Source organism: Lycium barbarum, chromosome 6, assembly GCF_019175385.1.
Source record: "Lycium barbarum isolate Lr01 chromosome 6, ASM1917538v2, whole genome shotgun sequence".
Lineage (NCBI taxonomy): Eukaryota > Viridiplantae > Streptophyta > Magnoliopsida > Solanales > Solanaceae > Lycium > Lycium barbarum.
Window position 1 is genome coordinate 14,793,163 of NC_083342.1, and position 72,089 is coordinate 14,865,251.

At 39.2% G+C, this 72,089-nt stretch overlaps 2 protein-coding genes across 6 annotated transcripts in view; both read left to right on the top strand.

Moving 5' to 3' along the window:
- The first annotated feature begins 28,356 nt into the window (after positions 1-28,356).
- LOC132643849 (chitinase 2-like) lies at positions 28,357-31,032 on the top strand. The gene is made up of 2 exons (XM_060360369.1): positions 28,357-28,558; positions 30,305-31,032. Exons 1-2 carry the CDS (start codon positions 28,357-28,359, stop codon positions 31,030-31,032), a joined length of 930 nt encoding a protein of 309 aa, XP_060216352.1.
- Positions 31,033-70,838: 39,806 nt separating this feature from the next.
- The window catches only part of LOC132600837 (uncharacterized), a 6,134-nt gene continuing 4,883 nt past the window's right edge, over positions 70,839-72,089 (top strand). For 4 of the 5 annotated variants that reach the window (XR_009567325.1, XR_009567324.1, XR_009567326.1 and 1 more), the window contains exon 1: positions 70,839-70,991. The gene's annotated coding sequence lies outside the window, so the exon portion shown is untranslated. Of the gene's footprint in view, positions 70,992-71,036; positions 71,285-72,089 lie in introns of those variants that run through there. The other variant, XR_009567323.1, reaches the window with a different exon arrangement.

The window sequence follows — 72,089 nt, forward strand, 5'->3', positions numbered from 1 at the left end:
GTTCGAACCCTGAGGGATGAACCCGAGCACGACATTATGCTTAAAAGAGTTATTATGGGTCCCTCTATCGCTACCGTTGCCGAGGAAGAAACTACTATCCCAACCTCGACTACAGGTGGGGAGGATGAGGTTCTTTTTCCTTCAGTAACCGAGTATATCCAAGCTCCAATTCCACTAAGGTCTATTGAATTTATTGACATTTCAGGTGATGCTTCACCCGAGGTGGCGCTTTTGGTGAAGAAGCCTAGAAAGTTCAATCCAATCTTGGAAACCGAGGCCGCCCAAAGGGTTGAAACAGACCTAGAGGTTGAGATTACTGCGGCAATCGACCCGTCATCTAGAGTCGACCAAGCTACTGAGGCCGGGCTGCCTTCAACTATTGACACTGCTGGAGCTATATCGGCTTCTTCTCCTGCTTCTTCTTCGAGACCGGATAACCTCGATGATATGCTTGCCGATACCCCTCCTGCTATGGCCGAAGCCTCGGGGCTTGGACACCTCCGTATTTCATGTGCCATGAGGGTTGCCAGCCGGACCACTGAAACAGGTGCAAGGTCAAAACTTGTTGATATTTTCCCAACCCCCAGTGTAGAACCGAGGAGGACTAGGTCGACGAGGACTGCAGCTTTTTATCACGTCCCGTGGGGGTTGTAAGTTATTTAAGACCTCTTGTTTCAGATTCAGACAAGGAGAAGATGGAGGGACTCCCATGGCAATGTCACATAAACGAGGGGATACATGCGGGCAACCGGGTAAGTGTTCTTATGCATTTCTACAACATCGATGTGTGATTCCCCGTTTTCGCTAATCGATTTTATAACTTCGTTTGTTTTATATTTGCAGAGTGTTGTGCTCGTGAATGAAGGCTTCATTCGAGCCCAACATGAAGCAGAGGACTTGAAGGGCCAGTTGGATGCTCAGAGCCGGGAAACCAAGAAGTTTAAGCTGCTCTTGCAGGAAAAAGAAGACCAGCTGAACCAGTTAATCGCTCCCCCAAACCTTCAATCCGAGCTTGAGGCAGCTAAAGCTAATAACCTCCGTCTAAAGGCCGAACTCGATGATTCGGTTGAAAAGAACTGGCTCCTGAACTAGGATAATACAAACCTTAGCAGAGAGAATGCTAACTTTGCTACCAAACTTGGTGAGTTTGAGGCTACTATCGCCCAACTTCGAGGTGAGCTTAACTAGGTCAAGGTTGATGCCGAGAAAGCGGTAGAAAACTCCAGGAAGCTTGAAGCCGAGAGAGCCATCGAGAAGGAGAAACTGAGAGTTTTTGAAGAAAAGGCCGAGACTCGTGCCTGGATCAATGATTAGCTTAAAAGCAAGCTCGAGGAAGCTACTGCGGCCAATGATCATCTCTAAACCGAGCTTACATCTGTCAATGAGGTTCGAATCACTCTAATTGACATGAAATCCGAGTTGGAGGAGAAGCTGAAGAAAATCAAGGCCGATCTAAATGAAGCCCTTAGTGATATAGTGGCCGCCGAGGCTCGTTCTTCACTCTTGGCTGAGTATGAATGGTGGAAATCCCAGAGGATGACCCTCGAGCATGTCGAACGGGGTATGGAAAATATCCCGGCTCGCATACTTGATGCGAGGATGATCGAGGATAAGGCTAAGAAAGCTCTTGAGGCTGGACTATTCCGAGGAGGCCATATCCGAGAACTCGGGTTCATCTCATACCGAGTAGAATAGGGCCTGCAGGAACCTTTTTTGTTTTTTATCATGTAAAAAACTCTAAGTGTAAAACTTCGGTTTGTTGTGCCATGTATGAAATGCATATTTCCCTTTTGTTATCGTTTTATTTGATCTTTGAATTGGATATAATTTATGATACTTGCTTTGAACGTTTGCTTCGTAATGAGTGGCCGGGGCTTGGACCTAAGCTTTTTATCCGAATTGAGCCTATCTTAACTCATCGGTTACGGGCCTTACTTTGTTTAGCTTGTTTTTTGAAGCCTATCGTATTGAGTGGCCGGGGCTTGGCCTTAATTTGTTTATCCGAACTGAGCCTATCTTAACTTATCGGTTACGAGCTTTAGTTTGCTCGGTTTATCTTTTAACCGAAGATTGATCGAATGATTTGCCCGCGGGGCTTATTTATGCTTTGTGAATTCAGACGTCTCCGAATCACCTCAGACATTTTAAGTCGAGGTCTATTAATTATTTGACCTTCTATCGACTGTTTGTTTTTAGCGGGTTAGGTTCGGGTATCATAACCTTTGTCCCTTTTTCAATTTTATGATGGCAGTCCCCATTCTTGTGTTTAAAAGAGAATTGGGCTCGTTTAAGTACGACCTTTCTGCTTTTACCGAGTTTTTGACGATGGTCCCTGATTTTCTACAATACTTCTTTTTCATATCGCAAATGTTTGTACAAAATTTAAGGATTTTATCCGATCCCTTCCATTTTCGCCGTAGCGAATACTACTCGGACACGATTCGTTTGATCGTTTGACCCTTAGATTGAAACCTAGTACAGAAGGCTTGGGTATTTAGAAAAAAACAAAAATTGTTCGGGTCTTAACTTCATTTCAGTGAGTTCTTCTTCAATCTTGGTGGGGGTATAGTAATCCCCTAGTGTTTGTTCGAGAAGTATGAATGGGGAAACACTATCCAGTCCCCGGTGTTTATCTGATCTCGGACATTCGGGCTCTTAGCCTCATCTTCATAGGGTAACACACTGTACTTGTTGCCTCGTTAAAAACCTTGCCAGAAAACCTACTTCGAGATAAAACCGGGATAAGAAAAAGAGTGCAACACGTGTTTTCAGACCTAGTTCTAATACCTTTGGAATTTATCTCGACATGACTTCTCAGCAATAATATTTATTCAAATGGGCCACGTTCCAGTTGTTGTGTACCCGGTGGCCGTCTATGGTTTTCAACTGATACGACCCCTTGCCCATTATTCCGGTTACCTTATACGGCCCTTCTCAGATCGGGCCCAATTTTCCATCATCGGGGTTCTTAGTGTGCATGATAATTTTTCGGAGTACTAAGCCCCTAACTTGGAAATGTCTAAGGTTTGTCCTTCGGTTGTAGTACCTCTCCATCCGCTTCTTTTGAGCTGCTAAGCGGACCATCGCATTTTCGCGTAGTTCGTCTGTTAAGTCAAGTTTTACGGCCATAGCCTCTTCATTTGACCCGTTGGTGGCGTTCCGGAACCGTAGACTCGGTTCAATAAATTCTACTGGGATTAGAACCTCGGCCCCGTAGACTAATGAAAATGGCGTTTCTCCCGTGCTTGACTTTGACATCGTTCTGTAGGCCCGTAATACTTCCGGTAGCACTTCCTTCCATTCGTGTTTTGACGTCTCTAACCGTTTTCTTAAATTTTGAATTATGGTTTTGTTTGTGGATTCCGCTTGTCCGTTTGCACTCGGGTGATTCGGAGTTGACATAATCTTTTTGATCCTCAACCCTTCGAGGAAGTTATTTACTTTATTGCCAATGAACCGAGGACCATTATCACAAGTTATCTCGGTCGGGATGCTGAACCGACAAATGATATGATCCCATATGAAGTTAATAACCTCCTTCTCTCGAACTTTCTCAAAAGCCTACGCTTCAACCCATTTCTAAAAGTAATCAGTCATAAATAAGATGAAGCGAGCTTTACCTGGGGCCCATGGCAGAGGACCGACAATATCAGTTCCCCACTTCATAAATGGCCAAGGGGACAAGACCGGGTGAAGTAACTCCCTCGGCTGGTGTATCATCGGCGCATGCTTTTGACATCCATCACATTTACGGACAAAGCTTTTTGCGTCCTCCTCCATCTAGTTCCGATAGTACCCGACTCTGATGATCTTCCGAACCAAGGCTTCGGCACCGGAGTGTTTACCGCAGGTTCCTTCGTGGAATTCTCTTATCATATAGTCCGTTTCTCCGGGTCCCAAGCATTTAGCCAGGGGACCGAAAAAAGATCAGCGATATAACTGATCATCTACCAAACAGAATCGGGCCGCTTTGGTTCGAATTTGGTTCGAAGAGACCTTAATTCTTTTGGGTCATTTGGGAGTTTTCCATCGTGCAAGTAGTCGATGTATTTGTTGCGCCAGTCCCATGTCAGACCCATTGCATTTATCTCGGTATGACCATTTTCCACTGCCGAGTTCATTAATTGGACGATCGTGCCAGAATTGAACTCTCCCGCTTTAACCGAGGAGCCTAAGTTAGCTAATGCATCCGCCTCGTTGTTCTATTCACTCGGTACGTGTTGCATAGTCCATTCTTTAAACCGATGCAATATCACTTGGGTTTTTTCCAAGTACCTTTGCATTCGCTCATCCTTGACCTCGAAGACGCCATTGACTTGGTTCGCGACCAGGAGAGAATCACATTTTGCCTCGATTACTTTAGCCCCCAAACTCCGAGCCAATTCTAAACCTGCAATCATAGCCTCATACTCGGCTTCATTGTTAATCAATTTTATAGTTATGATTGACTGTCTAATGACGTCACCGGCGGGGGCCTTAAGAACAATGCCCAACCCAGAACCTTTCAGGTTCGATGCCCCGTCTGTATATAGAGACTAGATACCCGAAGCCTTTTCCGAGGTTAACAAAAGCTCTTTCTCTACCTCGAGAATCATGGAGGGGGTAAAGTCTGCTACAAAATCGGCTAAGATTTGAGATTTAATAGTTGTTCTAGGCTTATACTTGATATCATATCCGCTAATCTCTACGGCCCATTTGGTCAATCTACCTGATAACTCCGGTTTATGCATGACATTTTTAGCGGGTAAGTAGTTACTACACATATGGAATGGCACTGAAAGTAAGGTTTTAGCTTTCTCGAAGCACTTACCAATGCCAAAGCTAACTTTTCGAGGTGCGGATAACTGGTCTCCGCTTCTCCTAAGGTCCTACTCACATAATAGATTGGAAATTGCGTATCTGCTTTCTCTCGGACCAGAATGTCGCTTACCACCACCTCGGATACTGCTAAGTATAGACATAACTGTTCATCTGCCTTAGGCGTGTGTATCAAGGAGGGGCTGGTCAGGTACCATTTCAAATCTTGCAAGGCCTTTTGGCATTCTGGCATCCAAACGAAGTCATTCTTCTTTCTTAATAAGGAGAAGAAACGGTGGCTCTTATCTGATGACCTCGAGATGAACCGACTCAAAGCTGCTATCCTCCCGGTTAGTCTTTGTACTGCCTTGACATTGTTTACTACTTCGATGTCCTCAATGGACTTGATTTTGTTCGGGTTAATTTCATTCCCTCGGTTTGATACCATGAAATCCAAAAATTTGCCCGATCGGACACCGAAGGCACACTTCTCCGGGTTCAGCTTCATGTTGTATTTGCGAAGTACATCAAATGTATCCTGCAAGTGTTTTAAATGGTCCTCTGTTTCCAGGGACTTGACTAGCATGTCATCAATATAAACTTCCATTGTTTTCCCTATCTGTTCTTCGAACATTCCGTTAACTAGGCGTTGGTAAGTTGCTCCGGCATTTTTTAACCTAAATGGCATGACATTGTAACAATAAGTCCCATATCGGGTAATAAAAGAAGTTTTCTCTTGGTCCTCCGTGTTCATTCGGATCTAGTTGTACCCGAAATAGGCATTGAGGAAACTCAACATCTTATGCCCGGCCATCGCATCAATCATTCGATCGACGTGAGGCATGGGAAATGAATCCTTCGGGCATGATTTGTTTAGATCTTTATAATCAACATACATTCTAAATTTATTACCTTTCTTCGGCACCACGACTACGTTAGCTAGCCAGTCCGGGTATTTTACCTCGTGGATAGAGACTATTTTTAAAAGCTTTGTTACCTCATCCTTTACGAAGGCATGTTTTGACTCAGCCATTGGTCTCCTTTTCTGCTTCACCAGGGTGAATTTCCTATCGAGCCTGAGCTTATGAGTTGTTACTTCCGGTGGTACACCTATCACGTCTATATGGGACCACGCAAAATAATCGGCATTACCTTGAAGAAATTTAATTAACTTGTTCCTGAGCACCGAGGTTAACATCGTGCCCAGGTATACCTTTCTATCCGGTAGATGCACGAATAAAATGATTTGCTCCAGCTCCTCCACGGTAGATCTGGTTGCATCCAAGTCATCTGGTAATACAAACGATCTAGGCACGCCGAAATCGTCTTCTTCACCAGTCGGGTCCGTTTCCTTCTGCTCCACATTCGAACCCGTATTCTTTAATTGCTATTTGATGTCCTTGCCTTTGATTGATTCATCATCTCTTTGATTCGGTCTCTTTGGAAAGAGGGGTGCTTCCTCGACCGCGAACATTTCCCTTGCTGCGGGCTGTTCGCCTCAGATAGTTTTTATCCCTTATGGGGTTGGGAACTTCAGCAACTGATGTAGTGTCGATGGTACTGCTCTTATGCTATGAATTCATGGTCTGCCGAGCAAAGCATTATACTTCATATCTCCCTCGATGGCGTAGAACACTGTCTGTTGTATGGTTCCGTCTATGTTGATCGGCAAAGAAATTTCACCCTTCGTAGTCTCACTTGCCATATTGAACCCGCTTGTCACGACCCAGCTAGGGGCCGTGACGGGTACCCGGGGCTGACTACCGAGCACCGCTCGTTCTACTACTCATCATACTCATTAAACCTCTTTTTTCGTTCATAAACTCATAATCATAAGAAATCATTTTCATTGCAGAACATAAATACTTTTATATACATAAGCCCTTTTGCTATCAAAAGATAATGTACACATATCTACGTATATACAGTAGTGACCTTGTGAGACCATATAACCCACACATACGTATCTACGAGCCTCTACTAGAGTACTAGACATATGGACGGGACAAGACCCCGTCGTGCCCAAAATATTTATACATATGTATATACACAAAAGTATAAGCCCGATTAGCACCTCCGGAATAATGGAGTGCTTCTGCAAATCTGCTAATAGCTCCTAAAGGTCTGCACCGTCTCCTTGTCTACCTGTGGGCATGAACACAACGTCCAAAGAAAACGGACGTCAGTACGAATATCGTACTGAGTATGTAAGGCATGAATGAAACAAACATAATAGAGAAATCATAAGTCATGAGGTGAAGGCAAAACCTGCGTGACCTTTAAGGGTGAATACATTTCATACATATATCGCATATACATAATCGTCGTACATGAACCATCATAGCGTTTACATCATCATGTCATATAATTCATCATTGTAGTGCAGTAGCTTATCATACACATAAAACATTATCCGTATTCGGCCACGTAGGGCTCGACAATATCCGTATTTAGCCACGTGGTGGCTCGACAGTATTCGTATTCGGCCACGTAGTGGCTCGACACTATCACATACATATCTTCCATATTCAGCCACGTAGTGGCTCGACCATATCACATGCATCATACAAGGATCAATATGTCTCATCATTATCATAGCCATCACATACATCTTATAAGCTTATCATAACCTTTCATTAATGCACACATTTAAATTTAAAGACAATATATGAAAATCACATCATATTCGTAGCATGAATTTCGTATAAATATCGCATAATAGTCTTTATAAACTTTGGGCTTAAGCTCATCATTTCCATTATCATTTCTATAGCGTATCTCTTACCTTTATCTCACATGAAATATTTTATGAACATAGACTCGCAGGTTCTCGAAATATTGGTCATAGGACATACATTGAGGCTTATGAACAATCTATAACAATGTCGGGGTGACGTAAGGTCGAGAGACCCCGCGTATATTATGAACGTTTATGAGTGTCGTGCCTCGCCTTGAAGGAAATAGAGCATAAGGCGAGTGTTAACAAAGATAACATCATTAGCCTTATAGGAACATCATGCCACAATTTCTTGAATCGCTATACTCTAGCTCATTATCATCACCATCATATTCGTATGTAATTCAATATATTGAAGAACTCATAGGCTTCGTTTTGCAGAAGGATTATATGAGACTTGAAGGATTCATGCCTTTTGAAAGAAAATATAAGCCTTACATACCTTTTCCTTTAGCTATTCTACTGCTTGATCGTTCCCCTTCAATATTCGCGTCTTTACCTTCAAGAGAATTCGCATCAACGTCAGTTAATCGACTATAAGAACGCGTGACTATTCTCTAGGAAAAATTGGGTAGCATTTCCTTTGTTTCTACTACTTTTCCCATGTTTCATTTCAACTACCAAACATTCACAATAACACTCACAATATCGTATCAACAATCGTCATTTATCTACATTTACCACATTCCACCATTTTTCTCCAATTTCTCCACATTTACGGGTTTTAGCTCACGATCACATTTTCTCATACATCACACCTATTTTATGGTCTACACGTCATTTATAACATATTTATACTCCCAACTCATCAACATTCATAATTCAATCCAACTATCATTCAACTATGGCACTATTCACATTTTATGACCTATTTTCCATGTCTTTCTACAATTCAAGCATCTTAGCTTTCCAATACCTTAAACAACATGCTAAAGTCATAAAAATTACCTTAGATGGTGGTGGAACAAGCCTAGAGTGGAGTTCTTCCTCCTTCCTCAAAACCCTATTTTTCCTTTCTTGGAATTTCTTGGTTTGGATGAACTTCACATGAGTTTCACACACTTTGTTTCATGGATTTGGTGTTATTGATCTTGATCTCCCTTTGATTCTCTTAAATTTTGTGGATGAAATGTTTGGATAAGTTCTAGAGGGTTCTTGAAGGTTTTAGATGAAATATGAATGAAAATGAATGAGAAAGTCACTTATAATAATCACAAAATCTGATTTTTAATGAACAGTCGTCGGGGTGTACAGTGGTCGTAAACCACAGTTTACGGACCGTATACTAGTTTACGGGCCGTATAACGTGGTCGTATTTAAGCATATCAAAAACAGAAAGGTTTGCTGGAGGTCATGATGGTTTACGGCCACAGTTTACGGGCCGTATTTCCGTTTACGGTTCGTAAACTGGGTCGTATTTTACCATTTAAACTTTGGACAGAAAGTTGAAATTTTTGGAACGTTGGAGGACGATGGCAGTATACGGTCCGTAAATCACTTTACGGGCCGTATTCTGTTTTACGACCACTGGCTGAATTGAAATTCTACAACTTTCTTATTTCCAAAAATTCATGAATCGTCATTCCCTACTCAGTAAAACATCGTACACTCATACTCTTCGTTGGTCTATTCATTGTACGTTCACGGAGAAATTTCCGAGGTGTAACACCGCTGAGTACCCGGGCTACCGGGATAATCTGGTCCAGTAACTTCAATTGCTCCACCGCTCTCCATCGGATAATTTGGTTGAACTACCTGCGTCAATCAAATTACATTTAACCCGTGATTTAAAAACAAGGATTGAGATTACCAATGCATCATTGTGCGGTTGAATGATGCCTTCAGCATCCCCGTTAATGAAGGAGATGGAGCCCTCAAGTACGTTGTTCCGGGTTCGGTTTTCTCGTACAATTGAGACATTTGTTCTTTTCATCACCGGTCCTCATGGAGCAGCCGTTCCCCCTATTATCATGTTGATCACATGCTGAGGTTCCACCGGCTCAACCCGTTTGTGACTCTCCCTTTCTTTGTAATGGCTTTTGGCTCGTTCACTAAAAAATTATCGAAGGTTGCCATTTTTCAATAAACAAGCTACCTCTTCCCTTAATTGACCACAATCTTCAGTTCTGTGCCCATGGGTCTCAAGATACTCACACATCACTTTCGAATCCCGTTGACCTGGGTCGGATCTTAATGGTCTCGACCACCTAGCCTCCGTGATACGCCCGATAGCCGAGACAAGGTCCGAGGTGTTGATGTTGAAGTTGTACTCTGATAACCTCGGTATGTCTTTATTGCTAGCCGAACTGTCGGCGTCACTTCTAAATGACAGGCCTCGACTGTTTGATGGACGCTCAACTCGTTTATCGCTCCTACTAGAGAAGTGATTGGGGCCGATCTTCGATTTATCCGACCTGAAGCTAGTCTTTTCTGATTGAGAATATGGTCGGTACCTTTCCCTCGATGGTCTTGCCTTTGATTCATAATTTTTTCTCGATATCTTAGAGTTTTTGCTTATATTTATGGGTCCCGGGGAAAGTTTGAGCTGATCATCCTCTACCCGAATCTTAGATTCATACCTATTATGGACATCTGCCCAGGTTACAGCCTCGTACTCCAACAAGTTCTCCTTCAATTTAAATGAGGTAGTCGAGCTTCGGGGATTGAGTCCCTTGGTGAAAGCTTGCGCTGCCTATTCCTCCGGAACCGGGGGCAGTTCCATCCGTTCTCTTTGAAAGCGGTTTACAAACTCACGTAGTAGTTCATTATCTCTTTGGGCGATTCTAAAGATATCCGCTTTTCTGGCCTGCATCTTTTTGGCTCCGGCAAGAGCTTTGATAAACGCATCTGCGAGCATTTTGAAAAAAGTGATAGAATTCTCGAGCAGATGGTCATACCAAGTTAACACCCATTTCGAGAGTGTTTCTCCAAATTTTTTTAACAACATCGACTCAATTTCATCTTCTTCGACATCGTTGCCTTTTATGGCACAAGTGTACGAAGTCACGTGTTCTTGCGGGTCCGTCGTACCATCATATTTCAGAATATCTGGCATCTTGAACCTCTTCGGGATCAACTTCGGAGTCGCACTCGGAGGGAAAGGCCTTTGAATGTATCTCTTTGAATCCGGCCCTTTCAAAATTGGTGGAGCCCCCGGGATCTGATCCACCCGAGAGTTAAATGTTTCCACTCTCTTCTCCGTTGAATCAACCCATTTTGCCAAGGTCTCGAGCATCTTCAAGACCTCGGTAGACGAACCGACTCCGGATCCGTTGCTCTCGACAATCCGTGCTTCCTGTCGCCTTGGTTCGGTAACCCGTTTTGGCCTTGCCGGTGCTACTTTATCGTCTTTGCTCTGAAGCTGAGCTATGGCAATCCCCTGTTCGGCTATGGTGGTTCCTTGTTCCTGCAACATTTCAAATATTAAACGTAAGTTAATCTCATTCGGAATATCCGGTGTTTTCCGGCCTTGAGCCCAAGACAAAGTAATTGAGTTATGAGTATTCAAAGGATCGGTGGCCGAAAGGGCGGCATTCTCCTGATTGACGGTATTCTGCCGGTTGAGGCATTCTCTTGAGTTGACAGCATTTGGGTCGGCTAGATCCGCAAGTGGGTTTCGTAACCCGCTGTTGTTCTCGTTTTCAGCTACTATCTCGTTGTTGTTCACATGACCGGAGTGACCCCTGCTTGCCATTTCGTACATTTTTTGTGCAAATTCGCAAATTCTTCAATCAGCAGGTGAAAAAAGAAGTAGCAAAGATTAAACCACCACTATTATCCTAAGCCCCACGATGGGCGCCAAACTGTTTACCCCGAAATACGGATAACAATTAGATTTGTAATTGGTGAATATGATATGTGGATGAACTTAATCTTTTGGTAAATATGAATTCTAAATGAATGTGTATACGGTTATATTTATGTATATGTGTATATATAAAGTATATATTAAGCTGATGATGTGTGTTAAATGTGCTAAATAATGATAATGAGATAGATTGAAAGTGCCAAAATAAGATTGACTCGGTTTTGGATGAACACCACGAATTCGAACCAAAATGCTTGAAGAGAACTTTAATATTTCAGATGGTTACAATGTTGTGATATGAGAAAAAAAGCTAACCTAAAAAAGGGGGGGATTGCCCTCTATTTATAGGTATTCCTAATGGGCCTTTAGGACACTGCCAAAAAGCCTTTCTGAACAAACCCTAAAAAGGATAAGGCTGATCCGTACGGTTTGACACCCGTACGGTTGTCAGCACAAATGGCGGAACTGTTTTATGACGCGTGGCAGCCTCACAACTGATTATCCGGACCAACGGACACGCACATTCGGGTTCAGATTATCCAGACTAACGGACATGCTTATTTTGGCTCGGATCTGCTGTGTCCGGTACGACACCCTAGTGTGGAGCAAGATCGAACGGATTCATGCCCATTTGAATCTTTCTTTAGCTCCGGTCTTACCGTTCACAAATTGAGCCGGTTTTTACCGTATACACGTAGCATATATTATCATAGGTTATTTGACTGAATTACCTTTTATATCTCCTCAAGCATGGAATTTTATTAATGGTGTATTAAGAAATTACTCAAATGATATTTAAATAAAGAAAGAGGCAAAGACCATTGAGAAAACATATGCACTAAAATAAAGCATCGTTAACCGGAGGGAATCGGAGTTCTGCGAAGCAATTTAATTGTTCTTATCCACGTAAAATTTTACAGTTATTAACTATTTTCGGTAGTGTAACAAGTTTTTTATTTGCATTTTGTTTTTATCCTCGTAATCCAAGCCTCAAATGCATAAACATTTAATAAGTTGTCACTTATCATTATATTTTAGTGAGAGCTGCAAGTTGAGATTAAAGGCCGGCCAGCTTCAATGTTGACGTATTCAAATTTGAAAGGAAAAACGAATAATATTAATTAAGACTCTATATTACAAAACATAAGAATATTTTTTCTTACTTATAAAATATAACAACTTAATTATAAAATATACTAAATTTGAAAAAATTAAAAGTCCACCCTCCTCTTTCCCTTTTCCCCGTTCTCTATTCTGATCTACTTTCTCTCTCTCAATGGACTGAAACGGGGCCGATGACGGCGAAGTGCAATCCCTGTCCTTGAGTGTTTCTGTATGTATTGTCCGGGAATCAATAAGGGTAAATCAAAGAAAGAAAATGGAGACAGAGTTGTTCGTCGGTGGTGCCGCAAAAGTGGAAAATTAGTGGAGGAGATGGTGGTACGGTGCTTCACATGGTTGTCGGTGTCACTACTCTGTTTCAATCTGTCTATATGAGAGTTTGTGCTCTCTAATTCGTTATATGTCCAAGATTCCCTCTAGTGCTCACTGTTTCTGCCAAAATCCCCAAATACTCTTTGTTTTCTCTAACTCTTTGTGCTTATGAGTGAAAAATCGAAAAGGAGTGTCGTTGCTCTGTATTGTGCCGATATGTTTATGCAATTGTAGCAAGTGAAGAGTGATGAATAATGGTATATCAAGCGTATAAATAATGGTAGAATCGTGACTCATGTTATATAAAATTATATTTTTAGTTTTGTATTTTGTTGTAGTTGTATTAAATTTGTATGAAAGTTGTATATACAGTGTTGTTGTCGGTGTATTAAATTTCCATAACCTAACATCAACTTTATACATATTACAACCATTCTTATACAGTTTTCATACACGAAAAATGAGAAATTCTAAGCCTTGAGCAAGATATACATATTTCATACAGTTTTCATACACAAAATATTGAGCGAAAATTTTAAACCTTGAGCAGAAATACATATTTCATATAATTTTCATAAACAAAATTTTGAGCGGAATTTTAAGCCTTGAGCGAAAATTTTCGTATATATTTAAAAAGAAATCTATTGTTATGTTTTGTAAACTGAAAAGTATCGTCATACTTTGTAAATATATTCTATTTTATAAAAAAGTATAATCAAACATCACTTTATCTTCAACTCTAACTCCATAAATTTCAAGTAAAGGGAAAAATATTTGGAATCGATGACCAAACGTCCACTTAGTTTTCAATAGTCTTAACGAAAAGTAAATAAAGTGTAAGAGGGAGGAGAGTTACATTGTACAATATCCTCTTCAGTCTCCATATCTCACCTTGTGATTGAATTCTATTGACTTAGAAAATCTTATCCTTCTAGAGAGTGAAATTTGAGATATTCAGTATTTTTACTACTTGTATTCAGTATTCATTTGCTTGATTAATTCAGATTCGTGTCATGTAATAAAGCCATAATAAAGATAAATCACTTCGTAGAAATTTATGTAGAATATCTTAAAATTTCACTTGTGGAATTTAAAAATTTAGGACAATAACTATTATTCAAAAATGGACAAAAAGCGGCTGTTTTTGAATTTTTTGCAGAATATTTCCATTTTGAGAACTCAAACAGATATCCAAGTTCCAACCTGATGAATGCTTGATTGTCATGTGCACGATTCCCTTCAAAGGCACTGCTCTTTAATTTTTGTCCCTCAAATTGGTGGTTTTTATTTTTGGCCTTCGCCTAATACCATGAAGTTTAGGGTTTGAACCCCGGCTTCGTCAAAAAAAAAAATCGCAAGACAAAGTTTCGTGGCAAAGTTAGGCCTATTCGGGCCAAAGTTAGGCCTTAGGCAGAGTTTTGAATGCAAAACTTTGCCTTGCGAAATTCTTTTTTTTCTTTTTGTAACTGAACTGAGATTCAAACCCAGAACCTCGGGGTATTAGGCAAAGGCCAAAAATTAAAGACTACCAATTTGAGGGCCAAAAATTAAAGATGAGTGCCTTTGAAAGATAATCCGCACAAAAAAATGTTTCTATTGGACATGCCTTGTGCTGTTTAGTGGCCTAACAAGTTCGGATCTATGGAATAACAAGCCCACTAGCCCAACTTAGTTCATTTCTATTTTGGGTAATTATCATAATTGAGGCCCAAGAGGCCCAGTAGTATAGAAGCCCAATCTGTGTAATGTTATGATTGTTTACCCCAAATTACATCCAATGACCTTGGAAATGAGTGGTCTTGAATTTTTGACCCACACTTGTCCCATGAATAAATCACCCTCTAATTCATAGTCTTTACCATACTTTGGAGGTCACATGGTCTGCAAGACTGCAACTGCAAAAAACCAAGGTCTAATCTTACTTTAGAGGTAACATAGTCTGCAATTTAAACAAGATAGCAACGAGCAATAGTTTAAATATTTTCAATCTAAAGTAAAATTGCGGGTGTATTTGGTATGGAGAAAAATATTTTACATTTTATTTTTTTTCATGTTTAATTGGTCAAATATTTATTTAAGAAAATCAGTTCTTAAAAGACTAGGAAAGCGTTCCATAGTAAAATTAAAATACGAAAACAAATCAGACGAGTAGTAATATGTACTGATTGTCTTCCTCTCATCCCCAACACTCAACCCCTTACCGTCACCCCCACTCCTTGCACCCCTAACTCCCTCACCGTACAACCCTACCCCACCCCTCGAACACCTAAGACTCACCCCCCTCTCTCCTCACAACCCTTAATTACCCCCTACCCCAGCTCGTCACCGCCCAATCCCCCCAACTCACCCAATCGTCACCTGCCATCCTTATAGTGTATGCTTGAATAAGATATAAGTGCTCATGTAATAATATTTCTTATTTAATTATCAAATATCAGAAAATAAGTATAAAAAAACATTTATTTTTTAATAAATTTTCTACCAAACACATCCTATATATACATTTCTGATCACTATTCTTTAAAGATTCTCTCTACATTTCATTTGTTCGGATTGATTCTAATGTCAAGGGTCCGGAACCAAAATGCCCCCCAAAAAAAAACAATTTTGAACCAAAATACCCCAACAAAAAAAAATGTTACAAAAGTACCTTTAGCGCAGTAAAATACTGCGCTATAACACTTCACGGAGACGGAGCCGTTAAGTGCTATAGCGTAGTATTTTACTGCGCTATACAAATGTTTCTCTCACCTATAACGCAGTAAAATACTGCGCTATAGGACTCCGCCATTTTCCAAAACATTACATTTTCACTCCTTTTTACGTAGTTTATCTTTTTTACGTAGTTTAGCCGTATATTAATCATGCTTTGAGATTCCGGAACTTCAATATTTTATATAGAACTCTAGTTATATTTGTACAATTAATAAAATAGGCTCAACACATCAAGAATACGCAATACTTTGGATTGTCGTTTTAGTGGTTGAAAAGTGCCTGAAGTCCTTTTTTGTTTGAAGACTTGTAGTCATTAGCTTTAAGTTATTTATCTTTTAGGGTTTCGTCTTATTTTTAAATTAATTCTTAACTTTATTTCGAATGTGTCACGTTTTTTTTTATTATCAATTTAGGATGTGAAACTATAAACAATAATAAGGACTAAGATAATATTTATAAATATGCAAAAAGTAGATAATATTTACGATAAATTGTACAACACTAATGTATATACACTATCGAGGATGAGTCCCACATGTAGTATGCCGGAGACTATCCCTAGGCCTAAGACTCATACCATCCCCACCGCCCTCGTCATCGTCTCCATCGCCCTTTTTCCTCTTAATAACCGGGCGCTCCAAGTCATGATCATCTCCTCTTCCCCTAGCCCTTGCGCCCTTAACTAGAACGTGCTTCTTCTTGAGATCTAGTCCCGCTGGCACGCTCAGAACCTCAGGCTGAGCTGGGTCTGGAAACTCGACCTCTTCCTCGTCGGGAGTCGCCACCGCAGACGCCGAAGGATGAACCTGAAAAGTATATAAATATTAGTATCATTTCTTATTTATATTGAATACTTTAACGTTACTTATTTAATCAAACCTGTGTGTCAACGGGCGCCTGAGTAGGCTCCTGAGATGGGTCTGAAGTAGTCTCCTGGACGAGATGCTATTCGAAGTCCAAGTAAAGGTAATAAAAATTAAATAAATATTTACCTTATATTGAATAAAATTAGTTTTAATTAAAAAAACTTACATGCGCCTCGGTAGTCTCATGAGAAGACACCTCTGCCTCGGCAGGCTAATGAGAATGCTCCTGAATGGGTAGCTCATGTGGACCCACTGGCGCCGAATCCTAAAATATGAAAAAATAATAAGTAACATACATATTTAAAATAAGTACTTTAAATGATCAAATATGTATATTAAATATTGACCTTATATTGAATAAAACTATTTTTAATAAAAAGCTTACATGTGGCTCGACAGTCACATGGGAAGACATTGCTGGCTCGGCAGGCCCATGAGAAAATGCCTGAGTGGGTGGCTCTGGTGGACCCGCTGGCGCCGAATCCTAAAATATAAAATATTACTAAATAATAAGTAACACATATATATATATATATATATATATATATATATATTTAAAATAAATAATTTTAAAGGAACAAATAAGTATTTTAAATACTAACTGGGATAAAAAACTCATCGAAGTCAAGAATCCTAGCTCCTTCTAAATTCCTCACAGGCCGCTCATCAGCTAATAAAGCGTGTAACGCCGCCCAATCAACGTTATCACGCTCCTCCATGTATGCATTCTGGCTCAGCTGTGATGAAGACCTGGGTATCTCAGCAAGTAAGAGCGCCGGCGTAAACGTAGGTGAGTCCCTAGGTGAGCTGCCACCGGCCTGGAACGGCTGCGGATGGACTAGACCGTGAACGCCCTCTGGAATGGGATCGGCCACATCCGCCTCATCTACCAGATGGTGTCCTCCACCACCAGGTCCTCTAGCAGCAGCGCCACATCCTTTACGCGCACGGCGTCCTCCGGCAGCACGACGTCCTCTTCCAGCACGGCCTCCTCCTCTGGGAGCACCTGGTCCTCCTCCCGGTGCTGCCTGATACTCAGCCTCTGGAACAGGCTCCGCCATGCGCCTAATCTCGCCTGCCTGCCGGATACCATCCTCAGATATCCGTACCATCTTCGCGGCAAGCCCCGTAAGCCCAGGGTAAGGCATATGCCTTAACCCCAAGATGCGTAAACACTGTACGACCACCAGCTGCATTTGTGTTTAACAGAAAAAAAAGTTTATTTTTAAAACGTATCAATTAATGCAATTAAATAAATCTAAATACGATAAACTTACCAATGCCTCGTACTGCCCCACGAGTGTTGAGTATCCTACATCCCTAGGGGGACGCAAAGCTGGGTTGCCGATCAGTCGGCGTGATCTGATGATACCAGTGCATGTAATGCTCAATGGGAGTCAAATGGTCGACCACCGCTAAAGTGCCCAACCTGTTCTCCCAACGGTGGAGCTGGACATCCATGAAAGCCAAAAAATCATCATCAACGGCAGCCCGATCGTCCCGCTGGTAGTATTAGACCTCATGATGGACATCAAGGGGTATACTCTGTGTATGCCCAAACTGTCTTAAGACATGCTCGGGCATGTGATCCTCTACGATGTCCAGGTGTATCAATGGACACCGCGACCTCCAAACGCCCTGACCTGCCCTACAGAAGGGCGGCAAACCATCTAATATAGCAACGTACGACGTCCATATAAATAGTTGCATAACATATAAATACAAATCAGTGATCACCAAGTAGAAAAGACGTTTAATTAAATTATTAATGTAAATTTAAATAGTTTTATCGCATCATCCGTCATATGATCAAGCTGGTCCTGGAATGGAAGAATACTGTGGTGCGTATCCACATCCCGGTCAAAACCCGCTGTCCACCTCCTCGCATAGGGCATGTCAATCTCGAGGTGATGCCTAGGTACGGGCTGAAAAGGCAGCATCCTCTCCTACGCCCATAACTGTAAGCGATATTAGAAAATACGATTTTTTATTCGTCCTTTCAAGAGGTTTGTTGACATTAAAGGAACGTACACTTAAAATATTACCTGGAGAAGAGCAAAAAATCCACACACATCTCTGACAGCACCAATAGACGCTCGGCACAGGCATCTGTAAAGATAGTCCAAAACAGCACCGCCCTAGCTGTAGTCTCCCAAGCGGTCCAGATGCTCCAAGAAAACCAAATAACGTAAATTGACAAAGGCACCCGATGAGTTCGGGAACAAGATGCCCCCGAATATAATAAGCAGGTACAAACGGGCATGACGATCAACATCGTCCTGCGGGATGTCGTCCACAACCGGATCCAGACCCTCCAAATAAGTGCAGAGTGCACTAAGCTGAACCCGACTCTGTCCCGATATATGGGCCGCAGCGTCAGGCACGAAGTGGGTGAGTCTAGTCAACTCTGTTACCCACATCTGACCAGGAGGAGGCTCGTACCGAGTGTATAGTGGCTCTCCATCTACCCGCAATCTAAAGAGGACCTCTACATCCTGAAGTGTAATCGTGGCCTCACCAGTGCGAAGATGGAAGGTATGTGTCTCTGGCCTCCACCGCTCAACCATGGCCGTGATGAGTGCCCAATCATGTTGTACCCGACCAACGGGCACGCAACGGTAGATGCCGCCCCGAAACAATATCTCCAACACGCGAAGGTGTGGGGGGTGCTCGCGTAAAAGAGCCACGCTCTCTGCAGCCTACGGGGACGGAGCCTAGTAGATATCCTTATAGTACCGGCCCATAATAACTCTAACCTATGATTGTCTTGCAAAGACAATACTGATCTATCAGCGGGCCCCGGGTGAACAGCGGGCCCCGGGTGATCATCGGGCCCCAGGTGAGCATCGGGCGCTGGGGGAACATCGGGCCCAGGGGGAACATTCGGATCCATGAAAGAGTACGGTCTGTACAAACTAAATTAGTCATTATTCTTGAAATGAAAGATAAATTATATTAACTAATTAATAATTTGTCGGGAATATGTGAATTATGTAGTATTATATCTTGTGAATAATTAACATGGGATATGCAGTAAATTTAATATGTGATAGTAAGGACACATATGTGATGGCAAAGATTTTTAAGTTAATTACTTTTGAATTATGTGATGGCAAAGACTTGTTAAGTTAATTAGTTTGGGAATCGAAATTCAGCAGTAATATTTGTTTGAAACTCTATTTTGAATATGTGATATATTTTTAGTTGACCAAATAGCCAACACAACTCCGATAAAATTAAACTAAAAGAGGATATTCGTCGACCACATATTTTCCTACAAAATTTACATTTTTTTCGTTAGCTTATGTATTTATGAAAAGAAGAACTTTAACTATTCTTTTTAAGATAATCTTTTTTTATTTAACATATATATTCACGCTTTTAAAATTATATAAATTAACATTTCATAATCATTTACAACTTGTTTGGATGGTTTTACCTATTGTATTATATTATGTTGTTAGTTTAAATAAAATGTTTGCTTTGATTGTTACTTTAATTTTATTGTTATGTAACGACAAAAAGTCCTATTTTATGTAACCACTGATTTGGTCCTATACAATACAACACAATACGATAAATGTCAAAACAATATATAACAATCATCCAAACAAAGTGTTAACAACATAATAATTCATTACCAATCAACTTCTTTCAATTCATAAACAATATTTAACAAATAATCAATTAACAAAATAATAATTCATTAACAATTCATAAATAATTAACAAATTAACAACTCATAAATAATTAACAAATTAACAACTCATAAACATATAACAAATTAACAATTCATAAATATTTAACAAATTAACAATTCATAAACATTTAACAAATAATGAATTAAACAAAAAAAAAAAAATCGGAATAGTGGCAAAAGCCACTGCCCAGTCCGAACAAGAGCAAATTTTTTTTTTTTTTGGAAAATAGCAAGGATTAAATGTTAAGCATGCTTAGAATATAATATATATAACAAAATAATAACAAAAGTTCATAATAGAAAACCTTTATCGAAGATTTTTTGTAGAGTTATTTTAATCGAGTTGTACGCCGCTTTTTCCCAATATTCGAACTTAAAATCTTGCTCCTTGACTTGAATATACCGAGAATCTAAACTTTTCAGACGAAATTTAATAGAAAACGACGTTTTTTAGATGTGGGGACCACCTTGGTATCGCCTCCAATGGCGTTTTTTAATTTGTTTTTGCCACTGGAGGGACCAGTGGTGGAACCCGATGGGGTTTTAGTGGGGTGATATAGCGCAGTATTTTACTGCGCTATAGGTGAGAGAAAAAGTCCTATAGCGCGGTATTTTACTGCGTTATAGGTGAGAGAAACATTTGTATAGCGCAGTAAAATACTGCGCTATAGCACTTAACGGCTCCGTCTCAGTGAAGTACTATAGAGTAGTATTTTTCTGCGTTAAAGGTACTTTTGTAACTTTTTTTTTGTTGGGGTATTTTAGTTCAAAATGATTTTTTTGGGGGCATTTTGGTTCCGGACTCTAATGTCAATGCTAACTGTCACGGGCCGCCTCCTTCATAGTGTCAGCGGTACACTAATGGCCCGTGCGGCGCCCGTAGTCCAGGCGGACTACGAGCCAGCCTAATGATAGTCCCAGGACCCATGGCACGACTTTGTGTCCATGGCTTTGGAGGCTTAGCTTCAGCAGTGCTGCTGGGTCGATGTGAAGGCCTTGGCCTTGCCTTGCTCGTATGCCCTTATGGCATGTTTCATATGTTGGGTCTTTGCCTGCATACACACCTGGGGTTGGCTACGGACATGACAGTCCCTCGCCTGGTGCTGAGCGTCGCTGGTGCGCGCACAGTCCAATCCTCAAGCTTGGCACGGGTCTGGTGCCTGTGCACCTGAGCGGTGTGACACCTGAGTAGGGCAACTCCGGAATCCTTGGCCTGTGTCATGTGTGTCCTTTGTCGTATGCCTATGATGAGGCTTTTCCAAATGTATCCCTCGCGACATACTTCCATCTTGCATGGTGCAGCGTCGCCCTACGACTGCACGTCTCGGCCAACGGACCCTTGCTCGCTAGGCTGAACCCGAGCCAAACTCACAAGTCAACACACGAGGCTCTTAGGAGAGGTGCCTCGAGTGTTCAATCGGCACGGAGGGCTTTCTCATTCTCAAGGATAGCCCGCGGGGCATAGATGGTCCATACGTCAAGCCTCCGGCCCTCGTTGGGCGTCCAACGCTGGCCTGTGGCCGAGCGCCGCCCATAGAGTTGCGTAATTCGTATGGGTACCTAGGACCCTTTGGGGATGCCTAGGCAGGCCCTTGAGGTTGGCCCCCAAGGTTGCTCACTTGGTGCGGCTTGATGGTGGCACGCACGGAGGAGGCTGGCTGTGCTGAGACACCTGTGCCCCCCTTATATATGCTTTAAAAAGAAAAGCCCAAGTTTTAGCACTGGACATGATTCTGCCCGAGAATCACACTTGGCCTTTCTCAATGATTCGAACTCCAAATGAGGCGCCGTCTGTTCCTAACTCTTTCTCTTGACTTCCTTCACTCCTCCATGAAGTTGGATCTCATCCCCATGCTCGTGGAACGAGATATGGCCTTAGGAAGCTTTGACACTGACACTGCTCCTTGGCTAAGTCAAGCCCTTAGGTAAATGATGTTCAAATGACGCCAAACTTGGTAAGCACATTCAATAACATCCTAGGAAGGGTGTGTTCACCCGAAATCCCAAGATTCCATCCATAGCTCGGAAACGCTCGGGATTGACGACCCGTGGGCTCATCCCGGATCCTTGTTGAACTTCCTTGCTGCTCTTAGGATATGCAATGGAACACATCTAAGATGATTGTGGACTCCCGTCCGTCGGAAATGTTACGCAGCGCCTTCTTGAGATGTTTAGAAGGGGCGACGTAAGGCTAAGTAATCCGACTTCCGTGTGATCCCTATCCGCCAACCTGAGGTCTCCTCTACACGCTAGACTATACTGTCAGTGCCGTGTAGGAAAACTGTGTCGTCAACAATTTCAATGAGAGAATTGAAAACGAAAATGCTTGCTTGTATTAATAGAGAATTGATTACAAGAGAGCTGGGGTGTTCGAGGGGGAGAGAACGCCTTTGCAGAAGATTTGAATGCTTTTTGATTTCACCAACTATATCCCCTCTAATAATGCTTTAAAAAAAATAACCCAAGTTACAAGAGTAGACATAAAAAAGCTAGAGAATCATACTATAAGAACAGAAAGTAAACTACTCTATATTTACATCAAAAGTGACCTAAACTAGAGCAGGTCCATTACAGCATCTTCGGATCATGGCACTGCCGTGCGCACCGGGGTGCGGGCACGGTCGGGCGCTGGGGCGCTGGCACTGTCGTGCGCGCGCAGGCGCTGGCTGTCGAGCGCGCTGGGGCGCAGACGGTCGGGCACTGCGCGCTGGCTGCCTGCATGGGCGCTGACTGCAGGCAAGCGTTGAGGGCGCTGCTTGCTGATGGGCGCTTTGGGCACAGCCGACTGGTGGGCTCGGTCACGAGCAACCGATGGGGCAACATTGGCATAGGCATTCTTGTCGGTTGGTGCGACCGAGACCACGGGGTCGTCCATGACACTGGGGCCATGGGGTGCGACCAAGGGGTCATTGGGCATGGAGGTAAAGCCACCCATGACATTCTCCCCCACCTGATTTGGCGACGTCCTCGGAGCCTTCCTTGCAAGGTAATCATCAATCAATTCCTGGAAGGCCTTTAAGTCTTTCTCCCTTTCCCATGTGTTCTCCTCAGTATCGCATCCTATCCGTTTCACCAGGAACTCCTGGTAGTCTTTGCGTGATGCATGAATCACCCGGTTATCAAGTATGGCTTCTACTGCTCTTTTTCCAGATGTTTTGTTTGCTCAAATACCGGGTATTGTGAGCTGGCTCCTTGAGGGATCATCCTTGTCTTCCTGAAAAGGTTTCAATAGGCTAACATGGAAAACTGGATGGATCTTCCACCAAGATGGGACATCAACACGGTACGCCACTTCCCCAATGCGTTTCGCAATGGACAAAGGTCCAATATTTTTTTTGCAACAGGCGAGGGTCGTTAGTCCCCGCAAATAGGTACCGCTTTGGGATTTTCACCATCACTTTGTCACCAACTTGATACTCCACGAAACGGCGATTCTGATCAACATGTTTCTTCATCCGCTTCTGGGCCTTCTCAAGGTAGCTCCGCACTATCTCTAGGTTCTGCTTCCATTCCTTAGAGAAGCTGGCAGCTCTAGGAGATTTAGACACATTTGGGGCATCAATAGTATGTGGGAGGAGTGGTTGCTGCCCGGTAACAATTTCAAAAGCGCTCTTGTTGGTACTCGAGCTCTTTTGGGCATTGAAACACAACTGAGCAGCATCCAAGAGCTTCACCCAATTCCTCTGAGAACCATTCACAAAGTGCCGAAGATATTCCTCCAGCATGCCGTTGAACCGTTCCGTCTGGTCGTCAGATTGGGGATGAAAACTCTAACTATGGCTCAACTTGGAACCCATGCACTTGAAGAGCTGGGTCCAAAAGTTCCTAGTGAAGCGAGAATCGCGATCACTAACAATATCCCTGGGCAGACCCCAATATTTAACAATGTGAGCAAAGAAGAGTCGAGTCGTCTCTTCCGCTGAAACATATTTAGGGGCCGCAATGAAAGTAGCATATTTGGAAAACCGATCCACCACAACCAGAATGGTGGTCAGATCTCCGACCTTGCGCAAGCGAGTGATAAAATCTAGCGAGACACTTTCCCATGGCCTCATTGGGACAGCTAGAGGCTGCAGCAGACCCGCCTGGGTCAAGCGATCAGACTTGTCTTTCTGACATACTAAGCAAGTCCTCACATACTTAGCGACATCATCTGCCATCTGGGGCCAATAATATGCACGACGCAACAGCGCCATGGTCCCTTCCTCTCCTGGATGGCCTGCCCAAAGAGTATCATGGCATTCCTTTAGAAGGGTCCTCCGCAAGTCACCTCCCTTAGGCACATAAAGACGGTTTCCTTTGATTCTGAGAAACCCATCTTCCATATAAAACTGGCGAGTTTTTCCCTGCTCTGCGAGGTAAATCAAATGTTGAGCAGCAGGGTCTTTAGGGAGCCACTCCCTTATCAGATCTTTTATCGGGGTGGAAACTTCGTTTCCCCTAAGGGCGGCGAGTAAACACACCGACGCTAAGTCAGCCCTTCGAGTCAGCGCATCAGCAACCTGGTTGGTCTTCCCGCTTTTGTACTCCAAGTTAAAATTGAACTCTGCGAGAAGTTCCTGCCATCTGGCCTGTCGCTCGTTCAGCTTTGGCTGGGTCATGAAATGACTGACAGCCGTGTTGTCCGTCTTCACAACGAACGGGGTCCCCAACAAGTAGTACCTCCAAAGGCGTACACAATGGACGACAGCCAATAGCTCTTTCTCATGGGCCGCATAGCGACGCTCTGCATCCTTTAGTTTTCAGCTCTCGTAAGCAACCGAGTGCCCATCTTGCAACAGCACCCCACCCAAGGCGAAGTCTGAGGCATCAGTTTGTACTTCAAAAGGCCTGGCCATATCAGGAAGGGCCAGGACTGGGCTACTAGACATAGCCCTCTTCAGCAAATCAAAGGCCTCCTGGCGCCTGGGAGACCAATCGCACGGCGTGACCTTCTTCAAAAGTTCTGTCAGGGGCATAACAATGAGCGAGTAACCCTTTACAAATCGGCGATAGAAATTGCACAACCCAAGGAACGACCTCAAGCCATGAAGATCCTTGGGCGCCGCCAATCCGCAATCGCTTGAATTTTCTGCTGGTCCATCTTGATCCGCCCCTCTTCAATGACGTGACCAAGAAAGTCAACCTGCTTTTGGGCAAAGGAGCACTTAGACAGCTTCACATACAATTCATGCTCCCTTAGCCGAGTCAGCACCTTCCGCAGATGCCCAAGATGTTCCGCCAGTGTCTTGCTATAAATTACAATGTCGTCTAGGTAGACCACCACAAATTCGTTGATATATTCCCGGAATACCTGGTTTATCAACGTGCAAAACATAGCAGGAGAATTTGTCAAGCCAAATGGCATGACCAAGAAGTCAAACGACCCATATCGTGTCATGCAGGTCGTTTTCTGTTCATCACCCTCGACAATCCTCACTTGCCAATACCCTGTCTTAAGATCGATCTTTGTAAACACCGTTGCACCACCCAACCGTTCAAACAAATCCGCCATCAGCGGTATAGGATACTTGTTCTTCACTGTGATCTTATTCAGGGCTCGATAATCCACACAAAGCCTTAAGGTACCATCATGCTTCTTTTGGAACAACACTAGTGAACCATAAGGAGATTTTGATGGCACTATAATCCCTGCGTCCAACATTTCCGTCAATTGCCTCCGAAGCTCGGCGAGCTCGGGTTGTGACATTCTGTAAGGTGCACGAGCAGGTGGCTTCGCACCCGGCACCAGCTCGATCTCATGATCCACATTCCTCCTTGGAAGCAAGCGCTTTGGAAGCTCCTATGGCATCACGTCTTCGAACTCCTTCAAGAGCTTCTTCACGGCCACAGGCATAGGGCCAGAAGAACGCTCAATATCTTCAATACACAAGGTAGCCAAGAACGTGTGTTCTTGTCTCTTGACCCCCTTGTTCAGTTGAAATGCTGAGATGTTCCCGTCCTTCATCTTTCCTGGTAGTGCAGGGATGAGGCAAGCCTTGGCCCCATTTATTCCCAACACCAACAGTGCATCCGCAAATAGAAATGGGATTACATAATTTTCCCTCATAAATTCCAATCCCAGTATCAGCTTGAAATCGTCCATGATGACAATGGACATATTCATCTTGCCTTCTAGAGAACTCAACTTGAACGGCACTCCCTTAGACGGTCCCCCAACTGCATAGCTGGAGAGTTGATTGCCTTGACACGACCCCGGCCTTTCTCCACAACGAGCCCAAAATACTCCACCTCAGTGGAAGCTAGATAGTTGTGGGTAGCACCTGTGTCCACCATGGCCCTAACAGGCTTACCATTCACTCGCATATCAACAAACATCAAAGTTTTGCTTTTGCTAACATAGCTTTGGAGTTTCTCCTTTGGGGCCTTCTTTGTGGCAGCAGGAGTAGGGTCTTTCTTCTTGCGAAGGCTGGCACTAGACTCGCCCTCTTCCTGACATATAGCATTGAGAAATTGAGTGAAGGCACCCATGGGTTCCTCAATTTCCTCTATTTCTTCGATCTCCTCCTCTGCCTGACTCTGCTAGGCAGCATTCAACTTTCTAACCTGAGGACAATCAGCCCTCATGTGCGGCCCACCGCACTCGAAACATCCGCCCTTTGGAACATAGGGCGTTTTCCCACGATTTTTATTTGAAGACGCAACACTCACACTGCCGGACGAGGAGGTCCTAGATTGGTTGGACCCTCGGTCTCCCCCACTTCTACTGGGACCACCCATGTTGTTGTTGTTATAGTTATTGTGTTGGCCTCCTCTTATATTCCCTCCTTTAGGAGGTTGTTGTGGCTTGTCCTTTCGAGGCTCCACCTGATAGTCGACAAGGCACTCAACAGCTTGCATGGCCCTTGTCACTGTGTCCATCCGTTGCCTTTGCAGTTCTGCGCGGGCATAAGGCTTCATTCCCTCCATGAACGTGAAAAGCTTGGCTTTCTTACTCATGTCTCGAATACTCAGCATGAGTGCGGAGTACTCACGTACATAATCCCTAACTGACTTGGTCTGGCGCAGCTCCCTGAGCTTCCTGCGCGCATTGTACTCGACATTTTCTGGAAAGAATTGCAAGCGGATAGCCGGCTTTAGTTCCTCCCATGTCGTTAGATTCTCTTCCTCGGCCCTGATGGCTTCAAACTTTACCCGCCACCAAAGCTTAGCATCGCCTTGCAAATACATGGTAGCAGTTGCTACCTTCTTTGGTTCCTCTAACTCCCCCACGGCCTCAAAGTATTGTTCAACGTCAAAAATGAAATTTTCAACTTCCTTGGCATTCCGAGCACCGTGGTAGGCCTTGGGCTCCGGTATCTTGATTTTTTGGGGCACGGGCGCATGATTTCCAGCGCCCCCACCCTGATTTCCTCCTCCTCGGAGAACTCCATTTAGGGCCGCTTGAAAGATATTAAGCTGGCCCGTCAACTGATCAATAGTTTGTTGCATTGCAGCTATGTTAGCTACATCCTCCGTTCTTCCTTGTCGCAACTGCTCCACAATCTGTCGTGTTCCCTCAAAATCACGACTCATGTGCACGATGTCGTTGCTAGCCATCGTTGTCTTACGGTCCAGGTCATCCATCCTTTCAACCATACCGGCCCTCAGACCTGGCACAGTATCATTTAGCTGTCTCAGTCCCTCGACAGCTGCTTCGAGGTCCGCAATGCGTTCCCCTTGAGTCCTCACCATGGCTGGTGACAAAGCCCGTCAAAACAAATTTCCTTCGTTTGCTAGCCAACCCAAAACTTGGCTATGATACCAACTGTTACGCGGCGCCTTCTTGAGATGTTTAGAAGGGGCGACGTAAGGCTAAGTAATTCGACTTCCGTGTGATCACTATCCGCCAATCTGAGGTCCCCTCTACACGCTAGACTAGACTGTCAGTGCCGTGTAGGAAAATCGTGTCGTCAACAATTGGAATGAGAGAATTGAAAATGAAAATGCTTGCTTGTATTAACAGAGAATTGATTACAAGAGAGTTGGGGTGTTCGAGGGGGAGAGAACACCTTTGCAGAAGATTTGAATGCTTTTTGATTTCACCAACTATATCCCCCCTAATAATGCTTTAAAAAAAATAACCCAAGTTACAGGAGTAGACATAAAAAAGCTAGAGAATCATACTATAAGAACAGAAAGTAAACTACTCTATATTTACATCAAAAGTGACCTAAACTAGAGCAGGTCCATTACAGCATCTTCGGATCATGGCACTGCCGTGCGCACCGGGGTGCGGGCACGGTCGGGCGCACGTAGGCGCTGGCTGTCAGGCGCGCTGGGGCGCAGACGGTCGGGCACTGCGCGCGGGCTGCCTGGCATGGGCGCTGACTGCAGGCAAGCGTTGAGGGCGCTGCTAGCTGATGGGCACTTTAGGCACAACCGGCTGGTGGGCTCGGTCACGAGCAACCGATGGGGCGACATTGGCATAGGCATTCTTGTCGCTTGGTGCGACCGAGACCACGGGGTCGTCCATGACACTGGGGCCATGGGGTGCGACCAAGGGGTCATTGGGCATGGCGGTAAAGCCACCCATGACAGAACCCATGTTGGTGCACGTCGCCCGCATGGCTGACACTGCCTGCGGGGCTGACACTGCCTGTGGGCTGGCACTGCCTGTGCGGCTGACACTCGTTTGGCCCGCTCAGGGCTCGCGAGGTTACGGGCGCCAAGGCACAATGAAGGCAGCCCGTAATATAACTAATGGGCACTTTCTTCTAAGTTCTTAGTAAAACTATACTATGTAAAACTTTGTTACTTTCCACAAGCAGCCGATTAGAAATTAGATAGTAGAGTTAAATGTCCTTGGATGCTTGCAACTGTACATGTCCTTTTCCCATAGGAGATAAGTATAATATTCTATGGCAGCTTGAACAAGCTGGAAACGGCTACCTTCCAATAAAACATTTAAAGTAAATGAACAGGATTTAAGTTATATATTCTAATTTCTTATAAAAAAATTACATTATTACAGTAGTTTAAGTTATGATAGCGAATTAATTTTTATTATTATTAGGTTATTAATTCATGCTTATTATAAAAATTATATGCAAGAATCTTCTAAATAACATAATTATATAAATTTATCTTTTACACTTTCAGTGCATGAAACTCAAACTAAGAAAATATATTGAGAAAAAGAAGTGAGATTAGTTACTTAAAAAATAAGTTAGTTTATAATTTGCTAAAATATGTTAAAATACATGGACAATGTGTATTTAAAAATGTATTATCTTCTGCTCTAGGATTCACTTATATATATATGCATCAATAAACTGAAACAGGACTACAAATCCTAAGCACTTGAACAAACCATCATCATGGAGCTCTGCCATTTCCTCTTAATCATCTTCTTCATTGTCTCTTTTCCATCATGCAGTAGTAATAAATATATATACATCTCTCATTCTTGTTAGTAAGCTGATCAACTGTACAAATAGGAGTATATACTTATTTTTTTTATAACCATTCGGTATTCAATATTATTGGCTCGATTAATTTGAATTTGTGCTGCATAGAGCTCATTAAAGAGTGAGACGCTCCCTATAAAAAAAGTTCTTCCTTTTCAAGTCTCGAACTCGAGATCTGTGATTAAAGATGTGTTTGGACATGCAATTTAGACTTCAAATTTGAAGTTTTGATTTGAAATATGTGTTTGTTTATGACCTTCTGAACAAAACTTCAACTTGAAATCTTGATTTCAAATCTCAAATTCACCTAAAAGTAGAATTTTTCTTTGACCTCAAGATCGTTACTCTCCATGTTGGTAGTATAAATCACTACTTCAATTCCAAATCCGTGATTTTAAATTTCTTAAAATTTAAACCTTGATCCATAATTTTAAATTCTGCAGAAAAAGAGCCATATTTATTGCAAAAGTAATTTCCAAAGCCTGCTTTATCCAAAAACCAACACCTTCTCCAAACGACCACACCTGCTCAATCCGGCCAAGTGGTGGCTTTCCCAATCCGCCGACAAGAATTATCACTGGCAACACTATCCTTTGCCTGTTATTTGCTGAAGTTTTGATAGTTTTCACTAATTGTGGGTTTTCTTGTTTATGAGAAAAAGTACAACTTTTAAAATTAAATTGCATGTCCAAACACAATTCAAACTTAACCTACCCAAATCAATGATTTTAAATCCATGTCCGAACGCCTACTAAGGGTGGGTCCAAATACCATGCATGGTTATACAAAAACTGCAGTAGACATATACTTACCATTCTTCTTAATTTGCTGCTAAATTTTGAGTGTCCTCTATCTAAGTTTCTTCAATTATTTCCACAGCTGCAAATTCAAAACTCTTTCGAGAGTACATTGGTGCAGAATCAACCTCCGTGAAGCTCACTGACGTACCAATAAACTCTAACATAGAGTTCCATTTCATATTAGCATTTGCTATCGATTATAATTCCGACAACTCAAATCCTACACCTACAAATGGAAAATTCAACATTTTTTGGGAAAACAATCACCTTAACCCTACAGAAATTGCCTCGATAAAATCTCGTTACAAAAATGTGAAAATCGCGGTCAGCTTAGGAGGTGACACGGTAGGTGACAACAAGAACGTTTATTTTAAACCTAAGTCAATTAATTCTTGGGTTGATAACGCGATATCCTCGTTATCACCTATGATTAAAGAGTACAACATTGATGGAATCGACATAGATTATGAACATTTTTTGGACACGGACATTAATGTATTTGCAGAATGCATAGGACAACTTGTGACGAAGCTAAAGAAAAATGGGAAAATACAATTTGATTCGATTGCTCCGTACGAAAATAGTACAATTCAAAGTCATTATAAGACTTTATGGAGAAAATATGGACAGTTGGTATCAGAGCACAGAGATCATATCATCAGTGCATTATTGAGTGTCAGTGCAGAGTGCCTATCAAGGCAGAAAGCGATGTTCTTAATGCCAATCAAGTCAGCGAACCAGATGCCACTGACTGAAAGGAGATTGTTTGTAGTCAGTCTCCCTTAAAATTTTCTTCATCAACCATGAACCACATTTGTTTTTCAGAATCAGGTCATGCCACAACCGTTGTTTCCGCCATCGGTTGCATAAGGTGATTTCATGTTGAAGCATCTGAATTTCATCGACGTACCTTCAAGGATGGCTTTCACACAATGAGCACTAATTTCAGAGGGATTCCATTGAGACGTACCTGGTCAGCAGGTAGCACCATTGGGTTATGCTACTGGGGATATGTCCACATCCGTCATTGTTATATAAACTCTGTTGGCAGTCGGTTACAGCTTTATTCAGAGAATCATGGACTCGCTAAAACATCAGGTAGAGACGGTGAGTGCATCAAAAAAAAAATTGCCCAGTCAAGGTCTCTTGTCCATGTACATAACAGTTGCATCTTTTCGAGTGTCCTCGATGAAGGGTGGACCATGAGCATTGCCTAAGGGCTCACAATTGCGGGAACTACAACATTAGACGCCTAGCCGTCATAAAGGTCGCAAGCAATGAAAGGTAAGTCCATCAACATCCAATGGGCTTATACGCCTAAAGCAAGGGGCAAACCCCCAGCTTGTGATCGTTAGGGTTGCGTGTTACGGGAGGCGAGCTATCGCCAATAACCTATCATCATACCTATCATCATGGAGGGAGAGCGACCTCCAATTTTGAGCTCTAGACATTGGGTGATACCGAGCTAGAGCGGGGAGCGCCAACGAGCCGCGACAACGTAAGAAAGGACCTGCGAGTAGGCTTCTTTGCGGGGAGTTCATATGTCATGATCAGCAGGTGGAACCATCCACCACGTTTGTAATGGAATGCCAAACCAGTTAAATGGGGAGGCAGGATCAGGAAAAAGCCGTACTACCACGTAGGGAGGCAATGTCATCAAAGAGCCAAACCACTGAGCGTGGGGAGGCACATGTCGCACATTGTGTTGTTAAACCGGAACAACACCAAAACTAGGTTGATTGCATAGCAGGAGGCATTGCGGACAATCACCAATCCACGACGCGTGGGTTAGGCATTTCATCATGCTGAATCACCAAGGTGAGGAGGCAAAGATCATTGAACAACATAAGAGTGGGGAATAGCTAAGCATCAAGTTTGAGAATGTGATCTATCCAAAGGATAACCAAGGGATCCCGAACAACCAGGACGGTAACCCAGGTACCACACTGAAGAATCGGGCATCAAGCATATGAGGATCAATTTGAGAACAAAGACCTATGGTCATGTATGTATGAAGCTATCTCCTCTCGAGCAGAGAAAAAAAAATCAAGTACTCACCAGGAGTACGTTCCAAGAGATCTTCTCAATACCACATGGTACCAAACATATGAGTTGCCGAAGATGCCATGGTGCAGCATGGTCTTTCCAGAGGCCATATTATATGCGATTGGGTTAGAGTTGAGCTTCAAGCAGCCACCAATTCCATGAAATAAGCAAGCCGTTATGTCAGTCACAATTTGTCCACCAGGACATTGGCTCAAATTGCAAGTCACTCCGAGTTAAGATATCAATACTTGACCTTGCTATACACCCAACAAGGTGAGTTGCCCACAAGAGAAAGGGGGTCCCTAACAGCATGGTTGGCGAGAGCGCCACACCAAGAGATGTCCACAATAGCCATCAGGCTATCATCACAATATTGGTGTCACACCAAGGGATGCCCACAGTAGCCATCAGGCTATCATCACGATATTGGTGCCACACCAAGGGATGCGCATATGAGTCATCATATCATCAGCAAACATATGGTCATCAGACCATCAGCAGACATATGGCCATCAGACCATCGGCAGACATATGGTCATCAAATCATTATCAGACATATGGTCATCAGGTCATCGGCCATCAGGCCGCCATCATCTTTCATCGCCCGCCAAGGGCTCAGTAATCATCCGTCAAGAGCTGCATCGCCCGCCAAGGGCTCGGCCATCGCTCGCCTAGAGCGTCATTGCTCGCCAAGGGCTCCATCGGTAATGTGGACCAAGAGATGAGGACATCTTGGAACCTCGGCATCAGCATTTTAGTACTGCCGCCACCCATGTGGGGGAGTATTCGCCCATTGCGACAGCATTGGGTCCATGCATTTCCAATTAGAGAAAGATCTTCCATAAGCAAAGCAAAGAGACCGCACCACATATAGTGGGGGTTGCATGTGCCACATCAAGGTGTGCCAATCCTAAACCGGGCTAAAGATACAAAGGGAGCAGTACAGCAAATGGCTGTAAACTAAGTGCCTTAGTCGGGAAAATGTCTCAGATGTAAGCTACCAGTCGGAAGCAGACTTCCAAAACGGATTTGCCATTTTGTCACAATCATCATATGGCTAGAAAGAGTGCCACCACTCAAAGTTAGGCCACTAGAGGACGCATCAGTTGCCGTGAGGATCATGGCGTGGTTGACAACAAGGTTACCACAAAGTTAGCCACCAGAGGGTGCAAGCGCGGAGGCGCTTTCCAAGTGAACACCGGGAGGTGAAGTGTAGAGGCACGCTTGGGAGAAACTTGGGGGAGCAGTGCACGGGCACGACTCCATTTTCAAGAAGAACACACATGGGTTGCGAACCCACAGGATTTGGGGCCGCGATGTAAAACCTTGAGGGGTCACACTCCGGGTTGTCGTTGGCGTTATGAGGCATCGGGGTCGATGCCCAGCTTGAGTGGGGGAGAATGTTACGGGTTGCCTCCATTGTGTCTTGGCGCCCGTAACCTCATGCGCCGTGAACGGGCCAAACGAGTGTCAGCTGCACAGGCACTGCCAGCCCACAGGCAGTGCCAGCCGCACAGGCAGTGCCAGGCCACAGGCAGTGCCAGCCGCACAGGCAGTGCCAGCCCGCAGGCAGTGTCAGCCGCGCAGGCAGTGTCAGCCATGCGGGCGACGTGCACCAACATGGGTGCCGACGGACGGGAGCCCACAATCATCATAGATATACTCCATTGCATATCATAAGAGTAGCAAGGAAGTTCCACAAGTATCCAGGATGAGCCCACGGGTCGTCGACGCACGAGCGTCCCCGTGCGTGCCTGAGTGTCAGTCCCGAGCGTTTCCGAGCTATGGATGGTATCTTGGGATTTAGGGTGAACACACCCTTACTAAAATGTTATTGAAGGTGCTTACCAAGTTTGGCGTCATTTGAACATCATTTGACTAAGGGCTTGACTTAGCCAAGGAGCAGTGTCAGTGTCAAAGCTCCCTAAGGCCATATCTCGTTCCACGAGCATGGGGATGAGATGAAACTTCATGGAGGAGTGAAGGAAGTCAAGAGAAAGAGTTAGGAACAGACGGCGCCTCATTTGGAGTTCGGATCATTGAGAAAGGCCAAGTGTGATTCTCGGGCAGAATCATGTCCAGTGCTAAAACTTGGGATTTTATTTTTAAAGCATATATAAGGGGGGCACAAGTGTCTCACCTCAGCCAGCCTCCCCCGTGCGTGCCACCATCAAGCCGCACCAAGTGAGCATCCTTGGGGGCCAACCTCAAGGGCCTGCCTAGGCATCCCCAAAGGGTCCTAGGTACCCATACGAGTTACGCAACTCTATGGGCGGCGCTCGGCCACAGGCCAGCGTTGGGCGCCCAACGAGAGCCGGAGGCTTGACGTACGGACCGACCATGCCCTGCGGGCTATCCTTGAGAATGAGAAAGCCCTCCGTGCCGATTGAACACTCGAGGCACCTCTCCTAAGAGCCTCGTGTGTTGACTTGTGAGTTTGGCTCAGGTTCAGCCTAGCGAGCAAGGGTCTGTTGGCCTAGACGTGCAGTCGTGGGGCGACGCTGCACCATGCAAGATGGAAGTATGTCGCGAGGGCTACATTTGGCAAAGCCTCATCATAGGCATACCACAAAGGACACACATGACACCGACCAAGGATTCAGGAGTTGCCCTACTCAAGCGTCGCACCGCCCAGGTGCACAGGCACCAGACCAGTGTCAAGCCTGAGGATTGGGCTGTGCGCGCACCAGGGACGCTCAGCACCAGGCAAGGGACTGTCATGTCCGTAGCCAACCCCAGGTATGTGTGCAGGCGCAGACCCAACATATGTCTACCGAGGGACAAACCGCACCAAACCGATAAACCGAGTCAAACCGAGAAAAAAACCCGACTAGTGGTTTGGTTTGACTTGGTTTGGTGTTGGAAAAAAAAAAACCCGATCATAATTGGTTTGGTTTGGTTTTAACTAAAAAAAGTCAAACCGAACCAAACCAACCCGACATTACATGTATTCAATTTTTAAAATATTTTATACATAAAAATATTTATTTGTAAAGTAATTTATAAATATTTCTTAAATTTTTTCGTAATTTTTTATCTATTATTATATTATTCAAGCTTGAACTTAGAACTTTGAATGTCAATAAGTTTTATATCCTATGGATGTTAGGAACTCAAATAAAGTCAAAACCAAAACCAACTCAACACTAATCCTAACAAAAGAAATTCAATTTACCACTAGAAATGACAATAATGTTGGATATCTATTCTTTAGTTTTGCATAATTGATTTAGAGAGTAAAAATACATAACTTAAGTTTTTTTCTTTGTCATATAATTAATACTTATTTTAGCATGACTTAGTATTTTTAGATTATAGTCATTTTCTTTTATGGCTTGTTAATTAGCAATATTTATTTTAACCGATTATATTAGCTTTTGTTGAATATTTTAATACAATGTCATCACTCTTCTCACATTTTTTGTTATTTTCTTAAGAAACACCTTAATTATATAATTGTATCTTACTAGGACTAAAGAAATATTTAAAGTAAAAGTTATATGTTTTGTATCAAGACTATTCCGAAAAAAAACCCGAAAAATCTGAGAAAACCGAACAACCCGAGAAAACCCGAGGTTGAAAAACCCGAATTTTATTGGTTTGGTTTGGTGTATAAATTTTAAAATCCGACGCAATTGGTTTGGTTTGGTGCTTAAAAAATCCGAACCAACCCGGTCCATGTACACCCCTAGCTACATGTTCTACTAACATTATTATGTGTTCAAACGGAACAAAGCTTAGTAGGCGTTTGGCCATCAATTTTCAAATCATGGTTTCAAACCAGCGTTTGGACATGCGTTTTCAGTCATGGTTTGAAACCATGGTTTCAACTTTTTTAAATATAAAATTTAACCCATGAGTTTATATTTTGTAAAAAAAGACCAATAAGTTGATAGACATTTTTAACAATTACCCCCATCAATCATTTACCAATCTCATTAACTTCCACCAAATTTTATTTATGTCTACCGACCTTTTAATTTATATGTCGACCAATTTTATTTATTGAGCTAAAATTTGATCAATTGATGTTGTATTTTTAGAAAGGTCTTCTAGTATTAATTTTGAGCCGGTTGTTATGAATTAGCATATTAATTTTGTTATGAACCATGACTTGCTCATTTGGTAAGATTGTATAAGAATTGAGAATGTTTTGATAGTTTTCACAACTTGTAGGGTTTTATGTCTATAAGAGGAAATACTCCTTAAAATATCCAAATTAAATGTCCAAACATAATTTCATACCATGTTTCAAATCATGTCCAAACGGGGCCTTAGCATAAATGTCTAAATGAAAAACTCAAGCAAATTTAAGAGGCTGAATATGTACTGGAATAAAGCTTATCAGAAGTGTCTAGAAAACCTTCTACTTCAGCTTATATATATGAGATTGTTTTAAACCTAGAATTATTGAAAAACTCTATAACCTAAAATTCAAGCAGTACCCTCAAAATTAATAAGTGGAAATGCCAGTAATCAAAAATTTAGATTCATTAATCTTCCTCCGTAAGAAAATTTATTCATCAGCAACTACAAAATGCAACCAAAAAAAACACTCTAAGCTCATTGATTCACAAAAATAAAGGGGAAAAAATATTTGCGAAAGAAAGTAGAACAAAGTACGTAGAGAACCAATGACACAAGAATCAGTGAATCATTTTTGCAAAATCAAGAAGACTTATTGAAATTAATTTTCTCTTACTTTAATAAGTAGTCATTTTTGACAAAAATATGTCAAAGATTATTTGAAATTATTCTTTGTTATATTTGATTACTCCCATTAGAAACTATTTCATCCAACAAGAAAATTACAACCAAAAATTGCTTAGTTGTTCAAATTAAATATCCGATCACCTTAAATCCTGAAATGGGGTTACAACTTAAAAAGGTCACGCAAACAAGCACAGGTTAGTTGTTCATATTAATTAGTAATTACTCCCACTTTTCCTTTCCAAGGAGTCAATTTACTAGTAATATTTGAAGTTACACTAGATTAGTCAACTCGATATTAAAAAACAAAATAGATAATTAAAAAACTAAACAAAAAAAAAAGATTTTTTGACTGAAGTAAACCATTATTTAAGCCAATTCACCAAAAAAATATCTTTTTTCGAAAGTTTACAGAATTAGAAAAACATGGGCGGATTTACCTTAAGCCGAGGGATGTCACGTGACAGTGTTTCGTCGGAAATTTTTGCTAAATATGTATATATAATTAAAGGCAGAAGCTAACATGGAAGATATATATATATATATATATATATATATATATAGAGAGAGAGAGAGAGAGAGAGAGAGAGAGAGAGAGAGAGAGAGAGAGAGAGAGAGAGAGAGAGAGAGAGAGAGAGAGAGAGAGAGAGAGAGAGAGAGAGAGAGAGACCGCTTAACACAAAGTATTGCGTAGCTCAACTGGTTAGACACTGAGATTATCTAGTGAGTGCGCGAGTTCGACCCCTCACAACTCCATTTTTTTTATATAAAAGTTTTGGTCACCACGTATCTTTCTGCCAAATGATACATGTGAGAGTCGAACTTATGACCTCTTGGAAGTTAACAAAACTAAAACCCATTGGTCTAAACTCACACTTATCTATTGATGCGACAATAAACATCTTCAACTAAAGAAGAATCTTGTTGCTTTTGTAGATAGTTATCTGTTGTAGGTGCGGTTCTTTTTTATGTTTTTTTCCCCTCACCTTCTTTCTCGCCAATAAAATTGATTAAGACAATTTACGAAATCAAATGAATAATCAGTTGTTTAGTGAATATTTGGTTCTAAACATTAAAAAAAAGTATTTAGTATTATTTCTAATGAGGTAATTTTGAATACATTTACAAAAAAAAAAAAAAAAAAAAACTCATCCAAAAAAGTAATAGTATTTTTTTAAGAAAAGTTATAATAATGTAAGTGAATTGTGTTTTATTAGTATTTGTTCCTTTTTAATGTGGTGTTATATTATTTCGTCTATTATTACTCATTTTAAAATGTGACACTGCTGAGAAAAATTCTGCGTACGCCACTGAGAATAAATGCATTTCACAGTAACGAATTAGGTATTCTTCTATTCAAAAATACCAAGGGGTAAAAAAGCTAAGGGTTAACGGCGTTAAAAGGTATATTTGTTACTGTGAGTAACATTTTATGGTTAATACATAATTGATTATAACGACTCTAAAGAAAAGTATTGCTTAGCCTTAAAAAAAGGTAATTGATTAGCCTTACAAAAAAGTACTGATTAGCCTTACTAAAAGATACTGATTGACTTCATGATTTGCTTTTACATAAATATGTGTATTAGCAGATTATCTACGTTTGAGACAATCATTTCATGATATAATTTCTGGGGATGATGGGTAAGTCATTTGCTACAAACCTGCATTATATGTATAGTGTCATATCATACTTCTATTGTCAACGTCTCAGGAAAGTAGTTTAGCTTTTACAAGAGTTCCAACGTAATTTCATCTGCTCGCAACTTTCTTTCTGCATCTATACGGTCAGTAGTATAACGTTATCATAAAATCACCAATAGGATTACTCTATTTATGCGCACCGGACGCGATCTTTAGCATTGTTGTGACTTCTTTGAAACCTGAGGATGCATTTGATCCAAATCGTGTTAAATATGTGGTTAGCTAATCAGTGTTTTTTTTTTTTTTGGTAAGACTAATCAATACTTTTTTTAAGGCTAATCAGTAATTTTTTTAAGGCTAACCAGTACTTTTTTTAAGGCTAATCAGTACTTTATTGTAAGGCTAACCAGTACTTTTTTTAAGGCTAATCAGTACTTTATTGTAAGGCTAATCAATAGTACTTTTTTTTAAGGCTAAGCAGTTTTTTTTTTTTGAGTTGTTACTGTCAGTTACGTATTAACAATAAAACGTTACTCACAGTAACTTATTACCCTTTAACGTTGTTAATCATTAGTTTTTTTGTTCATTGGAATTTTTTAATAAAATAATACCTAATTCGTTACTGTGAAATATGTTTATTTTAGTTCTGTAAACTTTCAAAAAACATATTATTTTGATGAATTAGCTTAAATAATGGGTTACTTCGGTCAAATATTCCAAAAAAAAACTCTAAATTGCAATTCATCTCATGTATATATGATTAAAAAAAACTTGGTCAAAGTTTATAGTTTGAAAATTCAAAAATGTCATGTAAATTAGGATAAGGGAGTAATATTTGCAATTATCTACAAACACTAGAGTTAGGGGTGTCAATGATTTAAAAAAAAAACGACTTAATCGACCGAACCATACTATACCGAACCGATTTTTATGTTTCTTTTAATAAAATCGACGGTTTTTGTATAAATTTATAACCGTACCGAATAATTAGGTTGGTTTTTAATTTTATAAAAATAAACCGAAAAAATACCGAACCGAACCGAATAAGTTTATATATGCAAAATATATTTTACATACAAAATTTAAATATAATAAAATATTAAAATGTTCGCCTTGGGTTTGGGATGATGAAAATTACTACAAGCCGGCAACGTAATTAACACCTAAAGTTCCAACTCTGAAACCTATTATATTATTCCTATTGAAATTAAATTAGTTCTAGCATCTCGAGTAATAACTAGTAAGCTACAAGGTATTACAACGATCTTGGATAGAAAACTACAAAGTATTAGATATCTTTCCTCTCGTATGATTTTAACTTCTCTCGTTGGATATTCAATCTTAGTAGTCTTAGTTCTTGAGTCTCAGCTAGATTGATTTTTTCCCCCTCGATCTAATTTTTTTTTTTTTTTTTTTTTTTGCTTAACATTATTTTACGTAACCATTGAATAGTAGGATCAATCTCTATTCTTGTCGTCTTTCATGTTTTCTTGATTCATCACCTTTTAATCAGTAAAAATATCTAGAGAGTGTTTGTCAAAATCCTATAGAAGTATGTATGATATTGTCTCTTTAACTTACAAGTGACTATAACATGATGTTTTAAAAAAAAAAAAAAAAACGAAAATTAATCGAACCGTACCGATACCGAAGAAAAACCGACATGATGGGACGGTTTCGAAAAGTCTAATTTTGGTTCTACAAAATGAAATAACCGAAAAATTGGTACAGTATAAATTTTATAAAATAACCGCCCGAACCGTACCATTGACACCCCTAACTAGAGTTATCAAGTGTATTAATTTTTCTCCAATCCTCTTACAATTTCAGTAAATTAACTGCATTATAAAAGGTCAACCATCACATATATGCAAACCACAAATTAGAGAAAAATGTTTCAAAATTTATTATTTGTTATAGCTATTTATTTGGCAATTTATTTATCAGTGGAGGGTCGTACTGCATATCCTCCTTGTGCGAGTTGCAAGTGTATTGCTAACGATTGTGCGGGGTCGGTTTTATTCCCAAAAGGTTCTAAATATGAGGAGTCCGGCACTTTTGTAACCCAAAAAAATAAAAAATTGGAACCAAACTAACCCATTAAAAAAAAGAACCAAACTAGGCTTCACGCACAGAATCTGTGCGTGAAACCCTTCCCTAAAACCCCCGACCCAACCTTTATTCTTTGAACATCAAACTCAAAAATTAAGGTTTTTTGCGTACTTTGACCTAAGATTAGTCACTTTTCAAAACACCGGAATATAAATATTTTATATAGAACTTAATATTTTTTTTGGTGTACAATAATATCGGCTCATTACATCAAGTATACATATACATTTGGATTGTCGTTTTAGGGGTTGTAAAGTGCTCCGAAGTATGTTTGAAAACTTGTTATATTTAGGTTTAAGTGTCATATTTTATAGGGTTTTGATTAATCTCTTTTGTTTTACTCCCAAAGCTATTGTCACACCCCTTTTTAACCGGGTTAAATCAGGAGTATGACGTATTGGTGATTCCTATTTATTCTGTTGTAAGGAGTCGCCACCTAATTAATTTAATGGTGAATTAGGACACCTAAATATTAACTAAGGTAAAGTTAAAACTAAACCTCCGTTAATGGTCTGCTAACCAGTGTGATTCTGGGTAAGGGCTCTATATTATCCTAAAGGGAAGGTGTTAGGCATCCTTTAGAATCCGTTAACTACGGTTATCCGGCCAAACTTAGGTTAATTAATGAAGGTGAGAATTTGTATAAAAGAGGACTTTGAATGCCATTTTAAATAAAACTTGTAAATATTACTAAGGCTTTAGATAAAATGTTGTTTAGAAATAAAACTTATAAAAGATGGTTTGCATAAAAGAGGATTTTAAATGCTATTTAAATAAAGATTAAAATGTTGCTAAGACCTTATATGAAATGTAATAAATGTTGTTTAAGATAAGACTTGTAGGAAATATAATGATTTGCCCATAAATACTAGCTTTTGAGAAGAGATTTAGCAATTTTGAACTTTAGATAAATTATATTATATGAATATAGCAATGTAAAAAATCTAGACTTATGAATAGGATTCAAGAGGAAGTGAATTTTCTTTTTCATTTTTTATTAATTCTTATGAACTATACTTAGCTAAAAATATGCGTGATTGATTCAAACTTGAAGAGTTATGTATAAAATATACTTGAATTTATACTGTGTATTAGTGACATTTTGAAATGTATATGATAGTAAGAATAAAATACGATTCCATTAACTCAAAATACCTAGTTACGCTATTTGCGAATTAATAAATAAAATAAATGTTAGATGCTATAAATAGTTTTGACATAAAAGAAAAATGAAGCTTATGGGATTAATTAGTCTTTCTCAAATTAACTACCCTTTAAACTAAAACTAAACCTACTAATTAGTTAAGATTTATCTAAACTAATAAAACAAAAAAAAACAAAGAGTTAGTTGAATAATACAAATTAATATGCACAAAATAAATAGAGGAAGGGATAATTTAAATGGGCTCAGCCCATTTCCAAACTGAGATGATCAGATTGTTGCTGAGTTTTCAGTCCAGAAATTTCAATGTATCGTTGTGGGCTGTTGCTGCTATTGGGCTTGGCCCCGAATTCATTTTTTCCTGCTGCGGATGGGGCTGGACAGAGAGAGGAAATCTTGTTGGGTTTTTAGCCCGACTCCAAATGCGGAGGGGAGACGAGTCTCTTGGACTCGTATGCAATATTCATACATAAAAAAAAAGGGAGAATTAGTATACGATCGATAAATGATGTTAGACATAAGGATCATAAATCAGCGGATTGTGCATACTATGTATACTTGAGTATACTTCCTGTATACATATTCATAACCATTTCAAATAGAGATATACCAGCAGTGTGCATAATATACATAAACCAACTGAAATATACTTGCAGCAATGCACAGCAGTCAAACAACAACAAATGATAATACAGGCTACGAACAGAACCTGCTAATTCGTATTCACTGGCATAAAATGTGTATGACCAGATTGAACATACTCCTAATATTTCAACAATTTGAGGAATTTCAAATCAGATATTTCCGCCTACATAACATGTGCATAATTCAAAGGAAAGTGGACTGCCCACCTCTACTGGGCAGAGAAAACCCATCAAATTGGTCCTATATCTTTTATGCTCCAATAAATGATCAAAGTTTCGAACATCTTAAACCCGTATGACTTTTAAAGGTACAGAACCTCAACAAAGCAGATATTCTTCAGATTTAACCAATGGCACAATACTACAGAGGTAATATCGAGATTAAGAAGACTATCATAAAGGTGCCTGTCATATTATCTCAGGTAATTTAAAACAGAACCACATTTTGTCTCTTTAAATCAATTCAGGAACAAAGCAGGGGACAGCCTCCTCATCCTATTCAAATAAGGCACGCTTTTTAACTATCCATGAACAAACAAAGTCGGCCACTATGCCAACATCCCACTATAGGACCTACATTTCTTTTAAAAGAATACACTCTCCACCCCTAAGGAAAAACTTATATTCTTCCCAGAATCCCAGAAAAACACTTCAGAGCAACCACATCTTTATTTTAAACCAATCTTTCAAGTGGGTTTGAACATGTTATCATCAGTTTAACAAGCCTCTTACTTCCAAAATTCATTTTAAGCAAAAAAATATAGCACATTTGTCAAGCAGAAGAAAAACAACCAATTATTAAGCTAATTGGACCTTATGCTTAAATATACACTAACTAAACATACATCTGACCTTCCTTTATGATAAAAGTAAGTCATTGAATCATGCTGAATTCCATCAAGGCAGTAACCACAGTAAAGTCTTAACATACCGAACATGATCAGTCCCACTAACTAGCAATGACCATATGCTAAACCAAACACAAATGAAGCAAATAGCCATAAAGCAGATAAGCAGAGGTTAAATAGAACTCGACAGAAATGGGAAGGAAGGTATTCACTTACTTGAAATGAACTGAACCAAACTATCATACCCAAACATGCTTGAACAGATAAACAAACTAACATAGAAAACATATCTAAATAGACCTGAATCGAACATAACATATAAACACAAGGACACATCTTGACTGCTAAAATGGAAATCAGCTAAATAAAGAAGAGTTGTTCGCATACTCAAGTAGACCAAAGCTAGATTATTCTACATAAACATGTTTTACCACACAAACAGACTGACAAGAAAAACATATTTAACTAACTATTATACAAGATTAATTAAAATCCTAACTAATACTGATATACGAACAGATTTAATCCATCCAACTAAGTTAATTTGACTAAACTAACATGCCTTAATCACAAACTGAAACAACATAGAGTAAACAGAAAGTGTAAGAAAGAAAGCAAATAAAGAAGGAGAATTACCTTCTTCGGGTGCAGCGAAGTGAGGCGAAGGTCTCGATATCCACTCGAAACACTATCGAATCCGAGCTTGCGATGCTCGGGTTCACAATGATACCAAAACCAATGAAAATAGAATAGAATTGATGTAGTATTCTGATTTGATAAATAAACAAGATCAAAGTGCTAATAGAACTCGGAATTTAGGTGATTAAAAGACTCATATTTTAGAGATTTTCAGGATTTCAAGAACAGCGAAAAAAAAGAGCTTGTTTCAGAATTTAATTTCAGGGGGGGGGATTTTGCGATTCGAAAGCCTCAATTTTCCGGGGGGGGGGGGGGGGGGGGGGTTTCACCGATCCAAAAATCCCTCCTTTTTCAGAATCTCCCCCAGTTCCTCTTATAGAGCCTCTCTTTTAGGGTTTTGTTTATTTCTTTTTTAGATAGATGCGCGTGGGGAGCAAGATGGAGAGGGTGTTGGCAGAGGTCACGTGGGGGTGAAACGAGGAGAGGGATGGGAGCGTCAGAGGTGACAGAGGTGAGGGACAGCGGTGAGTGGGTTGGCAGGGGTCACGTGGATGTAGCAGTGGCAACGTGGTGGTGTCGGAGCAGTGGGGTGAAGTAACGTGGGGGTATGGGTGCGGTGGAGATGGTGATGGAGTGGGATGTGACAGAGGTGTCGGAGCGATGATGGAGAGAGTGAGGAGAGGAAGAGTGAGGAGCGGCGGAAGAGAGAGTGAGAGAGAGGAAGAGAGAGACGGCGGAGGGGCGAAAAATGATAAGGAAACCCTAAAGGGTTTCCCTTATCCTGAACGAAAATGGGCTGGACCCGGTCCATAAAATGGACCGGGTCAATTTTTGGACCGGGTATTAAAAGAATGAGCTAGCGAATTAAAACACGGACTATTCCAAAAAATTGAGATCAAAATATGGGCTAGTCAGGAAATATTTATGAGTTGATTGGGATTTGATTTGGGATCCGATGAATCAAAATACGGACTGAGTGCAAGAAATAGTTTGGCTTCTAAATTTAAATAAAAGACCTGTTTAAACAACTTGTGTTAAATATTGCTCAATACAAAATACGCAATCATCAATGCTCGGGTAAAAAATGGCGTTGTAATGGCCGTGCAATAATATTTCGAAAATTCGCAGTAAGATAAATACTATTATTTAATTATGCAAAGATAAATGTGATGTGTGTGCGTAAGCTGGTAAAATGCCGAAATGATAAAAAATTATGAATTATAATAATAGTAATATATAATAATGATAATAATAATAATACTAATAATAATAATAATAATAAAATGCGGTAATAGTAATAAGAATAATTAATAGAATAATGCAATAGCGGTATTGATAAGAGGCTAATAATTATAGTAAACATAATATATATATATATATTTTTATTTTTTCCAAAAAATATTAGAAGCGCAAAATAGGTATTTCGGAGGAGAGGCGGGACAAAATTGGGTGTCAACAACTTGTCCCTCTTTGCCCGGTAATGATGAAAGAGTTGTCGGGCAAAGACGTTGACTCAGTAGCCTATTTTGTCCCGGCTAAAGGAAACTTGAGAGGATTATGACCGGACTCCGGTCTCTGAGTTGCCTACATATCTCGGGCTATACGAGAATCAGGTCGAGTGTAGTTCTGGGACAATTACGACACTTGAACCCCAATTGGCGCAAAACTTGCAAAATATTGTCCCAGTGCTGAATTATGATAACACTGGGTATTGTGATAGAAACTTTAGAATTCTGAAAATTGAATTGCTGGAACGCAAGAGAATACTTGCAATTAGAGACGAGTGTTCGAGGTAGAACTTTGACCCGTGTCGGCAAGTTTGACTATCCTTCCCGACAAATTGCCCCAGTTCGCTGCCGAAGAAATAGTTCCACGATTTGATGTGTGATGCCAACTTTGATATTGCCAAAAGCCATCAGCTAAAACAAATGTTAGCAATAAAGAAATATATGTAAATAAGGCAGGGTTGGAGAAGTTACACTTGCAACCCCTGCTTCGAAAGTTGAATCCACATTCGGAGGTGATGCCCGAACTGAAATATAAGATACCCGCATTCGGAGGTGGGCGCCTGAACTTGAAATATAAGATACCCGCATTCGGAGGTGGGTGCCTGAACTTGAAATATAAGATACCCGCATTCGGAGGTGGGCGCCTGAACTTGAAAAATAAGATACCCGCATTCGGAGGTGGGCGCCTGAACTTGAAATATAAGATACCCGCATTCGGAGGTGGCGCCTGAACTGAAATATAAGATACCCGCATTCGGAGGTGGGTGCCTGAACTTGAAATATAAGATACCCGCATTCGGAGGTGGGCGCCTGAACTGAAATATAAGATACCCGCATTCGGAGGTGGGTGCCTGAACTTGAAATATAAGATACCCGCATTCGGAGGTGGGTGCCTGAACTGAACATTGAAATACCCGCATTCTAAGGTGGGCGCCTAAATTGAAAATTGGCATACCCGCATTCTAAGGTGGGTGCCTAATTTGAACATTGAAATACCCGCATTCTAAGGTGGGTGCCTGAATTGAACATTGAAATACCCGCATTCTAAGGTGGGTGCCTGGATTGAAATTGACATACCCGCATTCTAAGGTGGGTGCCTAAATTAAATTTTGAAATACCCGCATTCTAAGGTGGGTGTCTAATTTGAACATTGAAATACCCGCATTCTAAGGTGGGTGCCTAATTTGAACATTGAAATACCTGCATTCTAAGGTGGGTGCCTGAATTGAACATTGAAATACCCGCATTCTAAGGTGGGTGCCTAAATTAAATTTTGAAATACCCGCATTCTAAGGTGGGTGCCTGAATTGAACATTGAAATACCCGCATTCTAAGGTGGGTGCCTGGATTGAAATTGACATACCCGCATTCTAAGGTGGGTGCCTGATTTGAACATTGAAATACCCGCATTCTAAGGTGGGTGCCTAATTTGAACATTGAAATACCCGCATTCTAAGGTGGGTGCCTGAATTGAACATTGAAATACCCGCATTCTAAGGTGGGTGCCTAAATTAAATTTTAAAATACCCGCATTCTAAGGTGGGTGCCTAAAATTGAAAATTGACATACCCGCATTCTAAGGTGGGTGCCTATATCATGTCCACTTCCCATGGTGCAAAAAATGTAAATCCATATCCACTTTCAGGGTGCAGAAAAATAAATCCAAGTCCACTTTCACAGTTCAAACTATAAATCTACGTCCGCATTTCACGGTACAAAATATAAATCCACGTCGACTTTGACGTCCGTATTATACGGTACAACAGTAAATTTACATCTACTTTCACGTCTGCATTATACGGCGCAAAAATAAATTCACTTTTACTTTCGAAACATAAATCTGTATCCACTTTCTACAATTATATGTATATTTTTGTAATATAATTCTACTCCCACTCCCATACTCGTATCCACAATATAAATGTAAATCCACGTCCACTTTAGAGATAATATTGTAAAAAGATATCCACATCTTACTCGATGTCCCATTGTGACGGGGGTTAAATCTATAATTAACCCCACAATTTGATATACGATGCAATATTTCGATCTTGTTATCTTATTAACATACTTCATTCTAAAAGAATTTGATAATAATTTGAACATGTATGAAGTGATGACGAAATTGAGGAATTCTAACCAATAACAGGTGATCAAGGTCAGTGTCCATGATTATATGTATTCGATCCATCGATGAATGTCACGAGCTAAAACAACTGTTAGTGATAAGAATCAATAGCTGGGTCTAAAAGAATTATACTTACAGCCCTTGGTTGAGAAGATGAACTTGTGTCCACTGTTGCAATTGAAATTTCGTGATGAGTGGAACGACGCCCACCGTTCGGCATAAGCTACCTTTGCATCCATGCTGAAGAGTATTTGCATTTTGAAGAAAGTTAACTTTTTGATCACGCCCATAATTTAATACATGCACCGTGTTCATGTTAATTGGACCTGTCTCAACAAAGAAAAATTGTGAGTTTAAAAGAAAATTGGTTGACTTGTGCATGTCGGGGAACTTGGCCCTTGAATTGACTTTTGTCTCGGTCGCGTCCACGTTCTTCGATGTCTCACCACATATCTTGCTTTGCCGGGGAGTTTCAGTTATAAAAAAAAAATATTTTGAAAATAAAAGTAATGAGATTTGGATGACTTTGAAAGGAAATACTTAGTGGCTCTAATATGTAACATGATTAAGAAGACTCGATTTTTGAATTTACTCACATTTTAGAAATATGGATGGACTTTTGTTTAAGACCATTTTTATGCTACTTCTAAAAATTTGTCCCAGTTTCAGTCTTAGAGATGCTTGATTCTGGACAATTGAAAAATAAGAACTTATAATGAAAGTTTTCGAAAGTGATTTGACCGACTTCGAAATTTGTCCCAGTTTCAAGTCCTGGAAACGCTTGGTTCTAAACGATCGAAAAGTGAGAAAGTTGTAATGAAAAAATTTTGAAAGTGATTTGACCGATTTCAAAAATTTGTCTCAGTTTCAAGATACTAACACACATGAATTTAAGCGGTGGGGAAGACCAAGTTTTGTATAAAAATCCTTATGTATTTTATAGGAACCAAAATGTTTGGACAAACTGAAAAATTTCAAAATAGAAGGGCCGAACCCGCCTCGGGTTGCCTACGTATCCCAAAGGAATCAGGCCAGACGTAGTTCGTGGTAAAAATAAAGACTTTTGAATTTTTGTTTTTTTGTTTTTTTAATAAAGGGGGGGCCGAACCCGATATGGGTTGCCTACGTATCCAAAAGGAAATCAGGCCACACGTAGTTCCACCCATACAACAAAACACTGAAATATTTTGAAAAAGTGGCCGAACCCGATGTGGGCTGCCTACGTATCCAACAGGAAGTCAGGCCAAACGTAGTTCGTTACAAACAAAATGACGGAATCTTAATTTAAAAAGGCCGTAACAAAACATAGAGGCAACATGACAAAAGGAACTAAATGTTCTAGTTGATGCCTCCGGCCTACTACAAAAGGAAATTTAAACTGAAAATACTGAAACTCCCGACGAACCGGGGCTAAGATAGAAGTTCAATTTTGCAACTCAGGTCCTGGCTCAGCAGCCTATAAAGTCAATATTTCAGCAAAGTCTTTGATTATCGCAGCATGATCATCTTCATCTTCCACGAACAGGTTCTTGACTCCCTCCACGATATCATCATAGGCAACTTCAACAATCAGATCTGAAGGTTTTGAGAAAGTTTGATCAATGGTAGGAATAGGTTTTGGCAATGCAATCTCCTTCCTTTTATTCTTTCGTGCTTTCTTCACTTCTTCCTCAGTTGGCTCATATCCCAAACCGAATGTAAACTGTTGCGTAGGGAGAACGACTGGCTCAACCCGCCCATTTAGTGTTTTCCCTAGCCCAAAGCCAGGTAGGTACCCATTTCTCACCATTTCTTTTGCAACCATAATTGCGGCGCATGATATTTTGAATTCTTGAGTTTGACACACTTCACTCTCTTTAGTGACATTCACAACCTCCCAAGCATGGTAAGCTGCTCCGTCGAAACCTCCTTCTGCCTCGATGAATGGAGTGGATTGCTCTATATAGAAAGACGTGTCTCCTTCTCCATGTATACATATTTGTTGTTGATCCCACTCGAATTTGACAGTTTGGTGCAAAGTAGATGGTACAGCCCCAGCCAGATGAATCCACGGCCTACCTAACAACATATTGTATGACGTGGAAATATCAAGTACTTGAAAGTCCATAATGAATTCAACAGGGCCAATCAACACTTTCAACTCTATTTCCCCAATAGGACGCCTTGGAGCCCCATCAAATGCTCGAATATTCATATCACTGGTCTTGAGCTCGCTAACATTATATCCGATCTTCTTCAGACTTGTTAATGGACAGATGTTGAGTCCAGAACCCCCATCAACTAATACCTTAGCCACAAACATGTTACGACACTTGACAGTTATATGGAGTGCTTTGTTATGCATGCATCCTTCCGGCGGCAATTCTTCATTATCGAAGCTGATTCGATGGCTGTCAAGTACGCGCTCAATCATCCCAGCTAACGCCTCACTAGTTGTTTCGCTTGGAACATACGCTTCATTCAAGATCTTCAACAATGCATTCCTGTGCATATCTGAACTCAAAAGCAAAGAGAGAATAGGAATTTGAGCATTGGTCTTTTTCAACTGATCCACAACTGAGTACTCACTAGCTTTAATTTTCCTCAGAAATTCTTCTGCTTCGAATTCAGTCACGACCCTTTTGGGAGGTACGTTGGTTTCCTTAAGTTGCCCCAATCTAACTAGTTCTTCTGGAGAATAGCACCTCCCAGACCTTGTCATTCCTGACGTCTTAACCTTGTCAGTGATCGTGTCCTTTCCTCGACATTCCATCACAGTTTGTTGATAATTCCATGGTACGGCTTTTGTATCGAGCACTGGCAACTGATTTGGTGCTCGAACTACTTCCACAGGTATTGATGAAGCTCCTAATATTTCGACAGGCACACAACCCCTTATCACTACAGCCGGAGAAGCAACGGCTACAAGATCATGATCTTCCACACGATCCACAGGCATTATAAATTCGACTGGGTCATCAACATTTTCATCTGTTCCAATCATATTTATCGTGGCCCCATCATGGGTTGGGAGTGGATTGTTAACCACATTTGGTGTTGGTGGTTTGACCGTGATCTGTTTTGCTTCAATAAGATCCTCAACCTTATGCTTCAATGCGTAACAACGATCAGTGGAATGGCCTTTTACCCCCGAATGATATGCACATGTTTTAGTGGGATCAAAGCTTCTGGGTAATGGATCTGGAATTCTACCTTCCACAGGATATACTAAGCCTGAAGCTTGCAGTCTTTCGAAAACAACGCTCAGTGGTTCTCCCAATGGTGTGAAATTGCGAAACGGTTTATTTGGGCGAGGTGCGGATGCATTGTTTGGATGATGAGGTTGTGATGGTGGAGCTGGATATGTTGGTGGTCGTGGAGCTCGATATGATGGTTGTGTGTTGTAAACGGGGTAGGATATTTGTGGTGATTGAGGTTGGTAAGATGACAAAGCTTGGTCGTAGGGATGTGGAGAATATTGGAAATATTGTGAGTGGTGAGCGTTAGGCTGGTATCGCGGGGGTCGTTGATGGTGGTATGATGTGTTTCCCAAAGCCATTACCGATGCTGCTTCCTTTTCTTTTTTCTTTCCGTTTCCGAGAGTACCTGTTTGTATAGCCCTACTAGTAGACTGCAAAGCCGCAAGACTTGTTATTCTCCCTGTCTTAATGCCATCTTCGATCATGTCCCCAGCTTTGATCACTTCTGCAAAAGTTTTTCCACTCATTGTCACCAAACGTTCATAGTATTCCGGTTCTAGTGCTTGAATGAAGAAAGTAACCATTTCTGTCTCCTCCATGGGTGGGTGTACCCTAGATGCTTCTTCCCTCCACCGTATAGCATATTCTCGAAATGATTCGGTGAACTTCTTCTTCAACTTTGTAATTGAGATTCTGTCAGGAGCGATCTCAACATGAAACTTGTAGTGATCCACAAAAGCATTTGCCAAATCATCCCAAGTACGCCATTTGGTTGTATCTTGCTTAGAATACCACTCCAAGGCTTTTCCACTCAAACTCTGATTGAATAGTTTGACTCTTATCCCTTCATTCTTCCCCACACCAATCAACTTTTCACAATAGACCTTCAAATGGAAGAAAGGGTTCCCCGACCCATCAAACTTCTCAAATTTTGGAATCTTGTAACCTGGTGGCAATTCTACCTCAGGAAATGCACATAATTCTTCATATCTCACGCTTTGGTTACTACCAAGTCCACGCAAACTTCTCATGGCATCCTCCAAACTTTTGAGCTTTCTATTTATCATTTCATCATTAATTGACCGTGCCTCATTTTCAACTTCGACATAATGATCAACATCTGTGCGACATTGTCCCTGAATTTGTGTCATGGGTGGAGCTGTGGTGTATGTATATATGGGTGGAACTTGATGCGTATTGGTAACATCATGTGTCGGCGGTATGAACTGAGCTTTTGAAGAGGTGACTGTAAATAAAAGGGGAGCATTTTGAGTGAGCTGTGGTGTAAGACTAATCAATACTTTTTTTAAGGCTAATCAGTAATTTTTTTAAGGCTAACCAGTACTTTTTTTAAGGCTAATCAGTACTTTATTGTAAGGCTAACCAGTACTTTTTTTAAGGCTAATCAGTACTTTATTGTAAGGCTAATCAATAGTACTTTTTTTTAAGACTAAGCAGTTTTTTTTTTTGAGTTGTTACTGTCAGTTACGTATTAACAATAAAACGTTACTCACAGTAACTTATTACCCTTTAACGTTGTTAATCATTAGTTTTTTTGTTCATTGGAATTTTTTAATAAAATAATACCTAATTCGTTACTGTGAAATATGTTTATTTTAGTTCTGTAAACTTTCAAAAAACATATTATTTTGATGAATTAGCTTAAATAATGGGTTACTTCGGTCAAATATTCCAAAAAAAAACTCTAAATTGCAATTCATCTCATGTATATATGATTAAAAAAAACTTGGTCAAAGTTTATAGTTTGAAAATTCAAAAATGTCATGTAAATTAGGATAAGGGAGTAATATTTGCAATTATCTACAAACACTAGAGTTAGGGGTGTCAATGATTTAAAAAAAAAACGACTTAATCGACCGAACCATACTATACCGAACCGATTTTTATGTTTCTTTTAATAAAATCGACGGTTTTTGTATAAATTTATAACCGTACCGAATAATTAGGTTGGTTTTTAATTTTATAAAAATAAACCGAAAAAATACCGAACCGAACCGAATAAGTTTATATATGCAAAATATATTTTACATACAAAATTTAAATATAATAAAATATTAAAATGTTCGCCTTGGGTTTGGGATGATGAAAATTACTACAAGCCGGCAACGTAATTAACACCTAAAGTTCCAACTCTGAAACCTATTATATTATTCCTATTGAAATTAAATTAGTTCTAGCATCTCGAGTAATAACTAGTAAGCTACAAGGTATTACAACGATCTTGGATAGAAAACTACAAAGTATTAGATATCTTTCCTCTCGTATGATTTTAACTTCTCTCGTTGGATATTCAATCTTAGTAGTCTTAGTTCTTGAGTCTCAGCTAGATTGATTTTTTCCCCCTCGATCTAATTTTTTTTTTTTTTTTTTTTTTTTGGTTAACATTATTTTACGTAACCATTGAATAGTAGGATCAATCTCTATTCTTGTCGTCTTTCATGTTTTCTTGATTCATCACCTTTTAATCAGTAAAAATATCTAGAGAGTGTTTGTCAAAATCCTATAGAAGTATGTATGATATTGTCTCTTTAACTTACAAGTGACTATAACATGATGTTTTAAAAAAAAAAAAAAACGAAAATTAATCGAACCGTACCGATACCGAAGAAAAACCGACATGATGGGACGGTTTCGAAAAGTCTAATTTTGGTTCTACAAAATGAAATAACCGAAAAATTGGTACAGTATAAATTTTATAAAATAACCGCCCGAACCGTACCATTGACACCCCTAACTAGAGTTATCAAGTGTATTAATTTTTCTCCAATCCTCTTACAATTTCAGTAAATTAACTGCATTATAAAAGGTCAACCATCACATATATGCAAACCACAAATTAGAGAAAAATGTTTCAAAATTTATTATTTGTTATAGCTATTTATTTGGCAATTTATTTATCAGTGGAGGGTCGTACTGCATATCCTCCTTGTGCGAGTTGCAAGTGTATTGCTAACGATTGTGCGGGGTCGGTTTTATTCCCAAAAGGTTCTAAATATGAGGAGTCCGGCACTTTTGTAACCCAAAAAAATAAAAAATTGGAACCAAACTAACCCATTAAAAAAAAGAACCAAACTAGGCTTCACGCACAGAATCTGTGCGTGAAACCCTTCCCTAAAACCCCCGACCCAACCTTTATTCTTTGAACATCAAACTCAAAAATTAAGGTTTTTTGCGTACTTTGACCTAAGATTAGTCACTTTTCAAAACACCGGAATATAAATATTTTATATAGAACTTAATATTTTTTTTGGTGTACAATAATATCGGCTCATTACATCAAGTATACATATACATTTGGATTGTCGTTTTAGGGGTTGTAAAGTGCTCCGAAGTATGTTTGAAAACTTGTTATATTTAGGTTTAAGTGCCATATTTTATAGGGTTTTGATTAATCTCTTTTGTTTTACTCCCAAAGCTATTGTCACACCCCTTTTTAACCGGGTTAAATCAGGAGTATGACGTATTGGTGATTCCTATTTATTCTGTTGTAAGGAGTCGCCACCTAATTAATTTAATGGTGAATTAGGACACCTAAATATTAACTAAGGTAAAGTTAAAACTAAACCTCCGTTAATGGTCTGCTAACCAGTGTGATTCTGGGTAAGGGCTCTATATTATCCTAAAGGGAAGGTGTTAGGCATCCTTTAGAATCCGTTAACTACGGTTATCCGGCCAAACTTAGGTTAATTAATGAAGGTGAGAATTTGTATAAAAGAGGACTTTGAATGCCATTTTAAATAAAACTTGTAAATATTACTAAGGCTTTAGATAAAATGTTGTTTAGAAATAAAACTTATAAAAGATGGTTTGCATAAAAGAGGATTTTAAATGCTATTTAAATAAAGATTAAAATGTTGCTAAGACCTTATATGAAATGTAATAAATGTTGTTTAAGATAAGACTTGTAGGAAATATAATGATTTGCCCATAAATACTAGCTTTTGAGAAGAGATTTAGCAATTTTGAACTTTAGATAAATTATATTATATGAATATAGCAATGTAAAAAATCTAGACTTATGAATAGGATTCAAGAGGAAGTGAATTTTCTTTTTCATTTTTTATTAATTCTTATGAACTATACTTAGCTAAAAATATGCGTGATTGATTCAAACTTGAAGAGTTATGTATAAAATATACTTGAATTTATACTGTGTATTAGTGACATTTTGAAATGTATATGATAGTAAGAATAAAATACGATTCCATTAACTCAAAATACCTAGTTACGCTATTTGCGAATTAATAAATAAAATAAATGTTAGATGCTATAAATAGTTTTGACATAAAAGAAAAATGAAGCTTATGGGATTAATTAGTCTTTCTCAAATTAACTACCCTTTAAACTAAAACTAAACCTACTAATTAGTTAAGATTTATCTAAACTAATAAAACAAAAAAAAACAAAGAGTTAGTTGAATAATACAAATTAATATGCACAAAATAAATAGAGGAAGGGATAATTTAAATGGGCTCAGCCCATTTCCAAACTGAGATGATCAGATTGTTGCTGAGTTTTCAGTCCAGAAATTTCAATGTATCGTTGTGGGCTGTTGCTGCTATTGGGCTTGGCCCCGAATTCATTTTTTCCTGCTGCGGATGGGGCTGGACAGAGAGAGGAAATCTTGTTGGGTTTTTAGCCCGACTCCAAATGCGGAGGGGAGACGAGTCTCTTGGACTCGTATGCAATATTCATACATAAAAAAAAAGGGAGAATTAGTATACGATCGATAAATGATGTTAGACATAAGGATCATAAATCAGCGGATTGTGCATACTATGTATACTTGAGTATACTTCCTGTATACATATTCATAACCATTTCAAATAGAGATATACCAGCAGTGTGCATAATATACATAAACCAACTGAAATATACTTGCAGCAATGCACAGCAGTCAAACAACAACAAATGATAATACAGGCTACGAACAGAACCTGCTAATTCGTATTCACTGGCATAAAATGTGTATGACCAGATTGAACATACTCCTAATATTTCAACAATTTGAGGAATTTCAAATCAGATATTTCCGCCTACATAACATGTGCATAATTCAAAGGAAAGTGGACTGCCCACCTCTACTGGGCAGAGAAAACCCATCAAATTGGTCCTATATCTTTTATGCTCCAATAAATGATCAAAGTTTCGAACATCTTAAACCCGTATGACTTTTAAAGGTACAGAACCTCAACAAAGCAGATATTCTTCAGATTTAACCAATGGCACAATACTACAGAGGTAATATCGAGATTAAGAAGACTATCATAAAGGTGCCTGTCATATTATCTCAGGTAATTTAAAACAGAACCACATTTTGTCTCTTTAAATCAATTCAGGAACAAAGCAGGGGACAGCCTCCTCATCCTATTCAAATAAGGCACGCTTTTTAACTATCCATGAACAAACAAAGTCGGCCACTATGCCAACATCCCACTATAGGACCTACATTTCTTTTAAAAGAATACACTCTCCACCCCTAAGGAAAAACTTATATTCTTCCCAGAATCCCAGAAAAACACTTCAGAGCAACCACATCTTTATTTTAAACCAATCTTTCAAGTGGGTTTGAACATGTTATCATCAGTTTAACAAGCCTCTTACTTCCAAAATTCATTTTAAGCAAAACAATATAGCACATTTGTCAAGCAGAAGAAAAACAACCAATTATTAAGCTAATTGGACCTTATGCTTAAATATACACTAACTAAACATACATCTGACCTTCCTTTATGATAAAAGTAAGTCATTGAATCATGCTGAATTCCATCAAGGCAGTAACCACAGTAAAGTCTTAACATACCGAACATGATCAGTCCCACTAACTAGCAATGACCATATGCTAAACCAAACACAAATGAAGCAAATAGCCATAAAGCAGATAAGCAGAGGTTAAATAGAACTCGACAGAAATGGGAAGGAAGGTATTCACTTACTTGAAATGAACTGAACCAAACTATCATACCCAAACATGCTTGAACAGATAAACAAACTAACATAGAAAACATATCTAAATAGACCTGAATCGAACATAACATATAAACACAAGGACACATCTTGACTGCTAAAATGGAAATCAGCTAAATAAAGAAGAGTTGTTCGCATACTCAAGTAGACCAAAGCTAGATTATTCTACATAAACATGTTTTACCACACAAACAGACTGACAAGAAAAACATATTTAACTAACTATTATACAAGATTAATTAAAATCCTAACTAATACTGATATACGAACAGATTTAATCCATCCAACTAAGTTAATTTGACTAAACTAACATGCCTTAATCACAAACTGAAACAACATAGAGTAAACAGAAAGTGTAAGAAAGAAAGCAAATAAAGAAGGAGAATTACCTTCTTCGGGTGCAGCGAAGTGAGGCGAAGGTCTCGATATCCACTCGAAACACTATCGAATCCGAGCTTGCGATGCTCGGGTTCACAATGATACCAAAACCAATGAAAATAGAATAGAATTGATGTAGTATTCTGATTTGATAAATAAACAAGATCAAAGTGCTAATAGAACTCGGAATTTAGGTGATTAAAAGACTCATATTTTAGAGATTTTCAGGATTTCAAGAACAGCGAAAAAAAAGAGCTTGTTTCAGAATTTAATTTCAGGGGGGGGGGGGGGGATTTTGCGATTCGAAAGCCTCAATTTTCCGGGGGGGGGGGGGGGGGGGGGGGTTTCACCGATCCAAAAATCCCTCCTTTTTCAGAATCTCCCCCAGTTCCTCTTATAGAGCCTCTCTTTTAGGGTTTTGTTTATTTCTTTTTTAGATAGATGCGCGTGGGGAGCAAGATGGAGAGGGTGTTGGCAGAGGTCACGTGGGGGTGAAACGAGGAGAGGGATGGGAGCGTCAGAGGTGACAGAGGTGAGGGACAGCGGTGAGTGGGTTGGCAGGGGTCACGTGGATGTAGCAGTGGCAACGTGGTGGTGTCGGAGCAGTGGGGTGAAGTAACGTGGGGGTATGGGTGCGGTGGAGATGGTGATGGAGTGGGATGTGACAGAGGTGTCGGAGCGATGATGGAGAGAGTGAGGAGAGGAAGAGTGAGGAGCGGCGGAAGAGAGAGTGAGAGAGAGGAAGAGAGAGACGGCGGAGGGGCGAAAAATGATAAGGAAACCCTAAAGGGTTTCCCTTATCCTGAACGAAAATGGGCTGGACCCGGTCCATAAAATGGACCGGGTCAATTTTTGGACCGGGTATTAAAAGAATGAGCTAGCGAATTAAAACACGGACTATTCCAAAAAATTGAGATCAAAATATGGGCTAGTCAGGAAATATTTATGAGTTGATTGGGATTTGATTTGGGATCCGATGAATCAAAATACGGACTGAGTGCAAGAAATAGTTTGGCTTCTAAATTTAAATAAAAGACCTGTTTAAACAACTTGTGTTAAATATTGCTCAATACAAAATACGCAATCATCAATGCTCGGGTAAAAAATGGCGTTGTAATGGCCGTGCAATAATATTTCGAAAATTCGCAGTAAGATAAATACTATTATTTAATTATGCAAAGATAAATGTGATGTGTGTGCGTAAGCTGGTAAAATACCGAAATGATAAAAAATTATGAATTATAATAATAGTAATATATAATAATGATAATAATAATAATAATAATAATAATAATAATACTAATAATAATAATAATAATAAAATGCGGTAATAGTAATAAGAATAATTAATAGAATAATGCAATAGCGGTATTGATAAGAGGCTAATAATTATAGTAAACATAATATATATATATATATTTTTATTTTTTCCAAAAAATATTAGAAGCGCAAAATAGGTATTTCGGAGGAGAGGCGGGACAAAATTGGGTGTCAACAGCTATGAAAGTACTTTTTTGCTTCAAGAAAGATAGAAAAAAAAATTACTCTGCTTTGTATTAGGTTATTTTTTTCTTTTATGTCTTTTTTATTTTGTTATTGTATTGTGAAATCCGCACTTTTTGAATGTGCAAAAATAAATATGATATTTAAAAATAATTCATCCAATACGAGAGGTTCATAATAATTGAAAAATATTTCATTCCATTAGCAATGAAATACATCATTAAATTACAATAGACTTAAAAAAAATCAAGTTCTAGACACTCTTCTACTTCCAGATGTGCTGCCACCACGGGAGTTTTGCCCACATGAACGCTTATCATGCCCAAATAGCTTACATGTCGAGCACTTACGAGAGTAAGTCTTTTCGCTAACATCCATTTGATTGTGATAACGGGTTAGCTTATTTTTTTCCAATTTACGGATATGGTTCTTGTTCGGTATCATAGAAAACGGTGCGGCTGGCCAATAAGCTTGATCACCAAGGGGACGGAATTGGCCGGAATATGCTTTAAGGTATTTTGCGACCTTATATTCCTCCGCCACATAATCAGTTACATTTCTGGTCATTCTCTCAAAGTACTTGACTGCATGAGAACATGGCATGTGGTACGTTTGCTACTTACCACAAGTGCATGATTGTGTACGCTCAGTAACGATATGTTTGTTTCCTCCTCTGACGTCGCAATAACCCGTTCTAACGTTATGCACTCGTTGAACGACGTCATACTCGGTCATTTGGTGACCCTCTGCCTTTCTTCTATAGTGCTCCATTTTTTTTGTAGGGCTTTGGCATCCATGTTCCCTCGTCGGCTAATATAGCTATGGCCTGCCTTGTCCTATCCGCAAATCGCTCCACGACCTGCCTGAAAGTTAGTCTTACCATTACGGTGACAGGTAGTCCTCGAGCAGATTTGAGGAGTCCATTAAAAGACTCCGAGTTGTTCGTTGTGAGCATGCACCATCTCCTTCCTCTATCAACATAAAGAGTCCATTTTTCAACTTCTAATTTCATCAACCAAACATATGCCTCTTCACTCACTTCCCTTAGCAGCTCCATTTTTGCAGCCCCTTTTCTTTGTTGATGCTGCATCGCAGCCCCCCACATCAATTTGTTTACGGTGCCATTTCCAAACTTTGTTTGCAAATTAGCATTTAAGTGCCTTAAGCAATATCGATGGTAAGCATGTGGAGGCTGCCACCCTTACAGAGTACGCATATTGTGCAATATGCCTTTATGACGATCCGATAGGACACATATTCCCTGACGACCCTTAATAACATGAGTCTGTAAATGAGTCAAGAACATCCCCCATGTCTCATTGCTCTCGTTGCTCTCGTTGGCGACAATTGCGAAAGAAAGAGGGAATATTGACCCATTGGCATCCATACCTACTGCAATTAGGAGTTTAATGTCATATCGGCCATACACATGGGTCCCATCTATCGATATCACATTCTTGCAGTGAGCAAAACCATCAATACTTGGTTTGAATGCCCAAAAGAGGAAGTCGAAAATTCTGCCCTCTAAAAGCCGCCACTGTACAACAGTTCTAGGATTAGTATGTTGTAGAGCCTCCATATACCCCGACAACGCCTGAAAAGAGGATTTCCAAGTTCTAAAGATCGTTTCAAAAGCACGTAGACGCTCGAGAAATCCCTTTCTCTTGCTTATGATTTTACCATATTTTGAGTGGACCACGCTAATACAAGTTTTGATAGGCATCCTGCATAAGTTTAAACAACCAACATTTAACAATGATATTTTAATTGCTATAAGATATATAATGTAAACGGTCAGATAAATTACCTTGGAGTTTCCTCGGTGTGTTTAAGTAACACATAAGCAATCATGTTTATATCTAGATTACAATGATCTGCTCGACTTTGTCCCATATCACAAGTGTGCTTCGGGTGGAATTTTGTGATTTCCCACAGACCATCCGGCTTAGCAATTCCCCGAAGCAACCACCGACAGCCTTAAGTATGTCGCCTACAAATCAGCCTTCATACCGATATGTTTGAGTGATCAAGCTTAAACTCCCTCATACCCTTTACACAATACATTCTAACAGCCCGTTGCAACATCTTTTTTTATGTGAACTGCATTCCCTTTGCAATGACGCATTGATCAGTCATGGGATTTTTTTGTTCAATTCACGTTCTTTGGTGACTTTGATAATCATCTATTGTGAAGACAAATGCATCCTCACGACCTTGGAGAATATCAAGATATGGAATATAGTCAGAATACCATTGCATTGAGCTGTCAGGAATTAGGTTTTCGGCCATCGGATGTGGTACGTGATGGTGAGTTGGTTCTGGTTGGTTTTGGGGACTACAATGCGTATCTTCATCATCGGTTACCTCTGCATTATTAGTTGGTTCATCGTCATCACTCTCTGATGTATCCACATAACTTGGACAATCAGCACCATTCAAGAAAGGCCTCCTCCTACACTATAAAAAACATATGTTAAATTCCAAATTCTCAAATATATATATATATATTAATTAATTAATTAATTATTTACTATCTAGGTGATGAACCTACACATATTTATTATGAGTATGGTGTGGAGAATGATCAACTCCACCAAACTGAGAGGACTGCCTTTCATCCACAGTTGGTACCACTGGCGAGTTTTGATAATAATCAGCTGCACTGAACTGGGAATTATTATAATAATCAGCTCCACTGAACTGAGAGTTCTGATAATAATGTGTTGCTCCACTAAATTGAGATGACTGCCCAATATTACTCGTATCAGGTCTATAACCCCTACAAGGATTTAAAAATGGTTATTTACCAATACATACAATAAACACGTGCTACTGCACAAAATAATAATATAAGAATGCATATTTACCAAGTTTGATTAAATTGTCGGGTAAGATTTTCCCGCGGCACCTGGCCACTCAAAATACCCCCGTATGAACTAAAATCTCCATACATGTTAGCTTGACTGGGTTGTTGTTGCGGGACCTCTCTGGGTATCTTTTCAACATACATCTCCAGAACATTAAGGATGACTAAATGTTTTAATTCTTCTGGCGCAAATAATCCCTTAAAGAATCATCATCATTGATATAATGCCTACCATAAAGCACTATACCATTGGAAACTGATTGTGGAAATATGCTTGTTATAGAGATTTCATACTCATCTGGACTAACCTTCTTTTTTAATATATGTGACTAGTGATTCATAAGACATTTCAAGTGGACATTTAACATGAACGTTTGGTCTTTTATTGTAACGAATTGTACTATTGTCATCAAGGATAATACCATCCCAATGTATTGAAACCTTAACTGGTAGAATATCTTGAGCCATTTTTTGTATGACTTAAGATAGGTTTTTTTGAATGACTTAAGAGACTTAAACTTATGAAATGGATGAGTTTTTACCTCGTCCAACATTCTTCTTAAATAGATTCATATTCACCCCTATTGCGCACAAGAACATTGTGTAATATGAATTTAATTCAAATAAACGGTCAAAAATTTAGCATTGTGTTGTCTAATCGGTCCTTTAGGTGTCATAAAAAACCTCAAATTGGCATGCATGATGTGTTGTCAAATCATGTCCTATTGCGCACAAGAACATTGCGTAATATGAATTTAATTCAAATAAACAGTCAAAAATTCAGCATTGTGTTGTCCAATCGATCCTTTAGGTGTCATAAAAAAAGCTGAAATTGGCATGCATGATGTGTTATCAAATCATGTCCTATTGCGCACAAGAACATTGCGTAATATGAATTTAATTTAAATAAACTGTCAAAAATTCAGCATTGTGTTGTCCAATCGGTCCTTTAGGTGTCATAAAAAAGCTGAAATTGGCATGCATGATGTGTTGTCAAATCATGTCCTATTACACACAAGAACATTGCGTAATATGAATTTAATTCAAATAAACGGTCAAAAAATGCAGTACTATATATAACATGATTGACAAACAACTAGTATTCACTTAAAAACGAGTTATCATGACATTCTACAACCAATTTGGAAATCTTGATTCTATTACATGTTTTACCCCAGCAAAAATATTTGAAGCAATGGGTAGGACATGGGAACTAGATGATGATGATTTTCATTACTCAAATAACCCAAACAAAAGGTTCAATCAAGAATACAATAAAACAATGAGAGAGGAGTGGAATTGGCGTGTTAGGGAGGCTGAAGCACTGGAGCAAAAGTTAGCCTCAATAGGGCTTAAACGCCCAAAAAAACGTGCTATGTCAATGCCTCGCGGAACTCCACAAGAGTTTAATTTTTCTCTTAATCGTTTTCGCGAAAAGAACAATCGGATGCAAATACGTTACCATAGGGTAGAATATGGTATACATGGTAGCACAAGATTTAGATCCAAGTGGGATTCGGATTGTGAAATGTTCGATGAGGATTAATATTTTTCTTAGACTACACCATATTCAATGTCGAGTAGTAGAAACTCAGCTTGGTCTTTACTCCTTCCAAAAGAACCAAATAGCAGTGATGATGAGAGTTCAAATCATAGCAGTTTTTCGAGTGATACCAGTGATTTCAAACTAGACGAGCTAAATCTGCACCTTCTTGTAGAGCGTAATGATGATTTCTGTAGTGTGAAATACTCAGATCTGCAAGAATAGTATTGCGGTTTAGGCCGAGAATGGTCACATCATATTGCCGAATCAGAACGTCTTGTTCGTGACTTGAAAAATCTCAACGCTCCAATCCCAACAAGGTACTCATTAACCATGCCTCGAGTAGGTCCAGCAACTTGCGAGATGGCAGTACAAAGGATTAGAAAAGAAAACAACAGAATGTTGGCAAGACGTTGTAGATTTTACATGCTAAAGTTGGCTGAAGAACAAGCATCATCAACCGATAGAGAACTAACGTCTCCTAAAAAAAGATGCGTGTTAAGAGACCGCCAATATCGTTCTGAGGATGATATTGAGGACTTCTATTTTGATGACGATTAGGGTCTATTTAGGCTCACTGTCTTAGATTATGGGTCATTTAAGTTTCGGACTAAGGCTGTTAAGTTGTATTTTTATTTTATGATGAAGTCATCAATTTGAATTAGTTTGGCATGTTTTTAATTTGCTTTTATTGTTAAAGTCTATTATTAATTGACAATTTAACAAAGAAACACAAATAAATTAGTACATAAAGGGTGCGGATTACATTATAGGGGAAAAGGTAAAACTAGTAAAAAACATAATCCATAGAAATATTAAACTTAATAAACAAAATACATATAAATAATGAACAACAACAAGATAGCACAAATAATCTTCCACAATTTAAGTTTTTCTTTCAAAGCTATTTTCTCATGTTGAGCCTCTCTAAGTTTAGCCTTCAGCAAATTTCGTTTTTTTTTTTCGGAATCGGTGAGCAACACCTCCAAACCTTCAATTTTTTCTTCAGCTTCCACAAGCTTAAATTTCGAGTCCAACTTAGCGGTATCTCTATCCAAAACTGGATTTCTAAACTTCGCCACCACTGTTTTATCCACGTGAATGCTATATTCCCACCGAAAGTATTTGCAACCGCCCATATCATATAAACATTACAAGAAAATCAGTTTTTTAAAGTAAAATATATGGATAACGTTAATAAAAAACACTAAAAAATGTAAAAACAATTACTTCGGGCACTTTACAACGCCAAAAACGGCGACCCGGATTATCTTGGGTCTTTGATGTTTTTAGTTTACAGTAATAACTGCATTCCCAAATATCGAGTTGTATAGCAAATATTGAAGTTTCAAAACTTTGAGACATGATTTTGGAAGTGCAAAAGTGTGTTGAAAGGGTGAAGATGGAGAAATGAAAGAGAAGAGAAAGAATAAAGATTGGGTCGGGGGTTTTAAGGAAGGGTTTCATGCACAGATTCTGTGTGTGAAAGGGACAAAATGTAAATATACACTTTGGCCCTTATTCTGTGCGTGAAAGGGATAAAATGTAAATATACACTTTGGCCCTTATTCTTGGACAGATTTAGAATTGATAGTATAATTGATCATTTTAGCATAAGTAATATTTTCTTTGTTTGAAATTATTTAATTTAAAATTTTCATTAGCCTTTAAAGATAAACTATTATACTCGCATAAATATTATGACATATTTAAAACTGCAAGTTTCAATAATCTTCCCGTCGTTTTTTCTATTGTTGAGCCCGGGGACAAAGGGGTTCAACTGAATTCCCTTCGTCAGAAAATTACACTCTATATGTACGTAAGGCCAATTAGTTTACGGAAAAGGGCCAAATATACCCCTATACTATGAGAAAAGGGCTAAATATACCCCTCGTTATACTTTGGGGCCAAATATACCCGTGTCGTTATACTTTGGGGCCAAATATACCCCTCATCCGTCAAAGTTGTCCAAGTTGGACATCCGATCCTATGTGGCTGCCACACATTTGATGAGGTGGATGTCACGTGGCATGCCACCTCAACACCCCTAACCCATTTTACCCCTTCCCTTTATTTGTTCTTCCACCACAAAAATTTCCTTCTCCTCCGTCACCATTGCCACCATTACCGCCATCACGACCAGAGTCCGGAACCAAAATTCCCCCAAAAAAATCATTTTGAACCAAAATACCCCAACAAAAAAAATGTTACAAAAGTACCTTTACTGCGCTAAAGCAGCGCAGTTCACGGAGACGGAACCGTTAACTACTTTAGCGCAGTATTTTACTACGTTATAGAAGCAGTTAAAAAAAAAATCTATAACGCAGTAAAATACTGCGTTATAGAAATAGTACCAAAAAAAAAATGGCCAACTTTATTTTTTGCAACACTTAGTGTTTTTTTCTATACTTTGACCAATGATTAGTCGTGTGTCAAGACTCCGAAACGTCAATATTTTATATAAAACCTGATATTTTTTGTTGCGTACAATAATGTAGGCTCAATACATCAAGGATACGTAAACGTTCGGATCGTCATTTTAGAGGTTGAAAAGGTGCCCGAAGTAGGTTTTGTTTGTAAACTTTAGGTTTAAGTGTTCTATATACATAGACGTCCATTTTTATTAGAAGACTTGTTGTCATTAGCTTAAAGTTTTTTATTTTTAGGGTTTAGATTTAAGTGTGTTATTTTTTAAAGCGTAACTTTATTTCGAATATACGCGATTTTTTGCGCTCGGACGTCCGATTTACGCAATTTTTTTTTTTTACAACATATTCGAAATAAAGTTACGCATTAAAAAATAACACACTTAAGGAACACTTGGTGTTTTTTTCCATAAAAAGATCGCAACATCTTATTTTAATAAATCTTTTCTTTGCACCACTTAGTGTTTTTTCCATACTTCGACCAACGATTAGTCGTGTGTCAAGACTCCGAAACGTCAATATTTTATATAGAACCTGATATTTTTTTCTGCATACTATAATGTAGGCTCAATACATCAAGGATACGTAAACGTTCGGATCGTCGTTTTAGGGGTTGAAAAGGTACTCGAAGTAAGTTTTGTTTAAGGTTTTGATTTAAGCGTGTTATATTTTAATCAAGACATAACTTTATTTTGAATATAAATATAATTCTAAAAAATATAGGGAGAAAAATTAGTTGTAAAGTGGTCAAACTTTAGATGGTCATAACTTTGCGCTCAGACGTCCGATTTACGTGTTTTTTTTTTTTAACTTGCGTATTTTTTCAAGATCTATGCGGACAAACTACCGCACGGCTGTTTGGCCAAGCCGATTTTAAAAAAAATACCTTTTATCTCATTCAATTTCAATTTTCTCCCAAATTGGCGTGAAATTTTCAATTTTATTTACTTATAAGATGATGATACGCAATAGATTTCAACGTAAAAATCCCGGGGTAATGTAGCTATGAATGTTAATTTCACTTCTGCGGTTTCAATTTTTGAAAATAAAGCTGACTAATTTTCTCGACATATAAAGTTGACTAAAATAACCTTACAGTCAAACACTAAGTTTTTTCAAACAAAACTTACTTCGGGCACCTTTTCAACCCCTAAAATGACGATCTGAACGTATACGTATCCTTGATGTATTGAGCCTACATTATTGTACGCAGAAAAAAATATCAGGTTCTATATAAAATATTGACGTTTCGGAGTCTTGACACACGACTAATCATTGGTCAAAGTATGAAAAAAAACACTAAGTGTTGCAAAAAATAAAGTTGGCCAATTTTTTAATTTTTTTTTTGTATTGTTTCTATAACGCAGTATTTTACTGCGTTATAGAATTTTTATTTTTTTTAACTGCTTCTATAACGCAGTAAAATACTGCGCTAAAGCAGTTAACGGCTCCGTCTCCGTGAACTGCTTTAGTGCAGTAAATTACTGCGCTAAAGATACTTTTGTAACATTTTTTGTTGTTGGAATATTTTGGTTCAAAATAGTTTTTTTTGAGGCATTTTAGTTCCGGACTCATCACGACCACGCCCACTGGGATTATTACTCCTTCCTCCAACTTACTACTTCCCATGCTTGGTTTTCCCCTCATCGTCACTACCCACGAGAAAATTGGAAACAAACTTACAAGGATTCCACAAAATTATGTCAATCCAATCTAGTTTATGTTCAGAAATGAAGATTTATTTATTTCAAATGAAGTACTTAGTAGTAATTGTTACTGCTATGCACTGACTTCGATAATTTGAGTTGTCGTCTGCTTCATAGTGCTCGTGATTGTTACTCCAACAATTCCTCATTCTCAAGAATATCAAGATTTTGCTGATCAACGCAAGTTTCTTGGTATTATTTAATATTATTTATATTTTTTTCTTTCTTTCTTTATAATTTGGATCCTTAGCTTTCAATTTGCGATACTGTTGGAGTTCTAGGTCACACTTCATGAATTGGTCGTTGTTCCTCTTAGTTTTCGGTTCGCTGTTGCTCCGGAGTCTGCAACTTATATTCAGTGTGCTAGTATGGTTACATTTTCTTGATTTTAGTAAATTTCATTGTAGTTCACTTTGTTGTGTTCAGGGGCGGATCTACCTTAGTGTGAGAAGTGTCACGTGACAATGCTTCGTTGAAAGTTTTTACTAAATATGTATATATAATTAAAAGGCAACAGTGAAACAGCGTATATAAAATATAAGGTGACACTCCTCAACACTAAAGACCACGTAGCTCAAGCGGTTAGTGCTTGGATTTTCAAATGAGTCGCGAGTTCGATTCTATGCAGCATCATTTAGTTATGTAGAACTTTTGCTCCTCACCTACAAAATGATGACCTCTTGGAAGTTAACAAAACTTAAATCACTTGGTCCAAACTCACACTTTTAGATCAGAGTGACAATAAATTACTTAGACCATAAAGAAGGATCTTGTTGTGAGGTTCTCTTTTATGTTCATTTTTTCTTTCATCTTCTTCCTCGTCAATGAAATTGATTACAACAACATACTCAGTTAATCCCACATCGTGGGGTCTGGGGAGGGTAGAGTGTACGCAGACCTTACCCCCACCTTAGGTAGGGAGGATGTTTCCGGAAGACCCTCGGCTCAAGAGAAAGCATAAGAAAGGTCAGATACGGGCAAACACATCAAAGCAATTATGAAAATGAAAACAGTGAAAGTAAATAAGTCATTATAAACCCACAGATACTCGCAGAAATCAAAAGACAAGAAACTATAGAGTAACATAGCTACTCGTAAGAAAGGATAAACGCAACTACTTACTAGTCTTCTACCCTAATATGAGTCCTCCATACCCTCCTATCTAAGGTCATGTCCTCGGTAAGCAGAAAATGCGCTATGTCCTGTCTAATCACTTCCCCCCAATACTTCTTCAGCCTACCTCTACCTCTTCTGAAACCGTCACTGGCCAATCTCTCGCACCTCCGCACTGGGGCATTTGCATCTCTCCGCATCACATGCCCAAACCATCTCAGCCTCGCTTCCTGCATCTTGTCTTCCACTGAGGCTACCCCAACCTTGTCTCGGATGACTTCATTCCTAATCCTATCGCTCCTAGTGTGCCCACACATCCATCGCAGCATTCTCATTTCCGCCACTTTCATCTTCTGAACATGAGATTTCTTGACTGGCCAACACTCCGCCCCATACAACATAGTCGGTCTAACCACCACTTTGTAGAACTTGCCTTTAAGTTTTGGTGGCACCTTCTTGTCACACAACACTCCAGAGGCAAGCCTCCATTTCATCCATCCTGCACCAATACGGTGTGTGACGTCATCATCAATCTCCCCATTTCCTTGTATAATAGACCCAAGATACTTGAAACTATCTTTCTTCTGTATGACCTGGGTGTCAAGCTTCACTTCCACATCAGCCTCATGCACTATGCCAATGAAATTGATTAAGAATAATTAATGAAATTATATGAATAATGAGTTGTTTATTGATCATTTGGTGTGCTATATAAAAAAAGGTATTTGGTATTATTTCTAATGAGGTTATTTTGAATACATTTTGACAAAAAGAAAAACTTGTAAGAAAAGTTAAGGTGTTTTTTTTAAAATAATAATAATAATTATAGTAATGCACGTGAATTGTGTTTCGTTTATATTTTTGTTCTTTTTTAATACGGTGTTACATTATTTTATTTATTATTTCTCATTTTAAAATGTGACACTGGTGACCAAAAATCCTGCGTACGTCATTGGTTGTGTTGTCTTTTATTTTGAGGATCACCCTGGTCGAGTTTTTGGTGGCTGTATGCAAGAACAAATAGAGAGAAGGGTAAAATGGATTAGGGGTGTTGAGGTGGATGCCACGTAGGATCGGATATTCAACTTGAACAACTTTAATGGATGAGGGGTATATTTGGCCCCAAAGTATAACAACAGGAGTATATTTGGCCCTTTTCTCATAGTATTGGGATATATTTGGCCCTTTTCCGTAAACTAATTGGCCTTACATATAGAGTATAAAAGATGTACACATAAATTTATTAAGAATCGGAACAATGAGTATAACTAGCATACTTCACTCATCACAAAGAGTAACCTTAGATGTGGCCAATCAAAATAAAGTGATTTAGCGTTTGGAACACAGTGCCAATATGTTTTGGATGGAAAAGTGGTGTTTTTTTTTTTTTTTTGCAATTTCTTTTTTTTTTTTAAATATTTGCAAAATTTAGAGAAAAAGTTCTTTTTAAAAGATTATCAAAATAAGTGGAGTTTTTTCTTCTTCTTTTTTTTGCTGAGTTTTGATAAACTAAAAAGAAATTAATTTTCAAATCTTTTTTTAACTAATTCTCCAATCAAAATTAGTTAACAATAATTCATTTAAAAATCGAATTATGAAACTTAATCAAAACAATCAAACCAAACTTATAAGTATAATTATTTAAATTAGTATATCTAATAATAAAATTATATAATCATAAACCTATCTTACCTAGAGGCTCTATTTTGAAAAACTCAAATCAAGTTTAACCTAGACAGAAACGAGAAATATTGAAATCTAACTGAATACACGATTTAATTTGAATTTTCTATTTTAAGAAATCAAAATTGAAATATGAAATTGATGATGGTAAAATCGAATCAAAGCGACGGATGAATACCCCGATGGCCCCCACCATTTTCAAGGACAAAATACCCTCTTTTAAACATAGACTAGTTTAGTGTAACTAAACCGCGTATTTCATTTGACAATAAATAAAATAAATAAAAAATGTACTGAGCTACGAACTAACCCGTCCCTATATTACTTATAACTAAGAGATTTTTTTCAATAATTCGTTGTTAATCCGTCGCTAAATAGGATTAGCGATAATTTTTACTGTTTAACTTTTCGACAATAGTTCATTCTGTAGTAAAATATTGAGAGTTTTGTATTTGTTAGATTAAGTGTAACAAAATAAAATAAATGACAGTTCAGTTAGAATATATTTTATTTTGCTTCCAATTAATCCCTGTTACTTTAAATTTGACATTTAATATTATATTATTATCGATTTTGTGTTATTTCTAATTTCTTTCACCGCTGATATTTTTTTATTTAACAAATTTGTATACTTAAGAGTTTTGTCAATTTAAAACATAACTTTACTAATGAGTATTTGCTTCATTATTATTCGTGAGTGCATTATTACTACATAATATAAGAGGGAATCAGAACTTTTTTGTAGTCCTCACAGGTTCCTTTTGTAATTTCACTTTTTTTCTCATTCAATAAATGCATTGCACGTATTGTCCTTTGCTGTGAATGTGATGAGTCATGAAAAATAAAGTCGGTTTCAATTTTTTTAAAGCCTCCATTGTTTCCATTTGGTTTCCAACATCTTCCACGATCTGAGACCCAGGTAAAATTTCTTTTCCTCCTTGTTAATGTCTTTTGATCAATTAAAGGGTTTTCAGCTTTTGTTTCTAACTTATTTGCAGACCAACCTTCTTCATCTCCATATCTTTCACTCCTATTCAATTTCATTGTATCCTATATTAAATCCATATATTGAAATCAAGAAATAGTTGGAGTGTTTGTGTGTGCTGGTAACGGAGTTATGAATGAAATCAAGAAATAGTTGGAGTGTTTGTGTGTGATGTTAGATTTGGCATTTATTTCACATTAGAATTAGAGAGTGTTTCTTCATATATCGTGGGTATTCATAGTGTTTAATCAAGAACTAGATAATTATTATGAAGACTGTTTTGTGTTTCAGATTTATATGATTTTCTTTGGAGTACTTTGGAAGATGAAGTTTGTTCTGTGACAATCTGTTTACTTATTTGTTATATATACATCTCTCCTTACCCTTGAATTGTTAAAAATTGTTTCATCTTATTTGTTTTCCATAAAAAAGTTTACCTAAGCATGGATATTAAGAAATATAATTTATATTAGTAATAATTAAATTTCATATAAGTATAGATTTGCGAAGCCCTTATTAATAATCTTTCTTTTGCTGGTGTTTTTACCGCTCCAAAGCTATTGTGAATATTTTGTGTTGTGGAACATAAAACCTTTCTTGTGTCAAGTTTGCTGTTATTAGCATGTCATGCTATGCACATCCTCTACTAGCATGTTTTCTATAATTTTATTCCAACTATATTGCCCATTCGAATCTACCGTGCCTAATCGGTGGATAAGGATGCATGATCTTTCTTTTAGGTCGAGGAGAAGAAATCTTAATGGATTTCACGAAGCTTGAATCACAAGAAAACGTTGAACATCAATAACCAATATGAAACATATTTGACTCTTATTAATGACTGGATAGATGCCGTTACAGTCAGAAACAATATAACTTACTTTAGAAGGCGGCATATAGATAAAATGGGATAAGAGAAGTGAACCTTTGAGAAAAACTTCTGAGTATGGCTTCTGATCTGAACTGCAGTTGTGGTGCCCACATGCTCTGTGAATTTTAAATAATCCATTCATTTTATTAGATGTTTACCTC

What these genes read in the sequence shown, in the direction of transcription:
- LOC132643849 (XM_060360369.1), top strand. Translation starts at nt 28,357, where the DNA reads ATGGGCGCTGACTGCAGGCAAGCGTTGAGGGCGCTGCTAGCTGATGGG. An exon ending in AGGGGTCATTGGGCATGGCG is followed by an intron (nt 28,559 to 30,304) that starts GTAAAGCCACCC and finishes CCTCTATCTAAG; the next exon opens with TTTCTTCAATTATTTCCACA.